Raw genomic sequence first — 54268 nt, forward strand, 5'->3', positions numbered from 1 at the left:
CAGAAGGGGGGAAAATGTGAGGACTACTTAAACACTTGAGCCAGTGCTATGTCATCATCACAAGAGACACTAGCTGAGAACAGCAGTCAGCCCAGCAAAAGAAACTCTAAAGGATCAATAAAATTTGTCAATAAAGGAGAAGGTTCCTGGATTCAGAGGTTGTTTTTTTCCCCAAAGTGGAGGATGACCCAGATCATTTAAGGATACAAACAGAGGGAAAAAAAGAAACAAATAAAAGAAAAGAAAACAAAACAAAGCAAGGGCTATTTGCTAGCTTTGCAGAATTAATCCAGAAACAACAGATTTTGTGTTTATATTTCCTTCTAGTCTTGTGCCACAGCCAGTGGGTTTATGCAATATCTCTGTCATGTTCTCTTTTTCCCCTTTTGTGTCCATGGTACTAAGTGCATTTATGAGAAATCCAAGAGCTGGTTTTACAAAATAGAAAATCCATTGTATAAGCAATGAAATTTTTAGCAGAAAATATATTGTATTTTTAACAAACCATGACTTCTTAGCTGAAGGAGACATAATGCAGGATCAATTGCATGGACTGAAATGCTTATGCTCATCACAGATGTATTTTCATTTATAATTACGTCATGCAAAGAGCATTGCTGGGGCCCCATTCCAGACAGACAGGAACACCCACAGAGCCATACAATGTAGTTGCATGCTGAAGCAGTTGTTCACTCTCCTTTGGGACTTCCTTGCAAGGCTTTTTTTCAAACCAAAATCAACAAAGAGATAAAATGTGTGCAGCATTGCTCAAAGCATACTGGAAAATCTGTGCAAACGCCTCAAAATATAATTCGGGGTGGAGAGGTTATCTGAAAAATAAATGAATTGTCAACTTATTTAGCACTTGAAGTTCACCCCCACATTTTTCTGAATTGTACTTAGGAGTTCAGATCTCAAGAAAAAAGGCTGATGGACCAGGCAATTCTGAAATATCAAATCTGTCTTTTGATATCAACCCTTACTATGCTGTGTGGCTCATGATCTGACTTAAAGTGCTTAAAAGTCCTAAGACATATAGTTCTTCCCTTTTACCCAACCTTATAGCCTTGACCTAGTCCCAACACTTCCCCAAGGTCAGCCACAAGAGTATTAACCCTGAGAGACTGAATATACAAATGAACAATGGCCAGACCATGTGTAAAAATAGAACTCTGACCCACAACCAGCAGCAATCTGCCCAAGAAATTAACCCTTAATCTATAATAAGCAGCCTAGGAAGCCAGTCAACTACAAATATTAGACTCATAGAAAGTCAGACTGCTATCTCTATAACAGTGCAGGAAGTCAAACAATAACCGTTGTAACAATTGGCCAAAATGGCCAAGACTTGATTAATAACTGAGACCTCCTCTAAGCTTTGATCCTTCTACCAACTTAGAACCAACCAATGAAAGCCAAATATGCATCCCTAATCAACCACATGGTATGCCCCACTTCTAATTAGCCCACCTACAGGTTCCCCATGCCAATAGCCTCCAGTCAGAGCACACCTGAAGCCTTCCTTTTTTCCACTCTTAAAGCTTTTTTGCTTCTGGGCTGCCTTTGAGTTTCTGCCAAAACACAAGTTACAGAGGTTAACTCCCTTGTTACAGCAAGCTTGAATAAGTAGCCTTTGCTGGTTCTCTTTTGGTTGATCTTTGTTTATTTCCACAACTCATTGCTTCTTAAATGAGATATTTCTTAAGGTTTTCTTTGTGATTTCCTGATTTTCGAGTGATTTCCTGATTTTAGAGAATAATAACCATATTGTTAAGATTTATCCATTTGAAAAAGAGAGACAAAATCATATGTTTAGGATTCAGAGAGTGAATCAGCATCAGTCAGGAAGAGAGAGATCATGCTATATATTTAAAGGACATTGGCTATAGAGGAGTTGGAATTGTTGAGGTTGAAGGAAAGAGTGTTTAAAAAGCAAGAGAATGGTTGTTACCCTAAGATCAGGAAGCCACCACCACTCCTGGACTGGATCTTGTGGGCTCACACAAGTTGCTGTTCTGATGGAACCACACCACTCCTAAGCAGAAAAATGGGAGCTGCATTCCCACAATGACATTAGAACTCATACCCACTGGTAGCACCTCAGGTGGCTGCCATTGCTGTGAATGCTAGAGGCTACTGCCTGAAGCATTTCAGTATGCTTTTCCCCCTTTATCTTTGCAATATCCTGCTAAGGCCTTTTATTAGAAGCCAGGAAGCATTTTATACCAGGAAACCAGCCGGCGAAGAAGGTCTGGGAGATGTAGTCTTCTGACTTCTACATCCAGTGGCAGGGAGAAGGGCCAGTGCAGAGCTGAAAAAACAGTAGACAGTATCTGGTACATGTAATAAATACATTTGACCTACACTGGCTTATAAATCCAAATCAGAAGTATGTTCTGATTTATTAAACTTGCCTTTAAAATAAGATAAAGGAGTTGAGCCCATAATACTAGATTTTCATGTTCCTAGGAGGAAACAAGCAACAGAGAGATAGGCCCCATCCTCCCTACTTCTGATGTTACAGCCTTGAGGATGGACCCAGGGTGGTGTTAGGGGTGGGAGGGCAGAGAGAAGACAGGGCCAGAGAAGGAGGAATTTTTCAAAACTTCTCAGCCCTGGTTACAGATGGGAGTTATAGGAGGATGCTATATCCACCCCGTCACATGAAGCTCTGACACCACATCCTGTTTTTGACTCACTCTAGGTCTGGAAAGCGGGAGTCTCTGTTATGACAGCCACTTATGGCACTCTCTATGATAACCATTCACAGCACATCCATCCTTTAGCAAGGACCATGCCCACAATGTGTAGTATTATATTATAGGACTGTCAATGAAAGATGGTGGGGATAAATAATAAACAGATTTCTTCTTTATCTCGGGTTTTATGTATTTATTTTACTCAACCATTTTTTTTTACACTTATTTATTTATTTGAGACAGGGTCTTTCTCTGCTGCCCATGCTGCAGTGCAGTGGTGCAATTACGGCTCACTGCAGCCTCAAACTCCAAGGCTCAAGTGATCCTCCTGCCTCATCCTGAGTAGCTCGGACTATAGGCGTGCATCACCATGCTCACTAATTTTTGTATTTTTTCTTTTTTGAGACAAAGTCTAGCCCTGTCACCCAGGCTGGAGTGCAATGGCATGATCTCAGCTCACTGCAACCTCCACCTCCTGGGTTCAAATGATTCTTCTGCCTCAACCTCCCAAATAGCTGGGATTACAGGTGCCCGCCACCCTGCCCAGCTAATTTTTGTATTTTTAGTAGAGATGGGGTTTTACCATGTTGGCCAGGCTAGTCTTGAGCTCCTGACCTCATGATCCCCCCGCCTTGGCCTCCCAAAGCGCTGGGATTACAGGTATAAACCACTGCACCCAGCCAATTTTTGTATTTTTTTTTTTTTTTTGTAGAGACGGTGTTTCACCATGTTGCCCAGGCTGGTCTCAAACTCCTGGGCTCAAGTGATTTGCCTGCCACAGCCTCCCTGAATGTTGGGATTATAGGCGTGAGCCACTACACCTGGCCCAACCATTATTAATTTAAGTGCTAACCATGTGCAGGCACTATTTCAGGCATAGGGAATATAGCAGAGGGGGAAAAACAACAAGTAAAAATCCTTGACCTCAAAGAGTATACATTCTACAAGGGAGAGGAAGACAATAGTGTAAGTTAAATTGGTAAGTACCATGAAGAAAAGAGAGAGCAGGGAGTGGGGAAGGGTGGGAGGCGAAGGCAGTGCAAAGGTGAACATTGCCATTTTAGTTAGGTAAATGGGGAAGGCCTTATCAAAGAAGTAATATTTGAGAAAAGACTTAAAGAAGATGAGTTAAGAATTCATGTGAACACCAAAGATGGAACATATCAGGCAGAGGAATTACAAATTCAAAGGCCCTAAAGCAAGATATGTTTGGTGTGTTTATAAAAGAGGTCAGTGTGGCTGAAGGAGAGAAGCAGCAATGAGGTCGGAAAAGAGAATGAAGGCCACATCACAGGGGGCCCCAGAGGCCATTGTAAAGAATGTCTCTTCCTCAGAATGAGATGGAAAGGCATTGGAGGATCTAGAGCCAAAGAGGGGCGTAATCTGATTTAGGCCTTTATGGGCTCACTATGGAGACTGTGTAAATGGATGGAGGGGTATACGTGGGGATGCAGATGGTGAGGGTAGATGCACGAAAACCATTGGAATAATCCTGGCAAGAGATGTCCCATGGTGGTGAGTAGTGGAGGTGTTGATAAGTAGTTTGTTCATATAAATAGAAAAAGGAAAGTGCTCAAGCTAGCCAGAATTATATCTGCAATACTTCACTTGAAAACCCATTCTAAATATATCCTCTTGATGATGCTAGGTTAGCGGTATCATCTTTAGGCCTGCATATCATACAGAAATGCATATATTTGCAGTCTCTCTGCACTGCATGCTTCATTGTGGCTGCAAATATGTTGCTTTTGGATCATAATTAGTAAGACAAATGGCTAAATGCACTTCACATAGAGTACCTATCCTTTTATTTGCTTATAGTGTGGTTTCCAAGAGAGGACTCTTAACAGAAAACAATTTTGTGAATACTTACATACAGCTGAATTTTTAACACCCAGAGATGAAAATAATACATAATAACAAAAAACTACTATAAAACCAGTAACACTTGAAAGTGCCACATTTTATAAGTACATCTGCATCTCCACTCAACTGAAAAGTAATTGTAGTTATAAGAACAAAACCAAATACTTATGATTCACTGACCACATGTAAGGCGCATAAGGTTTCACAGGTCCCATGTCATTGTCATGGAAAGAGCTTTGACATGCACGGAAAAGAGTCATGCGGCTTTGTGTGAATTCTACTAGAAGTCATTTAAATATGGAGATCAGTTGTCACCCTGACAGGAAGAGCAAGAAATGAATTCAGAATAGAAGAAAGTAATAAATTAATTAACAAAAGCTAGGGAGGTGGTTTAGTTGAGTGAAGCCTGTGGACTCTAATTTCCCTTAAAAATCTAGAAATGAGCCAGGCACAGTGGCTGATTCCTATAATCCCAGCATTTTGAGATGCTGAGGCGGGAGGATTGCTTAAGCCCAGGAGTTGGAGGCTGCAGTGAGCTATGACTGCACCACTGCACCCCAGCCTGAACACTACACTCTAAAAAAAAAAAAAAAAATTCAAGGAATGAGGCATCTATCTCACACTCAAGCAAGTTGGCCAAGGGGACCAAACACCTCTTGTTAAATGTAGGGTTCTATGGATCAGTGACTATAAAAGGAGCCTTCATGTCAGCAGTTCCAGACCTTACACCCAACAAAATCTCAGGTCAATTAGCAGCCTCCTGGAGCTAAGGAGCCAGTTTAGAATTTAATTCCTTTAATAGGCAACACCACAATTGTTTTCTTAGAGGGCAAATTTTTTAAGAAAAAAATTAAGTACATTATACCTCTCAGTATTTACATATTTATGTTAGATTCAGAGATATACATATCAGATTAGGTATTGAAAGCACATAAGAGATTTGACATATTGGTATGTTCCAACACATAATTCTCATGATTATGATAGAAAATTTGTAATTAAGGGATTGATTTAGACTTGTGCAATTAACTTGAAATCTTATAGTGGGCCAGAAATGGTGGCTCATGTCCATAATCCCAGCGACTCGGGAGGTCAAGGTGGAAGGATCCCAGAGCCCAGGAGGTTGAGGCTGCAGTGAGCTGTGATTGCTCAACTGCACTTCAGCCTGGGCTGCGTATAGTATTGAAACAATTAATTCATTGGTCCCTAGTCCTTAGCATACATCAGAATCACCTAGGAAGCTTGCTAAAACATAGCTTGCTAAGGCCCAATCTCCAGTTTCTTATTCAGTAGATCTGGGATGGAGCCTGATAATTTGCATTTCTAACAAATCCCAGATGATGTTAATGCTGCTGGTCCAGGAACCACACTTTGCGAACAAATGATTTAAAGGATCTTAAGATTCACCTTATTCAGAAGGCAATTTATTAAACATAATAATTATTTAAGAATTTGAGGAAGTTTGTTAAATCAGACTACTTAAAAAGGAAGTCAGTAATATTAAATTTATACATGCAGCTTAAAATATTTACAGGAGGTTAATGATTTCAGTTTGTAAATACTACCAAACATTAATCAAGGGCCCTACAAAAATTTACCAGTGTTATACATAAAATATTGAGATTTGCATGTTAAAAAAAGACCTCAGGTTTTAAGTGAATGGCTTTACTAAAGTGAATATTAATAGTTAAAATCAAAGTTACCTCTGAATAATCTTTTCAGTGCACAAAACTCACTCTTGGGAACATCAAAAATCTAACATTGACAGTAGTCACTCCATTTTCTAGGGATCCCAAGCCAGCAAATTTAAAACTGTTGGCACGAAGGGCTAGCTGAATGTTCAACCTTTCCCCAGACCATTTGATGCCTCTTCAAATGGTCTTTCTTCTGTACTCAGAGTCAGGGCTTGCTTTGAAGACAGTGGACGGAAACAGAGTCCACATCCTGATCGACTTGAGTCTGTCTGCCATAAGATGACTCTCCTGCAAATGCTCCAGGAGCTTTCCTCTCCAGCTCCCCTGCTAACTGTCATTGTCTTCATGCACAGTCAGAGGACACCACGGAAAGAAGAATGGCGTGTCAAGATCAATCTTCCTCCAGAGACACGCCTTGAAATAATGTTGAATAGCTGCGCATTTGGAAATCTTTACTTCTGAGACCAATTATCTCTCTGCTACAATGTATTCAGCCTTCACTAGCTTGGCTTCTGTACCCAGCTGTTTTCTGTAAGGCCAGATGTATTTTGAATCACAGATGTGATCATTTAAATTAACTAATTTTTCTATGTTTTTAAAAAGGTACATTTATTAGCCTCTGGGGAATACATTCCTTGGTTCATTTTCCATGTTAGAACTTTTGTCCTTCATTTCTCTTTTAGACCTAGAAGCACTAATACATCATAAATAAAAACACTATGAAACCTATAGCTACCCTTGAGTTCAAGGAGGAAATAAAGTTAGTGAAGGTCCTAGCTTTTCATAGGATCCCGTACTCTATTGAGAACCCAACTCTACTGAACTCCACATGTCAATCAATTGCTTGAGGCCAGATCCTGCCCTACATATTCTTAGACTTTAAACCTGTTTCATTTGAGTTACCAAAGCAATTTCTTATTTTCTTGGAATCTTAGTTCTTAGATCTAATTTTAAGTGAAAATATATAGAATGCAGTCACAGAAACAAAAAAAAACTTATGCTCAATTTCTTTGACTCTCAAACTACCATAGTGTGTGCAACTAGTTTTAGACAAGACAAATGCTTTATTTTAAAAGTCGTGTTACTGCAATAGACATGGGCTATGTGGTGGGGAAGGGGCGTGATTAATATCTTCTCATCACCCATTCCAAGGTTTTTGGCTGATATTCCTCTAACGAAAGACAGGTTAATAATGGACAAGCATAACAAATGTATTTAATACATTTTATAAATTCTACACAACAGAGAGCCTTTAGAAATGAAGACCCAAAGGATTATAAATCATGCTGCTATATAGACACATGCACACATATGTTTATTGCGGCACTATTCACAATAGCAAAGACTTGGAACCAACCCAAATGTCCAACAATGATAGGCTGGATTAAGAAAATGTGGCACATATACACCATGGAATACTATGCAGCCATAAAAAAGGATGAGTTCATGTCCTTTGTAGGGACATGGATGAAGCTGGAAACCATCATTCTCAGCAAACTATCGCAAGGACAAAAAACCAAACACCAAATGTTCTCACTCATAGGTGGGAATTGAACAATGAGAACACATGGACACAGGAAGCGGAACATCACACACTGGGGACTGTTGTGGGGTGGGGGGAGGGGGGAGGGATAGCATTAGGAGATATACCTAATGCTAAATGACGAGTTAATGGGTGCAGCACACCAACGTGGCACATGTATACATATGTAACAAACCTGCACGTTGTGCACATGTACCCTAAAACTTAAAGTATAATAATAATAAAATAAAAAAAAGAAGAAATGAAGACCCAAAGACCCAGAGACAACTGTATATTTTTATGCTTAGATCTGATGAGAAATAGAGGATCACGTAAAATATATATTTGGGCAAAAAAGGGCATAACTTAATGGTAATAAACTGGGGGGCTTGTTTGTTCAGATTCTTCTCTGTGCCTCCCTCGTCATTGCTTTCCAATAGGTAAAGCGCAAGACACCTGTCACATGAGGATCTCTAAGAGAGAGGAGGGAGGAGAAGGTCAGAGACCTTCTGCTTCTGCAGTTTTCTCAGTTTCCTTTGGCTTAAAGTACTCAGTATGCCAAGGTGCCAGATATTGAGGTATCATATTCTGATCGCCAACAACTAGAAAAATGCAAATTCTGGCTTTGCCCCACCTAAGGCTGTTTTCTCATTAAAAAAACAAAAAAGGAAAATAATATCCACTTTTAATTTAAAGTGTGTCTAGCACATAGAAGGGGCCGAATAAATGTTAATTATGATTTTTTAACCTAAAGGCCTATTAATCAATAAATGGCTAATCTCTTTGATGAAATTATATATGGCCATTAAAAATTGGGTTTTTAAAAACTATGCAATTTATATTTAAAACAGAAAACTATTAAATTATAAATAATATAATTAAACTATTTTCTAAAAATTGAATATAGAGGACAAAGCAAAAATCTACAACATTACTAGTAAATTGTTGTAGAACTGTGACCTTTTAAAAATTATCCTTTCTATCTTTCTATACTCAGAGATATCTTAATTTAATCAGCAGAGGCCAAATGAACAAATTCAACAAATAGAAATTTTAAAATTGTGAATGAGACTGCATTGGCGTACTGAAATGTACAAGGAAAGACTATTGCAGAGTTGCTACTGTTATGGTTACACCCCTTGTACCTTACACCCCCACACCCATCATGTTATTTTAAAAACATCAAAATCATTGCTTCTCTTCCGGCTGTTTTTTGTTTATGTTCAAAACACCTTTAAAGTAGATTGGATGGTTATTACTTCTCTTCATTAAACAGGTGAGAAAGATACTGGGAATTGGTTCACCCAGCGTCTTATTTTTGCAGTTGTTACAGATGTCGGCAACCTAGTGGACTGTGATTATTGGTCACCGTTTGCCCTAGATAAACCCTCAGTGACTAGCTGTGTGCGAGAAGCCAGTCACACAGCTTTCTGCTGCATATCCCCACCTACAAAATGAGAATGGGGACATCTGCCCTCCCACCTCATTGGCTGATAGAAGAATCCAATAACAGTGCATGTGAAAATATGTTTTTGTTTTTTGTTCTTTTTTTTGAGACAGTCTCGCTCTGTCCCCCGGGCTGGAGTGCAGTGGCATGATCTTGGCTCACTGCCACCTCTGCCTCCCAGGTTCAAGCAATCCTCCTGCCTCAGCCTCCCAAGTAGCTGGTACTACAGGCGCACACCGCCATGCTGGGTTGATTTTTGTATTTTTAGTGGAGACGGTGTTTCACCATGTCGACCGGGCTGGTCTTGAACTCCTGACCTCGTGATCCACCCGCCTCGGTCTCCCAAAATGCTGGGATTACAGGCGTGAGCCACTGCACCCAGCCAAAAATGTTTTTAAATATATAAATTTAAGAAATTTGCTGTTACTCTTTTTAAACTATATTAAAATCACCAACACCAGCTGTGGATAACCATATGCTTTATATTGGCAACTGCCACTTAGTAGATGCCCCAAAATATTATTTCCCTCTCCTTTCTCTCTTGACAGTAAGAAAACACTAATAAATTTTATATATAGTTTTCAGGAATCTTAAAGGGCATCTATTCAACCTCTTCACAACATCTCTGACAAAATGTTATGCACTCTCTGAGTACTTTGATTGAAAGAGAAACTTCTTACCTTGTGGAGGAGCACTTGTCTTTTGGCCTGAATGAACAATGTTATTTTATTTACCACAAGTCTAACTAGTGTTTCAATGAGCTCCAACAGAAAAGAGAAAAAAGTCACATTCTTTAACCCTAAAAGGATTCCCATCAAGTACTGTTTAGAAACTTATTTTCTTTATTTTTTTTTTTTCTGCTCAGTCTTCTTCACTGTGCTGGGAGCCCTCATCTGAGTGTCTAATCAGGAAGCCTCATCTTTCCTGGGTTTTTATTGAGCAGTGTTACTCAGCAGGAAGGAATTTTCTTTTTAAAATTTTCATGAAATCAGCATAATCCTATATCATAAAATAGAAATTGTGAAAAAAATCATCTTCTTGGGGGGTTAGTTTTGCATTATGGTTAGCAATTTGCGAATACCTCTTCCTGAACCTCAGAACTGGATCTGTAATGAATAAGCCCCTGCAAAGTAATAACGAGAGTCCTTTTCGAAACAAATTCAGTGTGAATACCAAGGAAGTAACAAAAAGTTTAAGCCTTAAAGAACAACAATCTCTTTCAGCAGGAAAACTTCCCTTGCTGATACCAATTTAGGCATAGGAATATGTTGAAAGCTAAATATGGAAAACATGGAATTTTACCCATCTTTACTCAATTCAGTCATTCCAAGCACTGTGCCTGTTTTCAGTCGGCTGCAAAGAGTAGGATGGCAAGGATGATAAATTGTGTGGCTCTTACAGTCAACTGCTCCTAGTGTCCCACCTCAGATTATGATGGCTATGTGATGGTTCTGAAAATTCATCTTTTCCCCCCACCATGACAAAAGCCTGCAAATATTAGGAGTGTCCACAGATATATGACGGTTTTATTATAATCATAGTGTTCTTAGGAGGAAAAGATATTTATTTTAGAAAACAATTTAATTCTGTTCAAAGTGTTCTTTTGCATTTGCAATAGTGTTGGGAGCTGTCAGCTCCTCTCTCTCATTTACCTAAGCCTCAGGTTACTGTTGGTAAGAAGCATCCAGACTAGAGAATCATGCATCTCTCTTTGACCCAGAGAGTAAGGGAGAACTCTCTTATTTGGAAAAGCAGCAGTCTCTCCCAGAATGAAAGGACTTATGTAGATATTTCCCAAGGAAATATTGGTTGCTAATAAATAAAGCCTTATCACAGATAAGCTGTTCTAACCAGAAATCACCTAGAGACGATTTCTTGGCTATCCCCAAATTCCCTTAGCCCTACCTCTCCCAAACTCTTTCCCAAGAATTTTAAGAGGCATGTATCCTCTAAGGTATATAGAGTTTCCTGCAGACTTATGAACTGAATTCTGTGGTGAGTAAAAATCCTGGGTTATTGAGCTATTTTCTCATTCTCAGCAGCCAGTTGAAACCTGCCACAGTGCAAAAATAAATGTTGATGTTGTGCTCTGAATAAGGATGAGAAGCCTGCATGCGGTTTGTGATGCCTGATTGTTTTGGTTGCCTCCTGTTTCTCTCTCTCTTCTGTAAAGCAGCGTGTGAAGAAAGTTGGCATGAATGTGCTCAGTGTAAGGTATTAACACTGTTTTATCTATGCATCATGTAATTTTACATAGATATGGTTTTATAAATATTATTAAATGTCATAAATCTCATGTTTTCTTTCTCTTTAAATCGGTTTCATAGTATTCTCCAGCAAACATAAAAAAAAGCTATGAAGAATGTAGGTTAAAAGCTTAGCTTATGTTATTTATTTATTTATTTATTTATTTATTTATTTTGAGACAGAGTCTCACTCTTATCGCCCAGGCTGGAGTGCAGTGGTGTGATCTCTGCTCACTTCAACTTCCACCTCCCTGGTTCAAGTGACTCTCCTGCCTCAGCCCCCCGAGTAACTGGGATTACAGGCGCCCACCACCACACTCGGCTAATTTTTGTATTTTTAGTAGAGACAGGGTTTCACCATGTTGGCCAGGCTGGTCTCGAACTCCTGACCTCAGGTGATCCACCCTCCTCAGTCTCCCAAAGGGCTTGGATTATAGGTGTGAGCCATGGCGCCCAGCCAGAATATGTTATCTTTAATAAGAAACTGGCTGCAAAGTATCAAGTAGCCAAAAATGCTGAGAGAAATGGGGAGTACCTAGAGGAAAAAACTTTAAAATTATCTCTTTCATTCTATGGACCTGGAGGACCCTGATTTAAACAGAATGAAAATTTTTGGTAGGGACAGTTTTTCAATATGATTTTTCCTCATCTTTTCAGAATCTAATTTATAGAGATAAAACAGATGGCCCCAAAAACATGACTTTTGGAGGCAGCCATAACAATATATCTTTTATTGAAGGAAATAAGCTCAAGGGGCAGTAAAGCAGGTAACCAGCAGAAATGGCAGATGGAGGTGCTAACTGTGCCTCACATTGAAACCAAATCTGTGTAATGAAGGCACTGACCATCACGCCTTTTGACAAACGTACCAGCCTCTGGAGACGGCAGACAGGAAGCCAGGAACACATCCCTAAGGTGTCAGCAGGAGGCTGGGCATCTCTCTTGAGTGATGACAAAAACACTGTCTCAAAGGTCAGAAGAACTGTTCTGTGAGCACTGGGGAGGTCCGGAAAAGGTTAAAGAGCTTATTGAGTTCAGCAAAGTCCTCAAGTAATTTCTGTTTTCATTTTCTTCATTTTCCTTGGCAGCTAATCATCATGGACATGGAGAGCTCGATGCCACGACCCCACTAGAGCCAGGGTGATAAATAGAGAAGATGGCTAGGGTAGAGCACACAAGGAGAGCAGGTTCAGGGAGAGATGAAGATGAGACCAAAGCGGGAAGAGTGAAGGGAAGATTAACCTCCCCTTGCTGAGACGTGTGACACTCAAGGCCCAAATCAGAAAACTTCTGCTTGAGGAAACATTACTCTTTCCTCCATGACTGCTGGTGGTATCCATCTGTCAGACTCCCTGAGCCTTGATGCCCCTCACTCCTTCTGCTGTGGAGTAGGAACGTGAAACACAAACAGTCATCCCTCCAATTCCTCCAACCCATGGGGGATTGGTTCCATGACCCCTAACAAATACCAAATTTCATGGATGTTCAAGTCCCTTATTGCAAATGGCATGGTATTTGCATATAACCGATGCACATCCCCCCATCTACTTTAAATCATCTCTAGATTATCTATAATACCTAACACAATGTAAACGCTATGCAAATAGTTGTTATACCATATTGTTTTTTAAACTTGTATTAGTTTTCATTGTTGTTTTGTTATTTTTATTGTTTTATTTTTCCTAAATATTTTCGATTCACAGTTGGTTGAATTTGGGATGTAGAACCTGTGGATGTGGAGAACTAACTGTAACAATAACAGGGAGGCAGCTGTCATTCAGTCCACTGTCTCCATGGCCTGAACAAGACATGCTGGATCATCTCGAAATGTCATTTGTAGAACAAAATATTTCGAGTCTCACAAGACTTCTCTCCACTATTATGCACTGCTGTTGTCCCGTTTCTGGGACTTGAGTGATCACGTCATCTCTCTGGACCTCAAGTTCCTCATCCATGAAGGGGAAGAAACGAGCTTAGGGTGCCTATTGCTCAAATGCTCCTGTTCTTTCTCTTTTTGAGAATTAGTCACAGGGACTTCCCATGTCTTGGTTTGCTCTTGTACTGTTATTTTGTTGTCTTTTGGTTTGCTTGTTTATTCATTTGTTTGTTTGTTTTCACAACTGGTTGGTTTAATAAAGTTTTATAGAATGCTTTGCATTTAGAAAAACCCTTCCATTTTAATGATGCATTGTGAGCTACAGTAGTAATGTTCTCCCACCCCTACCCTACTGAGTGGTATTTTGTGCTCTGCTTCCTGAATTGCAAAAATTATATATATATGTGTGTGTGTATATATATACGTATATATAAAATTATATATACGTATATATATAATTATACATATGTGTATATATAATTATATATGTATATATATTATATATATACACACACATATATATAGTGTGTGTGTATACAATTTGTACTTTTTATCCAAATACAATAGCATAATTGACAGCTGATGTCATATGCTCAGAGTAACCATGGGTCAATCAACAACCAAACCCCTGGCTGCAGATGTCTTCCCCAGTTACTCAATGTTTATAGCGAGGTATTAAAATTGGTATTGTAGATATAACCAGATCAATAATTCTGTGAGTATTCTGAAGCACGTAGGTGGTAAAATTATCATAGAAAAGCATATGCCAGGCAGCACACTAGCATCTTCTCTTTAATAACACTATTAATATACGTTTATTCAAATAATTTACTGGTTTCTTCTTGGGTTGTGTCAAGTGACAAGAAAAAGTTCAGTAAATGTATAACTGATAGTAAAGTTATTTTTCTCCTAGTATTTCATAAAAATATGTTATGGCCAGCAACTACCATCATCTTCATGGTTTAATTTCACTTTTCCATTCTGGAATCTCTATACTTCACTCAGTTCTCAGATCTGGAAAATTCTCAGCTATTCTTTTTTTTAATAGATAAATCTTGTCTCTTGTACATATTTATGGGTTACATAGTGATGTTTCCATAAATAGAATGTATAGTGATCAGATCAGTGTAATTAGCATATTTATCTTCAGAAACATTTCTCATTTATTTGTGTTGGGTATGTTTAATATGCTCCTTCTAGCTATTTAAAACTGTACATAGTTATTAACTACAGTCATCCTACAATGTTACAGAACACTGGAATTTATTCCTGCTATCTAGCTGTAATTTTGTATCCTTTAACAAATCTTTCCCTATCCCTACCTTTCCTCTATCCTCCCCAGCCTCAATGCAGCCATGTCCTGGGCCTGAGAAACAGCCACCTTTGACGAGCATGCACCTGGACCCATAGAGCACTGCTGAGTAGCCCAGTGCTTGAGTCCTGGCCTGCAAAATAGTCTTGTTCCTCCCCTATCCCATCCTCTGCACCTGAAAAATAGGCCCATGGTCCACTCTCAAGTAGACACATCTCAGGCCATCCACCAAGCAGGTGTGTGCCTATGTCAAGAGCCAGAGGAACAGCTCCCAGTCCCAGGTGCCACTCTCTTTTGCTCATCTTATTCAATTTCTTTTTGGACTTTCTCATTTTATCTTCCATGTCGTTTACTCTTCTTCCATTTGTGCCATCTCATTGTTTCTCTGCATGGGCCCAAGGCCAAATTCTCTTTCTTCCTAAGTTCTGGAGCCTACAGCTGTGACCATTACATACCTGCCCACTCCCAGGACAGTTCACAAGCTTATAGCTCTGGTTTTTGGGATTCTTCTTAGTTTCACTTATCATAAGGTTTTCCTTTCTTTCAAGCTTAGTTATGAAATAATTACATATTATCTATTTTTTTTTTGAGATAGGAACTCACTATGCTGCCCAGGCAGGTCTTGAACTCCTGGTCTCAAGTGATCCTCCCACCTCAGCCTCCCAAGCAGCTGGAACATGAATGTGCACCACTGTACCTGGCTTCAATATTCTCATGGGTTTGTAGCAGGAGATGGACTTTAATAGCACAATTTTCCCAGTTGCTGGAACTAAAAAAGTCCCAAATAGAAATTCTAGGGAAAAACATTTAATTTAAAGATATTTGAAAGAGATTTCAGAAAGGAGAATCAAAGAGAGTCCCCAAAAGATAAATAAATCCATATACAGAATTATGAAACTACAGAACATCAAAGATATAGTGAAAATATTAACAAACAACCTAATGGTGAATCATGGAGTACATGACTCACCATTTCCTCTATCCAGGAAAAAGGGGAGTTATGGCCAAACAGGGAAACATCACTGTTTATTGAAGAAGAAAATTTGGGCATCAGATTTATCATTAACAATAACAGATGCCAGAAGAAAATAAATATCTTCAAACTGATGAAGAGAAATAACAGAAAATCTAGAATTTTATACCCAGCTAAATGAAACTAAAGAATGCAAACAAAATAGACACATTCACAATTTAGGGTTTATCACTTGCAGACTTAGCTCAAAGAAACACTTAGGGAGCATCCCTCAAGAAAAGAGAAATTAACTCAGAAAGATAAAGGGGGATGGATTCGAGAAGTAACTAACAATGAAAGAAAGTGGCAAATGTAGGTAAATCTAAGCAATTATGATAGGATCCTAAGTAAAACTTCCCCTGGGACCTCATTACTGCAACTAAGGAGAAAAAGCCTCCAAAATGGTGCTTAACACCACCCTACACACATTATAATGGAGCCACTGGTATTAGGATACAGCTTATCCTCAAACAAGTGGCCACACACCCACTTAGAACTACCAGTTCCCATATTTACCCCTACTTGGTATTTTAATAGTCCTGGAAAGAGGAAAAGGATTTTTCATCAGCCTTGTAGAAAGTACAATGCACATGAAAGAGTTCTTTTCTCCCTTTCATTTTGAAACAAGGAAAGAGAGTCTTTCTTTTCCTCTAAGGCATGGGACCAGGGTAAAGTTCTGAGAAGTTTCTCATAAAGATTAATAGTTAAGTCAGGCAAGAATGGGGAAAATTTTTAAACTTTTTTAAGTTCAGGGGTACATGTGCAGGTTTGTCATATAGGTAAAGTTGCATCATGGGGGTTTGTTGTACAGATTTCATCACCTGGATATTATGCCTAATACCCATTAGTTATTTTTCCTGATTCTGTCCCTCCCACCCTCCACCCTCCAATAGGCCCCAGTGTGTGTTGTTCCCCTTTATGTATTTATGCGTTCTTGTCATTTAGCTCCCACTTATAAGTGAGAAACTGCAGTATTTGATTTTCTGTTCCTGTGTTAGTTTGCTAAGGATAATGGCCTCTAGCTCCATCCATGTTACTGCAAGAGACATGATCGCATTGCTTTTTATGGCTGCATAGTATTCCATGGTGTTTATGTACCACATTTTCTTTTCCAGCCTATCATTAATGGACATTTAGGTTGATTCCACAACTTTGCTATTGTGAATAGTGTTGCAATGAACAGATGCATGCATGTGTCTTTATAGTAGAATGATTTATAAGAATGGGGAAATTTGAATTTCATTCACTTGGGGACTTCAACTTGGCCAGTAGACCTGCTGATTCTCCCAATACTGAGTAGAGGAAAAGAGAGTTGGAGAGAGTGAAAGAGCAGTCTGCAGGGTGGAGAAGGAGACCATTAATACCATATAAGTACCCTAGAAGTTACAGAAGTGGTAGCAATTCTCAAATCTGGCCTTGTGGGACTGAATGGGTAGAACACTAGAGACACATCCAGTCTCTGAGTGCATATAAATTGAAATGGTATTTAAAGCCAGCCAATCAATAAAAAGACCAGAACTTCATCCAGATGGGCTGAGGCTCACTGCACTTTCCCATTCCCTTTTCTTCTACCCCATCCTATCAGAGGTGCGACCAAAAGGAAAATGTTATATCTCTTCCTTACTCCCTCTACTTAAGCTACTAGTGCATCAGACAGTGCTACAAAGAAGGCTCAAATAGCTCTCAAAAAACATTAAATAGCGAATGTTTATTTAGAAATGCATAGGAATGCTATTATTTTAACACCCCTATTCAGATGACTATGAAATTAGATGGATTCATTATTAAGAGGAACAAAGAAAATAGAATTCATAAGAGAAGAAAAAATGGGGGAAAGGCAAAAATAAGAAACTTGGTAAAATGGAAAAGGCATAATAATATGGTATAGATAAATCTTAATATATGTGTTAGATATTTGAATGAGTCTCTCAGGTTTAATTTAAAAACATTTAAATCCAGCTATATGTGCCATATAAGAGATATATTTGAAATTTAAAGACATGAGTATAAAGAAAAAATATACTAAGTAGAAAAGAAGTCTGTTTTAGCTATACTGAAAATAAACTTCAAGGTAATAAAGAGAATCATTATGTAATCATAAAAGACAATTTCTTCACCAGAAAGTTTTGACACTTTTGATCTTAATGCACCTAGCAACTTAACCACATAAGAAGTGAAGCGGATATCAATGGACATACTATAAAATATTGATAAATCAACAGTGGAGGTAGAAGTATTTTATCCCACTCTCAAAAATAATCAGGAGTGTAAAAAATTAAAGAGTTTTTAACAAAACAATTTAAAATGTTAATAAAAATTTAAAATTAGATATCCAAATGCAAAAAAGGAAGTTACCTAAGAACTAGTGAAAAAATGAACAAATTCCTACATAAAAACTGAGAGTAAGGAAAGCTTCTTGAACTGTGACTCAAAATTCAAAAGTAAATTATATAAAAATTAAAAATAAAAACTTTCACTAGCCAATTAAAAAACTGCAAAATCAGCTATTTTCAACTTACGCCACAAAGCGTTAATATTCCTACTATACAAAGAGCTTCTAAACATTGAGAAGAAAAACACCAACAAACCAACAGAAAAAATGTGCATAGGCTATGAACAAAATGTGAATGACCCTTCATCATAGAAGCGTTTTTAACATTTTTTTCTATATTTTACTTTAATTGAAAATGTGTGCATTCTCTACAAGTAAAAACCAGAAAACAAGTTACCTAACAATTGGCATGCCATATTTAAAACCAAATGAATCCAAGTGAATATTAAACAGAGTATTTTGACCCTATATGGCTAGTGGCACATGTAGACTGATAAATCATCCAGGTTTTACGTAGGACTGAGGAGTTTCCTAAGACACAGGACTTTTAATGCTATAACCAGGAAAGTTCCAGGTAAACCAAAACAAGCTGATCACCCTAATTCTAAGAGAAATAATAAATGCAAGGAAATCTTAAACTTTGAATATGGTAGTTATATACTACTTTGGAGTTACTGTAAATATATGGCAAGATAAAGTAATATGTTAATGTTGTTATTTAACAGTAATGACAGTTCTAGAGCCAGGCAACACTCCATTTCATTAAATAGAATAAGTGTTCCAATGAGCTGAGCAGAAGGGATTGGTTTCATAGACAGAAAAGGGCTGAAGAAGGCGGACACAAAGACCAAAAGGTAGATTTAAATAAATAAATACAACATAACAATGTTTATTTAACACTGTTGTTTATTTCACAATGTTGTTATTATTAAATAAAAATTATCAGAGCCCATTGTTTTGGATTGAGCTCCTGCACTAGGCCCCAAGAGATCAGAATAAAACCAAAATGAAGTCACTTATACTAAAGTTTCATTTCACCAAACCAAAAGTAAGTTGTTATCTGACCTTCTGGGAAATCAGAAGAGAGAAATAATAGACAAATTTCTCAAACAGGCCAGTGTCAGTCGACATAATAATAAACTTTCCTCTGTGCTAATCCACACCAAGAAAAATAAAATTATCTTGAAGTAAGCTGATGTTAACTAATCAGTTATTTTTCTATTATTCTGTTTCCCTGTGTCTGCCTTACAAAGAAAATAACTTTAAAATGACCAATCTACCTTTTGCTCTTTGTGTCTACTTTCTTCAGCACCTCTTCTGTCTATAAAACCAATCCCCTCTCCTCAGCTCATTGGAACACTTATTCTATGTAATGAAATGAAGTGTTACCTGACTCTAGAGCTGCAAATAGAGCAAATTAATTTCTTTAAATTGTTATAACTTCATCTTTTGACATTATGAACCAAGATTTCAGCATAAGAGAAAAGCATCAGTAATATAAGTAAAAAATAAGGAACAAGTAAATATGCTTCCCGAGTACCCTCAGAAAAATGAACAGAGCAACTAGGAATACAAAACCAAAAATGCACAGGCAACATTTACAATAAGATTAAGTGACAAAGCATTCCCACAGTCCACAAAATAGAAGAATATGTGAACAAAACATGCTATCAGCATCCATGTAGAAGATAACAGAGGAAAGCAATGAGCTATATCTGCTGGACCTGAAAATGAGAAAACATCTGAACTGTTAATACTGTTAATAGAGAACCCTTAAACTGTCAATAAACTGTCAATGGAGAATCCCTAAACTGACAAAAGACTGTCAACAGAGAATACCTAAATTGTCAATAGGTATTTATTGTGAAGTGTGAGAGGCCAAAATAAAATTGGAAGGGTTTTGAACACTCACAGGTAATTATTAGGTGTGGCTCTGAAGGATCAGGCACTCTGGGAAAATGGGCTCATGTAACTAAACAAATAAGGCCCCCTTTGAGGGGGGGAAAAAAAAAACCCTAGGAGAAACTGGTAGGAATTGTCTCCAAAGTAAGCAAGTCAGAATAAATAAAAGTAAAAGTTAAGGGAAACTTAAAGTAGGAGAGGAGGAAGGAGGTAGAATATCTCAGAAAAGAGAGTCATATTTACTGAGCTTTTAATTTATAAACATCTGACAAAGATAAAACAAGTACAAGTTTTAGATCTGTGAAGCTAACAAAGGTAACCTGACCCACCTGGCCTCCTAAAAGGTCAGTAAATCCAATAGTACACAAAAATAAGCAATGAACGGAACTGTGTCAAATGCAAAAAATAAAATAAATAATGAGTAGAATGTCCCTACAGATATTAAAAGTATTCCAGAAATATATAGCCATTAAACAGATGAAAACTATAACTATTTCAAACAAGCAAAAAGAAATTTTAAAATGTAATTTTAAAAATTAACCAACATAACAAGTTAGGATTAGAAAACTTAGATATAAGGTAAGAACTATGAATTAGAAATAAAATAAAAAAGTATTTCAGAAATGAAGCCTGAACTAGAATTCACACATGAGGAAGCAGAGACAACACACAATACTTTAAAACAAGTAGAAAATAAAAATGATAGAAATTTAGAATTAAAAAAAGGTTAAGAAGTAGTTGAGAGAGTGGCAAACATCGTTGACATGTATAAAGGGGCTCCTAAAGAGGAAACCTAAGAATGATACAGAACAAATATTCAAATTAAGAAAAATTTACCAAAAAAGATTTTTTAAAAAAGATTATTGAAAGGGCACAATGGGTATCTGGAAAAAAACAGATGACCCACTAAAACATTATCTAATAAAATTACTGGACTTTAAAGATCAAGAAAAAATTCCTTGAGCCTTAAGGCAATGAAACCAAGATGCTTATTAGGGAAAGAAAATGAGATAGGCAAAAGCGTTTAGTTGTTAATTTTTAATAACATTTTATGCTAGCTTTGGATGAAGTAACTGGAGACACTGGCATAAGGACCAGCGTGTCCCCTGGGAGGCTACAGTTGGCCTGGTAAGGCCAACTGCAGAGATGCTAGTAAAGTCTCTTCCTCAGAAGAAAAAGCTCCAAATCCCTGGGGTTCCTATTCTAAAATCTTAAGTTCCTATACCCTTGTCTCTTCCCTTTTGTTTGTTTCCTGGGTCAACTGTAATTATCTGGGAAAACTCAATATCTTCTAAAATACAATATACATAAAATTCTCAGCTTTAAAAAAGACTTCTTTTTTTTTTTTTTTTTTTTTTGAGACAGACTCTTGCTCTGTCACCAAAGCTGGAGTGCAGGGGTGCTATCTTGGCTCACTGCAACCTCCACCTCCCAGGTTCAAGCGATTCCCCTGCCTCAGCCTAGCCTCCCAAGTAGTTGGGACTACAGGCATGTGCCACCACAACCGGCTAATTTTTTGTATTTTAGTAGAGATGGGGTTTCACCATGTTGGCCAGGATGGTCTCAATCTCCTGACCTTGTGATCCGCCTGCCTTGGCCTCCCAAAGTGCTGGGATTACAGGCATGAGCCACCGCACCCGACCAAAAAAGACATTTTTAAAATTAGAAATATCAATATAAATGCATTATTTTTCCTTCAAAAATTGAGTTTTGTTGCTCTGTTCATTGAAAACATCAAGAAGGAATGATGTGCCAGTAGCAATGAACTTAGCCATCACCCAAGACCCTAAATTTCATTTTCCACTACAAAGAACCAAAGCTTCTTGGAAAAATTCCTTATTCTAGGTCTTGCAAAGAAAGTGTACAAAATGAGCTGGAGATATCTTAGTAGGCTACCAAGCAAGGAAGCTATCAAAGAGTAACGAGATTATAGGGGCCAACATAGAGGAGTATTCACCAGTCAAAAGCTGGCACAATTTGAGCAAAGGCAGAATAGACATATTGAAGGAAATTAAATACTTTTTTAGAAATCCATGCATTTAGAGTAATATTAAAAATTCGTTAAATTGTAATAACACTGAAAAATGTTTTAAAACACACACACTGGTCATTGCTATGGTCTGAATGTGTGTGTGTCTCACCAGATTTCAATGTGATAGTATTAAGAGGTGGAGCCTTTGGGAAGTGATGATGTCATCAGGGTTCCATGCTTATGAATTGGATTAGTGCTCTCATGAAAGAGGCTCAAGGGAGCTCCTATCCTCTTTTGTTCTTTCCACCTGGTGAAGATGCAGGCAGCAAGCCATTATTTATGAAGCAGAGAGTAAGCACCCAACAGATACTGAATCTTCCAGTATCTTAACCTTGGATTTCTTAGCTTCCAGAACCATGATTAATATGTTTCTGTTGTTTATAAACTACCAGTCTAAAGTATTTCATTATAGCTGCCCAAGTGGACTAAAACAGTTATCACAGGAGTTCACTAGAGCACCAAATCACTATGAAAATGATAAAATAAATCAAAGACATGCCTTTCTGTACAAATTATATTTCACATAATTGGTGATAGAATGTTCTTTAAAATGCACAAAGAATTGTAGACTTAGAAAATCACTATTTTGAAACCCATAATGAAATAAATAATGGATATAGACAATGATTGTCATAAATATTAAAACTATCATGTGAAATGATGATTGGTAAATTGATAATGGATGAATGAGCCAAGACAACCTGAACCCAATAATTCATCTTGGCATTACTGAAAGGGGAAGAGACAGATCTTCTGTGCCTTGTTTTGTAACACAGCAGGAATGGAGGGCTCTTATCTAAACAAAAACTGAATGTGAATAAAATGATTCTCTAGATCATACTACCAACTTACAGGGAATATAGAAGATAAACAAGTTAAAGAACATTGGAAGAAAATGCTCACTAGAATCCAGAATACAGTATTCCTATGTGAAGTGCTTTCTAGAACAAATCAAAGAAATGAAAAAAAAAGTGAGAGGGGATGATGGTTATAGAATGAGAGAGACTTAAAAAGGAATCAAATGCAAGATGTGGATCTTGTTTGAATTCAAATATTCATATATATTAATATATTAATACCTAAAGGACACATTTAGACAATTGGAGAGTTTTTATTAATTCAAATATATTAATACCTAAAAGACATATTTAGACACTTGGGGAGTTTTTCTACCTCTACCCATGGGCTAAAAGTTTAAATACCTTTTTTTCCTTAAGAAGAATAACAGAGCACTCCCCCAAGTGTGGCAGAGGCTAGAATTTTAAAATTTCTCACAGACACACACCAAAAATCATCATCCTAATAGATTCCAATTATTTGTGGCTAACCAAAATCTTTGAATTTTAAAACTTCTCACAGATACACACCAAAAATCATCATCCTCATAGAGTCTAATTATATGTGGCTAACCAACATCTTTGAAAAACCTTTTTACATTGCATTAATTTCTCACATTTAAAGTTCCTCCTTTACAAGGTAGAAAAAGAAAATTCATATCTCTGGACTCCCAGTAGTGAGGATTCCAACAATGAGATATTTTGACTCTCGGAAGGAGAGAAGGGAAGAAGTCACTGTGAGAGAAGGATAAATATTCTGGCAAACATGATAGCAGAGGCCCCAGGAGAAGAGACAGAGGTGGAGCTTCTGGCATCCAGTTTTGAGGATCACAGTGACATCCTATAGTGGATTGGCCGTTATACCAGGCTGGGAGCTCCAGATTCCAGCTTTCTGGGGCTCTTTCATATTCTTTTCTGCTTGAAGTGTATAGGTTATTAATATTGTTTGCAACCAAGGCCCTTGAGTGTCAGTCACCCAGAGCCTCTTTGCTGTTTCCCTAGGCCAGTGGGTGAAGTACTTTTGTTTCCTGTGCAATGAACTGATTTTTCAAACAAAACAATGCAATTGAAAAAAGAAAGAAAGAAAGAAAGGGCCAGGCACAGTGGCTCTTGATTGTAATCCCAGCACTGTCGGAGGCCAAGGTGGACACATCACTTGAGCTCAGGAGTTTGAGAGCAGCCTGGCCAAGACGATGAAACCCCACCTCCACAGAAAATACAAAAATTAGCTGGGTGTGGTGGTGTGCACCTGTAGTTCCAGCTACTCGGGAGGCTAAGGTGGGAGGACTGCTTGAGTCTGGGAGGTGGAGGTTGCAGTGAGCAGAGAATGCACCACTGCACTCCAGCCTGGGTGACAGAGAAAGACCCTGTCTCAAAAAAAAAGAAAAAAGAAAAAAGAAAAAAATGTGTTTTTCTTTTACTTAATGGTTTAGGACTTTAGATGACTCAGATTTAGGCAACTGTCTCAGTTCTTGTTCCAGACTTCATCTTGGCCCAAAGCTCAGTATCCCATCCCCATGTGGGCATATTAGTCCATTTTTATACTGCTGTAAAGAACTGCCTGAGACTGGGTAATTTATAAGGAAAGAGATTTAATTGACCCACAGTTCCACATGGCTGGGGAGGCCTCGGGAAACTTAATCACGGCAGAAGGCGAAGGAGAAGCAAGGTGGCAGGAGAGAGAGAGAGGGCAGGGGAAACTGCCACTTTTTTAAATTATTTATTTATTTATTTATTTTTATTATACTTTAAGTTTTAGGGTACATGTGCACATTGTGCAGGTTAGTTACATATGTATACATGTGCCATGCTGGTGCGCTGCACCCACTAACTCGTCATCTAGCATTAGGTATATCTCCCAATGCTATCCCTCCCCCCTCCCCCCACCCCACCACAGTCCCCAGAGTGTGATATTCCCCTTCCTGTGTCCATGTGATCTCATTGTTCAATTCCCACCTATGAGTGAGAATATGCGGTGTTTGGTTTTTTGTTCTTGCGATAGTTTACTGAGAATGATGATTTCCAATTTCATCCATGTCCCTACAAAGGACATGAACTCATCATTTTTTATGGCTGCATAGTATTCCATGGTGTATATGTGCCACATTTTCTTAATCCAGTCTATCATTGTTGGACATTTGGGTTGGTTCCAAGTCTTTGCTGTTGTGAATAATGCCGCAATAAACATACGTGTGCATGTGTCTTTATCGCAGCATGATTTATAGTCCTTTGGGTATATACCCAGTAATGGGATGGCTGGGTCAAATGGTATTTCTAGTTCTAGATCCCTGAGGAGTCGCCACACTGACTTCCACAACGGTTGAACTAGTTTACAGTCCCACCAACAGTGTAAAAGTGTTCCTATTTCTCCACATCCTCTCCAGCACCTGTTGTTTCCTGACTTTTTAATGATTGCCATTCTAACTGGTGTGAGATGGTATCTCATTGTGGTTTTGATTTGCATTTCTCTGATGGCCAGTGATGATGAGCATTTTTTCATGTGTTTTTTGGCTGCATACATGTCTTCTTTTGAGAAGTGTCTGTTCATGTCCTTCGCCCACTTTTTGATGGGGTTGTTTGTTTTTTTCTTGTAAATTTGTTTGAGTTCATTGTAGATTCTGGATATTAGCCCTTTGTCAGATGAGTAGGTTGCGAAAATTTTCTCCCATTCTGTAGGTTGCCTGTTCACTCTGATGGTAGTTTCTTTTGCTGTGCAGAAGCTCTTTAGTTTAATTAGATCCCATTTGTCAATTTTGTCTTTTGTTGTCATTGCTTTTGGTGTTTTGGACATGAAGTCCTTGCCCATGCCTATGTCCTGAATGGTGATGCCTAGGTTTTCTTCTAGGGTTTTTACGGTTTTAGGTCTAATGTTTAAGTCTTTAATTCATCTTGAATTGATTTTTGTATAAGGTGTAAGGAAGGGATCCAGTTTCAGCTTTCTACATATGGCTAGCCAGTTTTCCCAGCACCATTTATTAAATAGGGAATCCTTTCCCCATTGCTTGTTTTTCTCAGGTTTGTCAAAGATCAGATAGTTGTAGATAAGCGGCGTTATTTCTGAGGGCTCTGTTCTGTTCCATTGATCTATATCTCTGTTTTGGTACCAGTACCATGCTGTTTTGGTTACTGTAGCCTTGAAGTATAGTTTGAAGTCAGGTAGTGTGATGCCTCCAGCTTCGTTCTTTTGGCTTAGGATTGCCTTGGCAATGTGGGCTCTTTTTTGGTTCCATATGAACTTTAAAGTAGTTTTTTCCAATTCTGTGAAGAAAGGCATTGGTAGCTTTATGGGGATGGCATTGAATCTGTAAATAACCTTGGGCAGTATGGCCGTTTTCACGATATTGATTCTTCCTACCCATGAGCATAGAATGCTCTTCCATTTGTTTGTATCCTCTTTTATTTCCTTGAGCAGTGGTTTGTAGTTCTCCTTGAAGAGGTCCTTCACATCCTTTGTTAGTTGGATTCCTAGGTATTTTATTCTCTTTGAAGCAATTGTGAATGGGAGTTCACTCATGATTTGGCTGTTTGTCTGTTGTTGGTGTATAAGAATGCTTGTGACTTTTGTACATTGATTTTGTATCCTGAGACTTTGCTGAAGTTGCTTATCACCTTAAGGAGATTTTGGGCTGAGACAATGGGGTTTTCTAGATATACAATCATGCCATCTGCAAACAGGGACAATTTGACTTCCTCTTTTCCTAATTGAATACCCTTTATTTCCTTCTCCTGCCTAATTGCCCTGGCCAGAACTTCCAACACTATGTTGAATAGGAGTGGTGAGAGAGGGCATCCCTGTCTTGTGCCAGTTTTCAAAGGGAATGCTTCTAGTTTTTGCCCATTTAGTATGATATTGGCTGTGGGTTTGTCATAGATAGCTCTTATTATTTTGAAATATGTCCCATCAATACCTAATTTATTGAGAGTTTTTAGCATGAAGAGTTGTTGAATTTTGTCAAAGGCCTTTTCTGCATCTATTGAGATAATCATGTGGTTTTTGTCTTTGGCTCTGTTTATATGCTGGATTACATTTATTGATTTGTGTATATTGAACCAGCCTTGCATCCCAGGGATGAAGCCCACTTGATCATGGTGGATAAGCTTTTTGATGTGCTGCTGGATTCGTTTTGCCAGTATTTTATTGAGGATTTTTGCATCAATGTTCATCAAGGATATTGGTCTAAAATTCTCTTTTTTGGTTGTGTCTCTGCCCGGCTTTGGTATCAGAATGATGCTGGCCTCATAAAATGAGTTAGGGAGGATTCCCTCTTTTTCTATTGATTGGAATAGTTTCAGAAGGAATGGTACCAGTTCCTCCTTGTACCTCTGGTAGAATTCAGCTGTGAATCCATCTGGTCCTGGACTCTTTTTGGTTGGTAAACTATTGATTATTGCCACAATTTCAGCTCCTGTTATTGGTCTATTCAGAGATTCAACTTCTTCCTGGTTTAGTCTTGGGAGAGTGTATGTGTCGAGGAATTTATCCATTTCTTCTAGATTTTCTAGTTTATTTGCATAGAGGTGTTTGTAGTATTCTCTGATGGTAGTTTGTATTTCTGTGGGATTGGTGGTGATATCCCCTTTATCATTTTTTATTGTGTCTATTTGATTCTTCTCTCTTTTTTTCTTTATTAGTCTTGCTAGTGGTCTATCAGTTTTGTTGATCCTTTCAAAAAACCAGCTCCTGGATTCATTAATTTTTTGAAGGGTTTTTTGTGTCTCTATTTCCTTCAGTTCTGCTCTGATTTTAGTTATTTCTTGCCTTCTGCTAGCTTTTGAATGTGTTTGCTCTTGCTTTTCTAGTTCTTTTAATTGTGATGTTAGGGTGTCAATTTTGGATCTTTCCTGCTTTCTCTTGTGGGCATTTAGTGCTATAAATTTCCCTCTACACACTGCTTTGAATGCATCCCAGAGATTCTGGTATGTTGTGTCTTTGTTCTCGTTGGTTTCAAAGAACATCTTTATTTCTGCCTTCATTTCGTTATGTATCCAGTAGTCATTCAGGAGCAGGTTGTTCAGTTTCCATGTAGTTGAGCGGTTTTGAGTGAGATTCTTAATTTTGAGTTCTAGTTTGATTGCACTGTGGTCTGAGAGATAGTTTGTTATAATCTCTGTTCTTTTACATTTGCTGAGGAGAGCTTTACTTCCAAGTATGTGGTCAATTTTGGAATAGGTGTGGTGTGGTGCTGAAAAAAATGTATATTCTGTTGATTTGGGGTGGAGAGTTCTGTAGATGTCTATTAAGTCCGCTTGGTGCAGAACTGAGTTCAATTCCTGGGTATCCTTGTTGACTTTCTGTCTCGTTGATCTGTCTAATGTTGACAGTGGGGTGTTAAAGTCTCCCATTATTAATGTGTGGGAGTCTAAGTCTCTTTGTAGGTCACTCAGGACTTGCTTTATGAATCTGGGTGCTCCTGTATTGGGTGCATATATATTTAGGATAGTTAGCTCTTCCTGTTGAATTGATCCCTTTACCATTATGTAATGGCCTTCTTTGTCTCTTTTGATCTTTGTTGGTTTAAAGTCTGTTTTATCAGAGACTAGGATTGCAACCCCTGCCTTTTTTTGTTTTCCATTGGCTTGGTAGATCTTCCTCCATCCTTTTATTTTGAGCCTATGTGTGTCTCTGCACATGAGATGGGTTTCCTGAATACAGCACTCTGATGGGTCTTGACTCTTTATCCAATTTGCCAGTCTGTGTCTTTTAATTGGAGCATTTAGTCCATTTACATTTAAAGTTAATATTGTTATGTGTGAATTTGATCCTGTCATTATGATGTTAGCTGGTTATTTTGCTCGTTAGTTGATGCAGTTTCTTCCTAGTCTCGATGGTCTTTACATTTTGGCATGATTTTGCAGTGGCTGGTACCGGTTGTTCCTTTCCATGTTTAGCGCTTCCTTCAGGAGCTCTTTTAGGGCATGCCTGGTTGTGACAAAATCTCTCAGCATTTGCTTGTCTGTAAAGTATTTTATTTCTCCTTCACTTATGAAGCTTAGTTTGGCTGGATATGAAATTCTGGGTTGAAAATTCTTTTCTTTAAGAATGTTGAATATTGGCCCCCACTCTCTTCTGGCTTGTAGGGTTTCTGCCGAGAGATCCGCTGTTAGTCTGATGGGCTTCCCTTTGAGGGTAACCCGACCTTTCTCTCTGGCTGCCCTTAACATTTTTTCCTTCATTTCAACTTTGGTGAATCTGACAATTATGTGTCTTGGAGTTGCTCTTCTCGAGGAGTATCTTTGTGGCGTTCTCTGTATTTCCTGAATCTGAACGTTGGCCTGCCTTGCTAGATTGGGGAAGTTCTCTGGGATAATATCCTGCAGAGTGTTTTCCAACTTGGTTCCATTCTCCCCATCACTTTCAGGTACACCAATCAGACGTTGATTTGGTCTTTTCACATAGTCCCATATTTCTTGGAGGCTTTGCTCATTTCTTTTTATTCTTCTTTCTCTAAACTTCCCTTCTCACTTCATTTAATTCATCTCATCTTCCATTGCTGATACCCTTTCTTCCAGTTAATCGCATCGGCTCCTGAGGCTTCTGCATTCTTCACGTAGTTCTCGAGCCTTGGTTTTCAGCTCCATCAGCTCCTTTAAGCACTTCTCTGTATTGGTTATTCTAGTTATACATTCTTCTAAATTTTTTTCAAAGTTTTCAACTTCTTTGCCTTTGGTTTGAATGTCCTCCCGTAGCTCAGAGTAATTTGATCGTCTGAAGCCTTCTTCTCTCAGCTCGTCAAAGTCATTCTCCATCCAGCTTTGTTCCGTTGCTGGTGAGGAACTGTGTTCCTTTGGAGGAGGAGAGGCGCTCTGCGTTTTAGAGATTCCCGTTTTTCTGTTCTGTTTTTCCCCATCTTTGTGGTTTTATCTACTTTTGGTCTTTGATGATGGTGAGGTACAGATGGGTTTTTGGTGTGGATGTCCTTTCTGTTTGTTAGTTTTCCTTCTAACAGACAGGACCCTCAGCTGCAGGTCTGTTGGAATACCCTGCCGTGTGAGATGTCAGTGTGCCCCTGCTGGGGGGTGCCTCCCAGTTGGGCTGCTCGGGGGTCAGGGGTCAGGGACCCACTTGAGGAGGCAGTCTGCCCGTTCTCAGATCTCCAGCTGCGTGCTGGGAGAACCACTGCTCCTTCAAAGCTGTCAGACAGGGACATTTAAGTCTGCAGAGGTTACTGCTGTCTTTTTGTTTGTCTGTGCCCTGCCCCCAGAGGTGGAGCCTATAGAGGCAGGCAGGCCTCCTTGAGCTGTGGTGGGCTCCACCCAGTTGGAGCTTCCCGGCTGCTTTGTTTACCTAAGCAAGCCTGGGCAATGGCGGGCGCCCCTCCCCCAGCCTCGCTGCCGCCTTGCAGTTTGATCTCAGACTGCTGTGCTAGCAATCAGCGAGATTCCGTGGGCGTAGGACCCTCTGAGCCAGGTGCCGGATATAATCTCGTGGTGCGCCGTTTTTTAAGCCGTTCCGAAAAGCGCAATATTCGCGTGGGAGTGACCCGATTTTCCAGGTGAGTCCATCACCCCTTTCTTTGACTCAGAAAGGGAACTCCCTGACCCCTTGCACTTCCCGAGTGAGGCAATGCCTCACCCTGCTTCGGCTCGCGCACGGTGCGCGCACCCACTGACCTGCGCCCACTGTCTGGCACTCCCTAGTGAGATGAACCCGGTACCTCAGATGGAAAGGCAGAAATCACCCGTCTTCTGCGTCGTCACGCTGGGAGCTGTAGACCGGAGCTGTTCCTATTCGGCCATCTTGGCTCCTCCCCGGAAACTGCAACTTTTAAACTGTCAGATCTTGTGAGAATTCCCTCACTATCATGAGAACAGCATGGGAAAAACCACCCCCATGATCCAGTCACCTCCCACCAGGTCCCTCCCTCAGCATGTGGGGAATTACAATTTGAGATGAGATTTGGGTTGGGACACAGAGCCAAACCATATCAGTGGGCATTGACCCTACTCTGGAGCTTATGTTGATTTTGATATTTTATTACAGTGGCCAGCACTCTATGGCCCGCTGCCTATTTCTGTAAATAAAATTTTATTGCTACACTGCTACATTCATTCATATACATATTTTCTGTTACTTCTGGGCTATAATAGTTATAACATAGACCATATGGCCTCAAAAGCCTAAGGTATCTATCTGGCCCTTTACAGAAAATATTCACTAACTGCTCCTCTACTAGATCAGAATGGCATTGTTTGTGAGTTTCCACTTCATTTCTGGCACCTGGTGATTTTTCTTCTTGTGTCAAGTTTGAGAGAGAGAGAGAAAGAAAGAAACATAAAAAAGAGAGATTTTAATTTTGGCTTTATTCCTTTGTGGGGAGCAGTCCTCACCAGCTCATTCCACCACAGAGTTAAGAGTTCCTGGTATAATATGCAGAAATCTGAAATGCAATAGGAAAAAAATTACATGATGTCTTAGAAAAGAGGGAGGGATACAGGAATAACAAGAGCTATAATGCAATCTATAATTTATCAGCATGTACATACAGATACCTTGCTTTATCAGCAAAAACAATCTCTTGATGTGTCCCTCTTCTCATATATCTTAAAGCTATTTTCTCCTTTCTTTGCAAAATTGTTTCCAATTCTCTTTCGATTCATTAAGTATCCATTAATCAAGAATCACAAATTAAGGGTTAGGGTGAAAAAAAGAGATAAATTATTGTCCAGCCCTACTTCTGGATGCATATTCATTCATTTGTCAACACTTTGATCAATATAAAGGCAGCATAGCATATAGAGTTTCATCAGAACAGGGTGAGGTGAATGGAGAGTGCAAGTTCATGCAGCTCTTGTGTTTAATTGCTTTGTAAACATGAAGAATTTACATAAACTCTCCAGCCTCAATTTTCTACCTGTAAAAAGGGATTAATAATAGTAACTACTGTGAAAGTGAAATTGATTCATGTAAAGCATTTAGCTTAGTGTCTGTTACACAGCAATAGTTTGATGAATACCAGCTATTATCATCATCATCATCATCATCATCATTGGTAACCATGGTAATGGAAAAGAAAACGCTGACTAATAGACATGAATTTTATCCTGTAATGCTAGATGTTAAAAAAAAAGAAGAAGAAGAAAAAGAAAAGTTACTTTCTCCTTTCTCCTAAATCAAATGTTATATGTTTAGAAACCATCCCAGTAGTGGGGGCCAGACATGGTGGCTCATGCCTGTAATCCAGCACTTTGGGAGGCCAACATAAGAGGCCTCTCAAATGTGAGGCCAGGAGTACAAGACCAGCCTTGTCGACACAGTAAGACCTCATCTCTAGAAAAAAAAATTTTTTTTTAATTAGCTGGGCATGGTGGTACACACTTGTAGTCCCAGCTACTCAAGAGGCTGAGGTGGGAGATTCCCTTGAGCCTGGGAAGTTGAGGCTGCAGTGAGCTATAATCATGCCAGTGCACTCCAGCCTAGGCAATAGAATGAGGCTCTGAAAAAAAAAAAAAAAAAGAAAAGAAAAGAAAGAGAATAAAGAATAAAGAAACCATCCCACATCCCACTAGGATGGCAGTAAGTTCTATCTTAGCTATTTTTGAGACTGGTCTTTCCCAATCTCACAAATGTTTGCATTTCCTGTGGTGCACACATGGTCCAGAATATCTGCAGAAAGCCCATCTTTTCTTATCCATTGTGCTTGAAGATGGGTGGCTGTATTACTTTCATGAAAATTTCCCTCACCTCCCCAGGATAAAAATTTTAGTGTTTTGTTCCCACTACCACCACCTCCATTCCTATTACAACCCCCACCTTCAGCTTCTCAGGGACTTTCACATGGAAGCTGGGTAACTGGAGGCTGGTCTCAGCTACTCCTGAGACCAATAAACCCATTTCTTCTTCCTAGTGTCTGGATATCCCAAATCTCCTGAAACACATTGGCTTCTAATGCCCTTCTGTCAGTTCAATTTCTCAGGATCCCACCTGTGATGGTTAATATTGAGTTTCAACTTGATTGGACTGAAGGATGCAAACTATTGTTCCTAGGTGGTCTGTGAGCTTGTTGCCAAAAGAGATTAACATTTGAGTCAGTTGACTGGGAAAGGCAGACCCACCCTCAATCTGGGTGTGCACCATCTAATCAGATGTCAGCACGGCCAGGTAGAAGCAGGCAGACAAACGTGGAAAGAATAGACTGGCTAAGTCTTCTGGCCTCCATCTTTCTACTGTGCTGGGTGCTTCCTACCCTCGAACATCAGACTAGAAGTTCTTCAGCTTTTGGACTCTTGGACTTACACCAGTGATTTGCCAGGGGCTTTCTGGCCTTTGGCCACGGATTGAAGGCTGCACTACTGGCTTCTCTACTTTTGATGTTTTGGGACTTGGACTGGCTTCCTGGTTCTGCAGCTTGCAGACGGCCTATCATGGGACTTCACCTCGTGATCGTGTGAGTCAATTCTCCTAATAAACTCTCCTTCATATATACATCTATCCCATTAGTTCTGTTTGTCTAGAGAACCCTGACTAATACACCACCCGAATGGCCTTTTAGAAACTCTGACCCTCTCATTCCAAGGGTTGCATGTGGGGAATGAGATACTGGAAGGAGGCTTTTGTTTTCTGACTATCCAGTTACACAATAAATTAAGTGAGCAAGTAATGAGACCATGATAACTGGACAGAGGGGAAATAAGAATGAAAGACAAAGGCCGGACGTGGTTGCTCACACCTATAATCCCAGCACTTTGGGAGGCCGAGGTGGGCAGATCACGAGGTCAAGAGCTCGAGACCATCCTGGCCAACATGGTGAAACCCCGTCTCTATTAAAAATACAAAAATTAGCTGTGCGTGGTCACTTGTGCCTGTAGTCCCATCTACTCAGGAAGCTGAGGCAGGATAATCACTTGAACCCAGGAGGCAGAGGTTGCAGTGAGCTGAGATCGTGCCATTGCACTCCAGCCTGGCGATAGAGTGAGACTCCATCTGAAAAAAAAAAAAAAGAATGAAAGACAAAACAGCAAACAGGAAGCCAGCAGAGTGCCTCTGTGGATGGCTTTGGCACATCCACCCCACATGCACACTTTGTAATCAATATTATGTTTTCTACTTGGGCAAATGTATATGGCACATGTGTCCCAAATATAAGTGATTACCCCACTGTTTGAAGTTCTGTATTCATCTTGCTGTTTGAACTCCAATCAATTTATTTTCTTACATCCTGCCTGGAAATGGTCTCTAGTACCGAGATAACTAAGAGTGTCAGAAGATCCTGGAGCAGTTTTGCAAAAGCCACAAAGACAATGAAGAGTGAAAATAGAACCTATGTGAACGTTAGATTATCATTTAGTGGATAAAATGTAAAGAGGAAACCTAATAATGTTTGCCAGGTAGATAAAAGTTCTTCTACTGAACACATTGGCCAACTGTTCTTTGTTTCCGTGAAGGCAGAAACAAAAGGAAGCAACTTAATCTGAAGCCTAGGGGATTTAAAGACAAAGAGAACTTGGTGATACTGAGGATTATTAAGCCTTATAATCTGCTTGGTGGGGATGCCATGGAGGTTTGGATTTACCAAAGCGCTCTTATGTCGAAGACGGGGAAGGAAAGTAATATTCCCTGATTGTCTCAACTGGTTGTTATGTTAATTCCAAGACCTACACTGTGTAGAGCTACATTATTTAGAAAATTACACTATTCCAATTAGAAATTTTAAAAATGCATAAACCATCATAAAAGTATTTCTATTACACCTTTTAAAATAATATTATGTTTAACTCTGAGCAGATAAAGGGCCAACTGCAAGGCTATATTTAAATAAATTAAATATGCAATATTGAATATGGTTCTGCCTGTTATGGGTTGAATTGTATCCTCCCCCAAAAAAGCTCACATGAAATCATAAACCCCAGTACCTCAAAATGTGAACTTACTTGGAAATAGGTCATTGCAGATGTCATTACTTGTATCAGGATGAGGCCAGATTGAAGTGGTGGGCCACTAATCCAATATGACTGGTGTCTTTATGAAAAGTGGAAATTTGGGGACAGATGCATACAGGGAAGACAATGTAAACACACAAGGAGAACTCCAGATGAAGATCAAAGCTAAGATTGGAGCGATCCTTCTAAAAGCCAGACCATCAAAGATTGCCAGCAAACCACAAGATGCTAGAGGAGAGGCATGGGATGGATTATTCTTCCCACTCCTCAGAAGGAACCAACCCTGCTACCATGTTGATCTCAGACTTCTAGCATCCAATATTGACACTAAAATTGACAACAAATGTTTGTGTTTAAGCCACCCAGTTTGTGGTATTTGTTATGACAGCCCTAGAAAACTAATATATTGCCTCTGGCCACAAATAGATTTTAGTCTAATGGGAAAGAAAAGCAAACAGTAAGTGTTATAAATGATGCAATGGATGAGGTGTGTAGCATTATTCCCACGTAGGCACAAATCTGTGGCTTGCTTGGTAAAAAGAGTCTTGGGACAGTGCTGTGATACCCAAGCTGCTCACCAAACCCTCCCTCTCTTCCTCCTAAGTCACTCATCACTGTCACACATCATAGCCAAACTTCCCACCCCTAAGAATTGTGCTCGGATGTCTGGCATCACTTGAATGCACCTGACCTTGTGTTCAGACATAGGCTACCCTACCCAGTTAATCAGACCTATTAGCATAAATCATGGTGCTGTTAATGTAGAGTAATGCAAAGGTATAATCTGCTTTAAGATCATAGACTATGCAACCTAATGATTAAAAATAGTGGTGCTGATTGAAAGTGGCAGTGAAAATCACAGTGAGTCAAGTTGTGCATGTGTGCATGTGTCTGTGTTTCTGTTTTTCACTGTCTGTCAAGCTCCCTAAAGCACAATTCTGCCAAAGCTCTTAGTATTTGAGTCAAAAATGATGTCAAAGTAAGTAGGAAAAAAATGAGAACATTGGCCTTGACTAACAGATTGGTTGATTAAAAAGTTAATTCAGTAATACAAGCTTTTATTCAATCTCTAGAATGTGCACTGAATATTTCTTTGACCTTTTATATTTCCCTTGGTGGTATATATTCAAGCCTCCGGCACCCAGTCAAAACTCCCCACCTATTACCTCTTATTCCCACTCCATAAAAAAGGGAAGCAAATACCCGTCTATGTTCAGTGTGAGGAACCTGCATACATGCTAATTATCTGCAACCACTCTCCAGCTCAACTTGATTCTTTTTATCTTTCTACATGTAAAATTTGTTTCTGTTTTCAAATTCAGCATCTTGAATTATTTCTGTCAAGCCTCGCCTCAGCAGAAAGTAGATCCTTGGGTGGTCAGAGTAAAGGAAGGGAAAAGAGCAAGAATTGGGGAAAATGTTGGCTTTGGTTGTTTAAAGACTGAGCTGATTATCTCATTACTCCAGTTTCCGGCCCACTGGCCTGTGGAATGAGCACTCCTGGGTCACTCTGGGTTCCGGGGCACTACTGTGCTCTGTGCTCCACCCTTTCAGCTGCTGAGTTCATTCCTACTCCTGAGACAGTCTTTGATCTACTGAGTTAAGTTCTCAGGTAGAGAGTATTTTAATTGTGCAGCATGCTACACTGTCTGTGTTTTTTTATCCTGTAACAATTAATTCATCAGCAAAGTCAAAGGAAAAGTTCTTTGATCCCAAAGGATAAAAACTTCCCTTTATCAATCAATCTTCATCTACTCTACTGTAATTATGGATTATTTACCCAGAGCTCATCTCCCTGGCAGCTATAGCTAAGACGTCCATTGCTAACAAATGAGATAACATACAAGGTGATTTGTCATTATTTCAGGTCATTAGTTCTTAAGTGTTTAAACCTATCTTTTCACAATTGCTCTTTTTGCTATAGTGCTGGGTCATGGAAGATTTGGGAATTTGGACTTTTTTAGGTGGGAAATAATTTGTTTGCTTAAAATTTCTAAACTACACACACACACACACACACACACACACACACACACACACACTCACAAAGGGACAAACGATAATGAGAAAACTATATCAGAAAGGTCAACTGTTGTCTGGTTAAGAAAGAATAAGGTACTAAACGGAGTCATTTTAATATAAGGAAATATAACTTTACACAAAAGTTAAATTCTGTTCCTCCACTGACATTTTACTGATACAGCTTCCTTTGTTACTATAAGCTTCTACTGTCAATCAGGCCAAATGGGGAGGGAGAAAAAATGCCTTGTGGCTGAGACCATTACCTCAATCATGAAGAATCGTGCAAGGAATGCATGCATCGTCTGTTTCCTCAGGTTCACGGCTAAGAAAATGTAACTGTGCTGCCCTCTAATGGTTGTCACCCCACAGGCTCAAGGTTGCCAGCATTGAGCTGATGAGCCACCATTGTCAGGGACATCACCAGATAGGAAATGCAGAAGACAGATTCTGAACCAAATGTGCATCATCTTTTCCAAAGGAATCACCATTGTTTCATCAGGACTAGAATTGGACTTTTTCAACATTTGTATTTGACTTGAGAAATTATGGAGCTCTCAGAAACCAATGCCATATGCTTTTTCATGAATAGATTATGGAGCAGGAAGGATCCTGCTTTAGATTGTAATACAAATATATTGTCCTTGAGAGCAAAGACGACATTTTTCAGGAAGCAAGCGAGACCCAAAGTGTGCAGCAGTGCCCTTTAGGTACACTGATGATCTACCACATGCGTATCTATCTATATCTGTAGCTATGTATCAATGCATGTATTTCTCTTTTAAAGCTGTAAATTCATTTACCTGAATATCTTAATCTGTTTTGGTAGTTTACCTTATGCCAGATTTTTTAGTGCAGTTTACATAATCAATTTCACCCTGTTAAAAGTTAAAACCAGAATCTTTGTCCAAGATTGACAGTTTGGGCTTCTAGATCTTCTACTTCCAGACCTAAGTTTTAATTGACTCCAAATTGCTGATGGAAGAGTGGTGAAAGCGTTATGACTTGGATGTGTTTGGCACACTTTTCATCCCAGGAACCTGACCTTCGATTACCCCTCAAGTTTGACAAAGAAAAGAATCAGTCTATAATTACAGGCGAGCAAAAATAGGAAGGCTTCTTCCACACAGCCCAGGGAAGACCTGCATCTAAACTAGCTGATCAAGTCACATAAATATTAATAACACTGTTTAAAGTGACATGTGGTTCTATTGGCCACGCCTCAGTCAGAGCTGCTTCTATAGCCCAGCTGCTAGTTGCTGTCTCTGAGATCCATTTATAAATAATTGAAGTGTTTAGAGTGAAATTACCACCCTGTATATGAAAGAGATCATTGTGTGAGCGCCCATCAGATGGGGAATCCCAAATTACTGTTAGGTTGAAGAAGATGGGGCATGACATATTACACGTATGTGTGTGTGCATGTGTGTGTGTGGGGGGCAATCTCCTATAGAAGAGAGAGAGAAGAAGTTACTTCAATTGTTCCTTCATCTTCACCAGGTTAATGGTCTAGGTTAAAGCACTGGCTTTAATCCTAAACTACTGAACTTTCATCTAGTTAAGAAATTGGGATTATAGTAAAGGGAAAAACATAGAGAAAGGGAAAAGCCAAATGTCAGAATGTGATAGCATTGCTACCACAGCATCACAGAAGTGTATTTTCAATAATTTTAAAAAATCTGGCCAAGTGCGGTGGCTCACACCTGTAATCCCAACACATTGGGAGGCCGAGGCGGGTAGATCACCTGAGCTCAGGAGTTCGACACCAGGCTGACCAACATGGAGAAACCCCGTCTCTACTAAAAATACAAAATTAGCTGGGCGTGGTGGCATATGCCTATAATCCCAGCTAATCGGGAGGCTGAGACAGGAGAATCACTTGAACCCAGGAGGCGGAGGTTGCAGTGAGCTGAGATCATGCCATTGCACTGCAACCTGGGAAACAAGAGTGAAACTCCATCTCAAAAAAAAAAAATTCAACTCACACACATAAACAGAATTTTCAGTAACATTAAGACATACAAAGGAGGTAAAACTGCATTAGATAGCAGGAGGGAGAAGAAAAGTATTATAATTCAATCATTTCAGAAATAAAGACTTCCGTGGGTGAGGAGGAATGCACGTGACAAACTTCTTCACGTTAGACGACACAGCAGTTCTATCTTTAATAATTTTATTCTAGGATATAAGAAGAATCAGTGTGTATATGGTTGACAAGGGTCAAATCCAGATTGAGTGAGTTTTCACTTTACAAATTGCAAAATATCCTCATTCTTATCTTCCCCAAACAGATTGCATTAATTCTGAAGGGAAGTTTGAGGCTGGATTTATTAATGGTTTTTTACAAACATTTTTTAAAAGATGCTGATGAAACTAATTTGAAGCAGTTGGTGCAAGAGATTATAATAAAATAAGTATCGTGTTTCACTCTTCTAAAATTACCGAAATAACTCATTCTTCAAAGTAAGAAAACATTGCTTCAAAAGCATATATGTTTTACCAGCAATTATTTATTGAGAATCTTTCCTGTTAAAAGTAGGGTACCAGACTCTGTGGGGGGTTCAAAGATTTATAAGGCAGGGTTTCTGCCTCAAAGAATTTATAGTGCACAGAGATGTTCCAGTGGAATAAACCCGTGTTACTACATTGATTTTTGGATCATATCTAATTCAAAAGATTTCAAGACAACTCTCCCTTACAGAGTCTACTCAATTCCTATTGAATCATACATATGGGAAATGCAACAGGGATTTTTTTATATACACTATTGCTATAAAGACAGAGAAACCGCTTATGATAAAGGCTGAACTCACAATTCTAGTAGCTTTCCACTGGGATTATATTTGATCAACTTGGAAGAACCATCTATAGTTTCTCAGAATAGCAAGACATTCTGAGAAGGATGAGATGGAGTTTAATTGTTATTTAACCTCTGGAGCCCATGCTGCCACAGGAGAGGATTCTAACTGGACTAGGATCTAAAAGAAGGGAAAAGGAGAAGGAAACTCAAGGCATACAATTGGTATATTCAAAAGACATTATTACCTGAACTACTAAAATTGACTAGTACTGAGATAGCTGCTATAATTGAAGCAAATATTATTTGCATCATCAGCTCACATACTTCCTTTCAGCTGAGTTACTGAGCTAACTAACCACTTGTGCTACCCAGACTCTCAGTCAGCGTGTTCAACCAGACTATTTAGCTGACACATTTCTAGGATTCTGCACGTCCCTGTGTCCCATAGAAAATCATGGGGGTGGCACACACACTCTGTCTCTTCAAATTCAGCTTCCCTTAGGAATATGAGCTGCATCTTTGGTGGTATAATGTGGGAGGTGAGGGTGTTATATCCTCACAGACAGCTGTTTCATACTTAGATAAATGTTATATCTGTCAAACGTGTCGGCAGGATAAAGAGAAAGACCTGGAAAATGATGGGTGTAAAAAGCTAGACAACAGAGCAAATATTTTCCATCTATTGCTTTGTTTATTTCCTCCATTAATCTTAGAATGTGGCTCTGAGACCCTCTATTAGTGTTTTTGTATTGATTGTGTTATTCATTTTATCCCTTACTCTTCAAAGCTTGCTCTGAGATCCTATATGGATTTTATATCTATATCTGTAGATGCTATAGAGGTCATAACCTATCATAGCAAGGTGATTTGGGTGGAATTGCTGCCAGGCTGGTGGGCAGACCCATGTGCGTTAATGCATGGAATCCAGCTCCTTCATCAATCCAATCCCTCCTTCTCTTCTCATACACTGGCTCACAGTATGGCCTCTCAAAGAAAATGGAGCCAGATGTGAGAAAGAACACTGTAGGGAGATCCAGTCATCTCTGCTCATGGACTCTCCTGGGCCAGTCAAGGAATTGCTTTGTAGCACAAAGGTATGAAGTTGATTTGACAGCGAAATACTACCCTGTTGATCTAATTGATCTGACAGTTCCTCTTCTTTCTCTATATGAAGCTACAAGGATGGCTGAAGAGGGAAGATTTCCCAGACAAAAAGAATCATTACTTTAGCCTTGGGGAGCTGAGCAACCAAAATGTCACTGAAGCATTTTCATGTAACTCCTGCCGACATCCATGTCCTTTTTAAAGTATCCAGAGTTTATGAGGAAGAGTCCACAGCTCTGGAGGAACACCTGGAGAGCAAGGTCGGAAAGGCTGATGGGCCATATGCCACCATGTTAGGTATCAATGTTCCTCTTAAATTCCCTCTCCGCTCATTTGACTCTTACTATTTTAGTACATCTAACACTCCACTACCTTGAGAGATCTTTGAGAGCAGGAAATACGTCTTTTCCATTTTTATAGCTCTATCTCCTAGCATAGTACCTGGAACATACCAGCTTCCCTCTAAGTGATTGCTTAACTGAACTAACATCATACATCCTATATTGTGCGCCTGTCCCCAAATCATAGTTATAATAATCACCATAAATCTAAATGACTTTCTCCTTTACTCTTGACAACCGAAAAGCAGTAAAACGTTCAAAGTATTGTGAGTCTAACACGGGAAATTTTCATGTATGACTGTAGATACAGAAACTAAAATTAACTAAAAGGACCAGTTTTACTTATGTTAGAAAGTAGCCTTAAACTCACAGGTAAAAAATTAAGCCCCCCTTGGTAAATGATCACATGTTAATTTTTGTCTTGCCTGACAGCTATAATATTGAATCGTAAGAGTGCAGGTGGAGGCATCTTTGTCATGTTTTTCTTTTTTTTTAATTATACTTTAAGTTCTGAGATACATATGCAGAACATGCAGGTTTGTTACATAAGTATACACGTGCCATGGTGATTTGCTGCTCCCATCAACCCGTCACCTACATTAGGTATTTCTCCTAATGCTATCCCTCCCCTTGCCCCCAACCCCCCGACGGGCCCTGGTGTGTGACGTTCCCCTCCCCGTATCCATGTGTTCTAATTGTTCAACTCCCACTTATGAGGGAGAATATGTGGTGTTTAGTTTTCTGTTCTTGTGTTAGTTTGCTGAGAATGATGGTTTCCAGCTTCATCCATGTCCCTGCAAAGGACATGAACTCATTGTTTTTTATGGCTGCATAGTATTTCATGGAGTATATGTGCCACATTTTATTTATCCAGTCAGGCATTGATGGGCATTTGGGTTGGTTCCAAATCTTGAAAAAGGAAATTTACACTTTTGAAAATTCTGAAGATAAAAGACAAATCTGAGTTAGTCCATTAAATTTCACAATATTTGGTTGCAATGTACCTTGGCTCTGAAATTCACATCATTACATTATATACTAAGGGTGAACCAGGCCCTAAGGAAGAACTGAGATCCTCTGGCTGTATATAAACTCAATCTCAGGAATAACTCAAGTAGTAACAATATAGTCTTTAAAAATAGGCTAGATGCATGTGTTTGTTATAAATACAGGGAGACTGACAATGCATAACCTTTCTAAAACCCTTTGAAAATAAAATTCATAGAAAAAATGTTTTCTTAAAATTAAATGTTTTTTCTCTTGAAATATTCTGTAAATGTCAAAGCATTAGGAATCTGTTTTTTGTTCTTAGCATATCATTAGTGTTTAAAATTTATGAAAGCTACCCCTACTTTACCTCTTTAAGTTGTCCAGCCAACTGTAAAATATCAACTGTGCAAAAATGAGCAACTTAAATTTTCTGAGCCTCAGTTTCCTCTTCTGTAAACAAAGAGTAATAATGTCTACCTCCAAGTATTGTTGTGTCTACAATAAGATTATGAACGTGTCAGAAACATTAAGTTCATCATTAGATATAAGTTCTGCTTATTTACCTCTGCCATTGCAATACAATGATATCTATGGTTTCAAAATTTTTTTTTTTTTTTTGAGATGGAGTCTCACTGTGTCACCCAGGCTGGAGTGCAGTGGTGCAATCTCAGCTCACTGCAACTTCCACCTCTTGGGTTCAAGCAGTTCTCCTGCTTCAGCTTCCTGAGTAGCTGGGATTACAGGCGTGTACCCAGCTAATTTTTGTATTTTAGTAGAGATGGGGTTTCACCATGTTGGTCAGGCTGGTCTCGAACTCTTGACCTCGTGATCCACCCACCTCGGCCTCCCAAAGTGCTGGGATTACAGGCATGAGCCACCGTACCCGACGATTTCAAAGCTTTTAAGAGCAAGAGAAAACTCCTATACCTGGTAGAGAAAATGCAGAGAATTTTACGTGACATATAGCATCAACAAACAATAACTCTACAAGAAATCTGTGTTCTTCCTTTATGCTTGCTCCATATTGACATTAATTTAAATTCTATGAAAAACTGGTAGAATGAAACTGCACAGAAACAAAGATCCAAAAGAAGCAAGAGAGTAAGAAACACAGAGAACTAAATGACCAGATTAATGCAAAGGGAAGAACAAGGAAATATAACATCGTTTTTCTTTTTGCATATTCAGGGTCTAGATATGCTTCACAGTAGTAAGATGAAAGCTTTGCTAATTTGTATGAAATGCCTGTAATTCAAAGCTTCTTTATATTCATTTGTGCAACTCAAAAAACAACCAAGTTAGTTTTAAATTTTCTCCCTAAAATTTATCTATGGATTGAAATGAAGCAGTAAGGATGTCAGTTCAATAATTCTAGCAGTAGACATAGCAGAAAGGTGATAACTGTTTTGGCTTCAGCACTACTACCAGGCTAGGAACTCAGCAACAAGCTGCAGATTTGGGTTTAGAAAATAAGTTTTAGCCCACCAAATCTATAATAAAAATTGTGTTGGTTTATTTCAGTTAAACTTATTCCACTTACGTTTGTATCAAACAAAAGATAATTGGTAATATTTGGAGATAATACAGTTGACCTACAATAATTGTTTGACATGACTGACATTTAGCTAGTTTGTATACTTCAGGCATATCTAAGAAAGAAATAAAAAATTTAATTCAACAAGCATTCGTGTAATGCCTACTGCGTGCAAGAAACTGTACTAGGTTATTTAATGAAGTTTACCTTTGGTTGTTTTTTTTTTTCCCCCCATTATATGTTTACTTACTAACCTTTTAAAATGCTTGTAGTTTGGACTAACTTAAAATCTAGTCTGTCCTTACTTGAGATTTGGGGTTTAGAAGCTCATTTGATTAAGTCCACATTGAGAAGCAGTAGATTAGCTTCTGTCATGCAAAAGAGACAGGTTCTGCAGCGCAGATCATTTAAGAGCAATTTTTTTGTTTGTTTGTTACATAAAGAGACATTTTCAGAACCCTAATTGCTCCAAATTTATCTACTAAAGAATCATTATGATCCATTTTTAACCCCTCTCTGACATCAGGAACTAATGCTGTAATTGAACTGTGTCATCATTGATCTCAATTCTAAACCATTAGAACAGCTGGTTTTTGCCTTTCACTGCAATTGTACCATTTTCTTCCTAATCACTCCCATGCCTGCAGAAATGCACTGTATGGCCAAGACAGAGTTGTTTAAAGCACAGTTAGATGCAGTGAATGGCATACATTGCCTAGTAGACTATTATTTGCTATTTTCACATATTTAGAGTAAGAATAAAAGTGCAGACATCTCTATTTTAAAAGCTCATTTTCTTATTTCTTTTCTTTTTTCCCTAAAGGTCTTTTTTGGTAACTTAACTTAGTTTGCTTACTCATATTTATAATGGATTTAAGAGAAGCAAAGAATTTTAGATCTGTCCCACTGCTGATGCTAAGTACGTCAAAACTAAGTCTTATTCTGAAGGGATATAAAAGCCATAAAAGAAAAAATACATGAGAAAACAGAACAACTGCGTTTTAGCTCTGAAATTAGTTATGCATCAAAAGAGTTCTAATACACTCTAACATTCGCTATAATTTTGAGCTAAATCTTCACCTTGGCCCTAAGTGTTGGCCCAGTGGATGTGGGGGAGGAATCTCTAATTCAGTGAACATTATATTGATAAAATTCTTGAATTTCATTACCTAATTTAAGAAATTTCAAATTATTTTTGTTGTTTAGCATAAGTATAGGTCTTGTTTCATATACTCTCTGTAAAACTGTGCACTTAAATTTTAAAATAAAGCTTTTAAAAAAAATCTCAGAAGCTATTTTAAAGAATTTATCAGGACCATATCCCTCCTTCTAGCATAAAAGTGATTTTGTAGTGAGTAAAATTCTGCACCAAAACCATGGACTTGGCAATGGAAAGAGCATGAGGGGAGGGTCAGAAACACTGTCTTCTAATCTCAGCTCCACAGTTACTGGCTCATGCGTCAATAATCTTTTTAAGCTTCAATGTCTTTGTTGTAAGACAGAGAGAGTGGAAAAAAATGGGCTCTGAGTCCCTTCTTGCTATGACTCTTAAGAAATAAAAAGTTATACAGAATCATCATTAGCACATTTGAATTAACGCAGTGTCAGAGATAAAGCCAGACATTAGTTACAAGTGGTAAAGACAGATTTTGTTCAGTAATAACTATTGCAATATAGGAGAGAAACCAGCGTATAAGCATGAAAGAGCAAGGAGTGAGAGGGCAATTGACCAGGCCATCTGAGTTTGCTAATTGGCATTTGTCTGTAGGAGAAACAAACTTTTTGTATCTTTATGACAGGAGTAAGTGGTGAGAGCTAGAGCAAGATGCCCACGCTTTCCCTCCCATGGGGACTCAGAGAGAAGAGTAGGGCTTACCTCCTGGGATGTTTGCATTTCAAAGAGATGGCTCCCAGACTTTGAGGAGCCACTTTTGTGTGGTAGAACATTTATATCTCAAAGAACAGGGAAATAATTGACAATTGCAAACTTTTTCAGGTGAACATTGTAGGAGGGGGGATGCCTGGGTCATCCTAGGGACATGGCCTTAAGCTTCTAGAAGCCATGCTAGAGTTTGGTCAAGCAGAGTCTTTGTCAGTAGCAATGGGCCAGTCCAAGATGTTCATAACCACCTTGTGTCTTGGAGAAGACTAAAGCTCAGATGAGAATACTTTCTATGGTAGCACAGAATCAAAATTTTAGCAGATACAAGAAGAGTCTACTTATATAACAATTGTTTTCTGCCATATGTATTGACTTTTAAAAAAGGAAAAAGAAAACAACTTGGCCCAAGATATCTTAGCCAACGGCTCCATCTAGCTTTATTACAGCACTATCCTGAGTCATTTAAATATCTGTGGCTGCATTTCTCTTACATGCCTAAATTGAATGTTCAGCCCATTATAACACTATTTGCCCCCCAGAAAAATGCGTCAAGTATGATAACTCTGGAGAACCGTAGTGAAGAATGACAAGCCCATTTGATTTGTATCAATAATCATAATTCTTCTAATTCTCTTATCATCTTTTCTAAAGTAAGGAATTTCAAACTAAAAGATCTTGAGAGGGCATTTCTCAGCCAAATCTTATTTAGCTTTCATGAAAAATTTAAATGTGAGTTTTTGTAAATGCAAATGAAAATATTAAAGGTGCTCAATATATTCCCAGAGCAGATTGATATTTTTCATGCAATAATGTTAATGTGCTATACCCTCTACAGCAGTACCATAATTAGACCTGTTGGCATTTCCATTTTAAACCTAATCATAAAAATCCCTCTGAGCAATAATGTGCCATTCCAAGACTCAAACCAGTAGTTTCCACTGTTTAGGAACAATATTTGAGAAAGTTTTAGCAGGGGGTCAAGTTCTAATGAGGTAAAACATTTAGCAGAATTCTTTTTTAAAATTTCACCCTCGATGCTTGTTTGCCTTCTGAAAACTAATTTCAATCTAATGTGTGATGTTTATAAATAGGACAGACACGTAGCATGAAAACTGCATTCAAGCTACAGTTCAGTCAGAAAGTGTAGTTTATAATAAAGTGGTGCATCCAGTTTTGTTGGACCTAGAACTTAAATAATTTAGGAGGGTGATGTTTAAGAAAAAGACAAAACTACAAATACAAAATTAGACATGAAAGTGAATTTTTAGAATGAGAAAAGTTTGAAAAGGCAGATAAATATTACAAATATAAAATCTAAAAGGATAACAAGTTATGCTTATGAAATTAGCTGTTTCAATACTGTCATATTCTTTTTCTTACATAATTTGGCTGATACTCATTAATCACCTCTTTATATAACAAAGTTGTGTTTTTGTTTGTTTGTTTTTTGGAGACAGAGTCTTACTCTGTCGCCCAGGCTGTAGTGTAGTGGCCCAATATCAGCTCACTGCAACCTCTGCCTCCTGGGTTCAAGTGATTCTTGTGCCTCAGCCTCCCCAGTAGCTGGGACTACAAGCATGTGCCACCACACCTGGCTAATTGTATTTTTAGTAAAGACAGGGTTTCGCCATGTTGCCCAGGCTGGTCTCAAACTCCTGAACTCAGGCAATCCGCCCACCTCAGCCTCCCAAGGAGCTGGGTTTACAGGCGTGAGCCACCGTGCCCGGCCTGTAACAAACATTTTGATAATATCATTTATTATGGAGAAAATTCAGTCTTTGCTCTGCCATCAGACTCTGGCCAACTTGTTCTATAAAGGGTTACATAGTGAATATTGTATGCCTAAAGGACTATACAGTCGCTGTTGTAGCTACTTAATCCCTGTCGTCGTAGCACAAAAGCAGCAACAGACAATACGTAAATGAATGAGCATGACTGTGTTCCAATAAAACTTATTTATGGACCCTGAATTTTGAATTGTATATAATTTGCACATGTCATATATCTGTTTCTCCCCCAGTAATCTAAAAATGCAGATCATTCTTAGCACATGGACCATACAAAAATGTAGACTATAGTTTCATGACATTTGTTCTACCTTGATTGATAAAAGTTTTGTATTATTGACAGTTTATAAACTTTAACTTTAAACGTCTCAAATCATTGTTAATAAGTATATTTCATGGTAGACATCATTGTTAATAAGTATATTTCATGATAGACATCAAATTTGAAAAATGAATCTTTTTATTTTTAAGCATTGTGAGGGTTTTTTTCACTGTGACTAATTTAAGTGTTTTTTACATTGATGATATTCATTAACCAGTTTGTCACTGATAACCTCAATATAAAGGTATAATATGTATTTTATTATTGTTGCTATATTATTAGTATTTTACATTAAATCATCAAGAAATTTTAATATTTGCCCAATGTGCTCATATTATTCAGGCATATGGTTCAATCCAAGAACCTATACACTACTTCCATTAGAAATTTATCACTCCCTCTCAACTATTGCTTTTGCGATGCTCTGAAAAATTCTGGTTATAATTATATGCCAATGTTAGCATAATTTCTATTGATTTCATCACTTTGATGACTTTGTTTCAGTTTTATGTATTTTTAATCTAAATTTGAGTCTAATAAATTTTATTTTATTGAAACATTCCGAAACATCTTTTCAAATCACCTGACCCCTTTGGGTCAAGGTGCCCGCTCAGTTAGCACAAAGGACAGTGGGAGTATCCAGGAAGTCATTGCTGTGCCAGGACAGTTAACACTCTTTTACTTCTATATAGAAGTGACTAAAAACCATACAAATATGTCCCATCAAACCCAACAAATGTATTCTCAGTTCAATTATGCCTTAGCCAGATATCAAAGATAACTTGTAGCCACCCAATACCACCCAATGTGAGAAGAGGTAATGGGAGGAAAGTCCAACTGGAAAGAGATAGGAAATTTTACTGACTCTGTAACTATGCTAAGACCATGGTGGGGCCCTCCCCCAGGGTTGAAGGTGTTCGCACATCTTGAGTTTGCCTTCATTAATATCCTGATAAATCTACCCCTTATTATTCCCCAGGAGGTCTGTCACACAGCTGAGCTGTCACTTGCAGCACCATCCACCATATTCTTTTGACCATTCTACTCTACAAATTGCCAGAGCTGAACATTCACCATGTAGAATTCCAGAGGGAGCCAATGAGAACACATACAACTCACTTACAAATTACATACACGGTCATTTCCTGTAAACACAGAAAGTATAGTAATCATTCAATTGTTTTGAAAAAGAACAAATTGGAGGAGTCATCTATTGAGATTTTGAACATAATGTATATGCTTGGGACAATTCATTTGATAAAGCTTAATAGAAAGTTATGTATCACAATAACATCATAATTGCAGATTCTAATTTAATTATGTGATTGTACATATTTATTTACTCTAGGTTCTATAGCAAATACACAGTAATTAAACAGCATAGTAAACTAACAGGCTAAAGTTGGGGAGGATAACAAGAAATTCGTGAAGCCTCTTGCACAGTAAAAGAATATTAAAAAGGTCAATTACAAGCTTAGGGAAGCAGAGTCTATTCCGATTTAAAAGATAATTACAGTCAGCTCATTGCCTTTTTCTGTCATACCAGACATTCCTTTCAAGAGTGTCAAGTGAAGGAGAAAGTTACAGGAGGAGATTTTCAGGTTCGAGTATCTTCATAGCTTAGAAAGCAACCACCAAGCCCCTAATGATTTCCACAAAATTCCCTTTGTGTAAATAGAGTCATTTGAGGATTAAGTAATCTGCAGCTCAGACCTTTGTCCTATCCTCCTGTGCTTCTTTTAGCCTTCGGGTCCTCATAATACATTTCTGGTCCTAAACTCACAAGCTTTTGAGTATCTATTGTTTTCCTAATATAAGCTTAATAGCTTTTTTCAGTATAATGATTATCAATGTAAAGGGTAATTAACTCCAAGAAATTACCATTTTTTAAAGACTTGGACTCTATAGCAACAGTACAGGTATACTAAACAGTATTTTGCATCCTATTAAGCTAAATACTATATTTAATTTTAAAATACATGCCCACAAGTATGCCGGGCTTTGAAGAGAACTCAAATACAAGACATAAGAATACCAAAAAATAAAAAATAAATAGAAAATCACAGATAATTTAGAATAATAGAAATGGTACTCATATTATACAGAAAAATGTTTCACTATATTCTTTGATTTTCAGTTTCTTTAAATTATAAGCTAGTCTATGGCATTTAAAATATGGTTTACTTTTCAAACTTCAAAATATACACAGTATAATAATGAAACTGTTGCCCTTTCCCTTCCTCATGTGTTTATTAAGTATTCCTTTCAAGGTATACTTTTGCCTTGTAGCAGTTAATATTTGTATTAGGAACACGACTTCACTGAGAAACTAAAATAATGATATTTTTATAATTATATCCCCCATATTTATCATAATTATAATTATGTTAAAGAGTTAATTTCTATGTGTTCTCCTATTAATATGTAACAGACAATTTACAAACACTGTAGAGCTTTGGGGAATATGTTTGGAGAAAATGCTTAATTAGGCAATGGTGTGAATTTTGACATCTTTCTTCATGGTTCAGAGAATAATCTCTTGCTGACACATATCTTCAAGAGTTTGATGAACAGAAAGTCTTATTTTTCCAATATGAAAAACAGTATTACAGGATCACAATATGGTGAGAAATGAAAAAAATGTGTTTTATTTTTTAATAAATGACATATTGCTAAGTAAGCCAAAATTATCTAATAGCATTGAAAAACAAAATTTGCAATAAAATATACCATTCACAAAATGTGATAGATATGTGATAGATAAAACTGACTCTAAAATCCAAGAAGTCCCCACTTTAGTTGGGAGTAAGCTTGGGCATAAACATCATGCTTCAAGAAGTCTGAAGTATTTTACCCATTGTTCCACTGATATTGTTAACATTGGCACTTGGGCTGTAACTTTTTTGGCCAGAGAATGTACTAAGATTCTTGAATCATTAGGTAGTTCCCCAAAAGGCCATCAAATATGACTTAAGCTAAATAACTGAATTAATTTTTCTATGCTTATATAAGTCACACAATTCTAACAATGAAGACATTAATGGAAATCATTGATTTCCATTCATCTCTTAATCTGATTTCCACTAATCTGATGTGGAAGCATCAGATTTCTCATTTCTAATTGGTACAATGCTAAATTCTAAAATGATATTAATTTAGAGTATTGACCCACTGATACATATACACCCCAGTGGTTCAACTCTGTAACAATTTAGATCCTTCCTTATATTCTGCTATTCAATGATTTCACATTTTCAGGCATGTACATGCATGTGTGGTTCATTTCTGTGTTCTCTACACCACTACAACAGTGTCAGTGAAAGCTCTGATTAGTGTTCTCAGACAACCATATTGGCCAAGGGACCTCATTATAATCAAATCTAAACATAGTATGCTGTAAAACAATCTCAGAACTTACATTCTCAAAAACAAATTCCTCACTAACAGACCATTATATGTTTGTAAGGAAGAGGTATTTAGAAAGACTTCTGTGATTCATAAATTTAACTGTGTCTCAGGAAAAAAAAAAAGCTATTCAGGAATGAGTAAATCCCCATGAAATAAAAATCCTCACTCCATGAAATGACTTAATCATTCCACTCAAAGGAGCAGATGGAACAGTTGCTCTTCTGAACATCCCGAGGTGGGGGTCTTATCAACAATTTTCAAGAATTCCTATTGGCAGGACATTTTGTTAATACATACTCAAACCAAAAGATGTAGGAAATGCTGTGGAAACAAGACCCACGTGCCACATTGAGAAAGATACCAAATTTTGGCTCTTTTTGTTTTGCCTATAGTTCCCCAAGCAAAGAAAGGTGAGGATCATACACTAGTCCCTATGCCAGACACCACCCCCTAGTTCCCTTTCTGCCAATGATAGTACCTGGTTCTACCAGAAAGCCCCAACCATCAGCACGTCAACTAATATTTACCAAGTTAAGTAATGTAGGTATGTTTTTGCTCTGATTTGTTTCAGTATTTTTCAAGAGTAATCACAGCAACAAATTGTGACTTACAAGGTTCTAGCTCCCTATAATCTCCATGGGCCAGCCTCCACCACACTTGGTGATTTAACTTTTTGATATGGATTGACAGTTCATGTTTTCTCAATCTTATGTAAGATGTGGATAACACCATCATTGAAAAACTTTACACTTTTGATTGTCTATTAACATATATACTAAGTAAAAAACATGTATGTGCTATTTAAATGCAGTTTTAGGACAATTCTCCCTCCTTTTCAACCATAGCACTGCTCCTTAACCCATCCAGAAAGGAATGCTGAAGCTATCCTTACTTGGGGGTCATAAACTTTTTAAAATTTTAATCACGTGGCATAGGAATAAAGAAAAGAGATCCACAAAATTTGTGGGTCATTCTTATGTTCAGCTAACAAAACACTATACATATATCCATTCCTTTCAGATCAAATTATTAGAATTCATTGTCAGAGGATCCAAATACCCCAGGGAATCAGGTAGGGACTCCCACAAGACTGTGACAGATAAAAGAATTTATCAGTCACTATCATATACAGCTGAGTTTGAACTGATGATGAAAAGAGAATATGATAGTTATATTTCATGAATTTGAAATAAGAAGGTTTTAAGTGCATGGTTTAGATTCCATCCTGGAAGTGTGTAACAAGCACAGTGCTTCTGATATAGGTGAGTGGAGGTAATATATTACCCTGGCTTAATATATTTAGCAAAAGTGTAAAAGCAATTCAATCTTTCGCTTCTCAGATTAGATTCTTTTATTAGAAATTACTCAAATAACACATATTCACTTAAACTTATTCTTGGAAAAGCAGTTTACTGTTTTCAACAATCATATTTTATTTTATTTAATCATCAAAAAACGGAATCCACGGTAGTTGTGACTATAAGTCTTGCTTGGGACTATGGATTTTAATGACCTTAGCTGAGGCCTATATTCACCTAGGTAACTCCTGGTAAGTTTTAGTAAATTAAAATATCAAGTTGCAATTTGACAGTACTCTTCCTTCTTATGTTTCATTCATGCAATGAAAAGTTTTTGAACTCTAAGTCCTAGGCAAAAGTAGAAATTAATAATGTTCATTCTTTTCTATCACTAAAATGAAATGAATTATACAAGTCAACCATGTTGGGTTCCAGGAGTTATAGGGAGACAGAACATATTATATTTTGTGAATTAAATACAAATTCTGCACATTTGGGTAATTTATACATTTAAAACCATACTGTTCTGCATTCTTCTTTGAAATGAAGAACTTCGCATGTGGATCTATGCTTATGAGGTGAAACTAGAAGCATAATCAAGCTGAATTTGACAAAAATAAAAGTTTCTAATCTTCCATCATGACCCTTTGCCTCTTCATGCTAGACAAACCTAGCTAAAGGTCTATTATCTTCTTTTTTCTTAACACAGAGAAGCAGAATATGTACACACCCAATACCCCAACCATCTGAATCTGCTCATGATATTAAAATACCTGATCTCATGTTTAGGTGGAGGTTTAGCATTTTTATTTTGATTTGGCCAGTACCTAAGTGTTCAATCAATCTATGCATCTTAGATGATAGCTGGTACAAGGATTGTGTGATTTGTCTTGGTCCAACATCTGGCCCCCTGGACCATTTACTGGACACTCAGTAGATGCCTCTGACAGATGGTGATATGGGCTGCTGCTGCTGTTGATGACACTGTTGATGATGATGATGATGATGCAAATGCTCTAACAAGAGCAATGCACAAAGCATGGCTACAAAGTAGTTCTCCAGCAGAGAATGAGGCTTGAATCCTGGGTATCTACACTTTAAAATGCATCCCAGATTATTCTGATGCTTATGATTTGCAACCAGGCATCCAGAACCACTGCTGTAGAGAAGCAATGTCACCATCATAACTTTATATGCAAGCTTTGTACATTGTTTTTGACACAGTAAGCTTGATATTATTTTTTCCTTCTAAAAGGGATTTAGCAACTTGTCCTTTGGGAGATTCTTGCAGAGCAATGTCCTAGAATCTCAAGTTGACTTGTGTAGCTGCTGAATGGCATCAAAAGAAAAGCTCCCTATGATTCAAAATGCCTAAGGAAAAACACAAACGTACTGTGCTAAATGATTTACATATATTTTCTGGCTTAATCGAAGGGCTAAATTCTTTACTTGACATAGATCCTCACAAGAACAATTTTGTGCTAAACAATGCACTCGTTGACAAGGATACAGCAGCGAACAAAATATACAAAACCCTATCATCATGGAATTTATCATCTAGTTAGGGTGTGTGAGTCCATTCAGGCTGCTGTATCAAAATATCATTAACTACATAGCTTATAAACAACAACAGGAGTTTATGCTGATAGTTCTAGAAGCTGAGAACTCTGAGATCAAGGTGCTGGCACACTCAGTGTCTGGTGAGCACCTGCGTCCTAGACTGTCATCTTTTAACTCTAACCTCAGATGACAGAAGGTTGGACAATCTCCCGTGGACTTCTTTTATAAGGGCACTAATCTCATTCAACAGGGCAGAGCCTCCTAAAGGCCCCACCTCCTAATACCCAACCTCGTTTTGGGGGTTAAGATTTTAACATATATATTTGGGGCAACACAAACATTCAGACCATAACAGGGAGACAGAAAATAGAAATATACATTACATTGAATGGAAAAAAGCCCAATGAACGATACAACCTGGGAGAAAGGGAAAGACAGGTGGACATAATACACAGTGGCCGGGACAGGCCGCTCAGAAAAGACTCCCTACAAACACAAGGATGTGAGGAACGTGGTTGGGTTTGGACTCTTCATTTATTTTGAAGATAGAGTCAACAGGAGATGTTGATA

The 54268-nt window shown here is 38.2% G+C and overlaps 5 annotated features.

Moving 5' to 3' along the window:
- Positions 1–493: part of an enhancer, noted in NCBI's record as "OCT4-NANOG-H3K27ac hESC enhancer chr18:25292902-25293680 (GRCh37/hg19 assembly coordinates)", that runs on past the window's edge. NCBI's record gives its function as "activates a minimal SCP1, AML or CMV promoter by ChIP-STARR-seq in primed H9 embryonic stem cells {active_cell/tissue: H9 hESC(primed)}" and the evidence as "EXISTENCE:reporter gene assay evidence [ECO:0000049][PMID:30033119]".
- Positions 29710–30909: an enhancer, noted in NCBI's record as "BRD4-independent group 4 enhancer chr18:25322897-25324096 (GRCh37/hg19 assembly coordinates)". NCBI's record gives its function as "activates an origin of replication core promoter dependent on BRD2, P300/CBP, MED14 and CDK7 cofactors, and independent of BRD4, by STARR-seq in HCT116 cells {active_cell/tissue: HCT116}" and the evidence as "EXISTENCE:reporter gene assay evidence [ECO:0000049][PMID:35650434]".
- Positions 29710–30917: a biological region, named in NCBI's record as "BRD4-independent group 4 enhancer GRCh37_chr18:25322897-25324096".
- Positions 30262–30917: an enhancer, noted in NCBI's record as "H3K27ac-H3K4me1 hESC enhancer chr18:25323449-25324104 (GRCh37/hg19 assembly coordinates)". NCBI's record gives its function as "activates a minimal SCP1, AML or CMV promoter by ChIP-STARR-seq in primed H9 embryonic stem cells {active_cell/tissue: H9 hESC(primed)}" and the evidence as "EXISTENCE:reporter gene assay evidence [ECO:0000049][PMID:30033119]".
- Positions 36649–37224: an enhancer, noted in NCBI's record as "OCT4-NANOG hESC enhancer chr18:25329836-25330411 (GRCh37/hg19 assembly coordinates)". NCBI's record gives its function as "activates a minimal SCP1, AML or CMV promoter by ChIP-STARR-seq in primed H9 embryonic stem cells {active_cell/tissue: H9 hESC(primed)}" and the evidence as "EXISTENCE:reporter gene assay evidence [ECO:0000049][PMID:30033119]".

Source organism: Homo sapiens, chromosome 18, assembly GCF_000001405.40.
Source record: "Homo sapiens chromosome 18, GRCh38.p14 Primary Assembly".
NCBI classification, from domain to species: Eukaryota; Metazoa; Chordata; class Mammalia; order Primates; family Hominidae; genus Homo; species Homo sapiens.